Source organism: Aquarana catesbeiana, linkage group LG12, assembly GCF_042186555.1.
Source record: "Aquarana catesbeiana isolate 2022-GZ linkage group LG12, ASM4218655v1, whole genome shotgun sequence".
Lineage (NCBI taxonomy): Eukaryota > Metazoa > Chordata > Amphibia > Anura > Ranidae > Aquarana > Aquarana catesbeiana.
In genome coordinates, this window is record NC_133335.1 from 236,177,245 (window position 1) to 236,249,333 (window position 72,089).

Here is a 72,089-nt window from a genome sequence, read left to right on the forward strand (position 1 = left end):
ATTGCGGTCGGACATATCGGACACTTTTGACACATTTTTGGGACCGTTCACATTTATACAGCGATCCGTGCTATAAAAATGCAATGATTACTGTATAAATGTGACTGGCAGGGAAGGGGTTAATCGAGGGGTTAATTATGTGTCCTAGGGAGTGTTTCTAACTGTAGGGGGAGGGGACTCACAAGGGGAGGAGACCAATCGGTGTTCCTCTGTACTGGGAACACACCATCGGTCTCCTCTCACCTGACAGGACTGTGGATCTGTGTATTTACACACACAGATCCACCGTCCTGCTGTGTTACCGGGCAATCGCGGATGCCCGGCAGACATTGCGGCCACCGGGCACGCGAACCGGGTGCCCAGTGACACGGCGGGTGGCGCGATTGCCGTCGGCGGCACGAGCGCGCCCCCTGGTGGGGCCGGGAAAGCGAGGGCGTCATATGACGCCCTCCCAGAACGAGAGCCGCGCCACCTGCCCGTCAATTGACAGCCCCCTGGTGGGGCCGGGAAAGCGAGGGCGTCATATGACGCCCTCCCAGAACGAGAGCCGCGCCACCTGCCCGTCAATTGACAGCCAGCGGTTGGCAAGCAGTTAATTAAGGTTAAGAAAAAAGAAGGTGGAAAAAAGTACTGGACTGCATCAAAAACTTATCATAAGCGCACTGGATCGCATCAAAAATGCACATGCATCTGGACTGCGTTTCTATGGAGTAAACTATCCCTAAAACTAGTAACTTGGGGGGGGGTTACTCTGCCTGTAAAGTGGTGCATCTGTAGCATGTATCCAAAATGCTGCGTCAAAGATGTTCAGAGAAAACAAAGAAATCGACATTGCAGCTGCAAGATTTTAACACAAAACCAAAAATAGCCCCCCCCCCCCCCCCCAATACATACAAGGCCATTTGGGGCTGCAAAGGCTTAAAATGAGAACCCCCACAAGAAAAATACCACCCCAAGATCTAAAAATATTGTTCCCCTCCCACGAACAAACCCTTTAGCCAAACACACAGCAAGCCAGCCCATGAAAGGGGGGTGGGTGCTTGGGAGCAGAAGGGCCTCTGGCACCTCAAAAGTCAACCACCTTGTTCCTATATTCAGGGGGACAAGGGCCTCTTCCACACAACCCTAGGCTGGGGTTGTGGGGGGCTTACAGAATGTAGAAAGCCCCTTTAAACTATTGGGTACAAGGTGCTTTGTGGTTAGTATTGGGCTGAGCCCAACATGCCCCAAAGGCAGCCAGCTATGTTGAGTGCATGTGGCCGCGAATGGTTCAGGAGGGAGTTGGGCGGTTGCTCTTTTTGCCCCTTTTCTAGCTGGCCCTGTTGTTTGCTTTGAAAAAAAGGATGTGGTTTGGATTGGTGAAGGCAGCTCACAGCCTTTGGAAATTGGAGAATGGAGTGTGGAGTTTGGAGTTCCCCTTTAAAAGCAAAAGCTAGCCCCAAAGAATTATATGCATTAGAAGTGGGGGGGAAAGGCCATTGGAGTCTAGAGTTCCCCTTTAAAAGCCAAAACTAGCCCAAAGAAAACATGTGCATTAGAAGGGGAAGACAAGAGCATTGGAGAATGGAGTGTGGGGTTCCCCTTTAAAAGCAAAAGCTAGCCCAAGGAAATCATATGCATTAGAGGGGGAAGGTTAAATGCCCTTTTAGGAGGAGCTAGAGTAGCGAGAGTCTTTTTACATAATTTTAACAAGGTACATGTCACATGTTGGCAACGTAACACGCTAACATGACCTGTGTGCAAAAATCCTTAAAAAAAACACATAAAAGTGAACCAGCGTAAAAAAAAAAAAAAATGTCACGTTTAGAGGTGCGCCCGTTCAACCCACGCAAATGCATTTACGTTGCTTGACATTTACTAAGATTTTGCCGGCGCAGTGAGCCAACGAATTTGAACAAGCGCAAATGCTGCTTGCGCATGCGCAGTGCATAAATTGATCTCACGCAGTTCTAAACATACTTGCAGGCACAGCAGGCTTGTTCAGAAAAAGTTACTTTCTCGTTCTATTTTGGGCATATTTGTTACTTGGGCAGTTATTACTATACTATCACCCCACATCACCCCCCATAATATTGGCACTTCCAGCTTCTTTTAATTTTTGAGTTGAAGGTGCCCTGCGCCATGTCCCTATAGTGGCGCACTGATCGCAAAACGTACGTTGCACCCCCCCTGTGCTCCTCAACTCATGGCGCAAACGGTTCGTAAATCAGCCCCATTGTGTCCTAAATTTATGAAGAAAGATTCAATATTTGCAAAGTTTTTTTGTTTTTTTTTTTCGTTTATATAGTAAAAAAAATGTTTATAAAATTTATTTGGGTACTATGTTGCTTGACTGAGTAATCGTCATTTAAAAAGGGTGACAGTGCTGAAAACCGAAAAATGGCCTGGACAGGAAGAAAGTTTAACATGCTGGTCTTCCAATGGTTACGTTCAGAAAACATTCCTTTTCTTGGTGCCGTCCTTTTCAAAATTTCTTTCGAAGATTCTGTTGTGCTGTTTGCTAAAATAAAAAAAAAAAAAATAAGACATTGAGAAAAGACACTGGAACCTCAATGCAGAAAATTTGAGACTCAGAATGGCTAAAAATATCCATAGTAATAATAATAATAATAATACTAGTACTACTATTAATAATAATAATAATAATAATAATAATCATATAACAGTACAGATATAATAGACAAATAAACAAATATTTGCACCTTCGGTGGATAAAAGGGAAAGGAAAAAGAAAAACCCTCTAAAAGTTTTGTATTAAAAAGAAAAAGGGAATACAAATTTTCTATGCCACAATGATGCGAAAATGAGAGGGGGCGCAGTTTAATGACTCAGCTGAGTTAAAATTTCTCTTAAATCCTGCTGATGTGGCAAAAAAAAAATAACAGTACAGATATGTTCAACCTGCTTTAAGTGTAACCTAGGAAATACGTTTGACACAATCTAGGAATCACTCAAATATGTGTTTAAATTGGACCCCCTTGGCCCCAAAAACAATAACCCTCACCAACCTGTAGTTAAAGGTCGGTAAGGCATATTTAAAAAAGAGACGCTTGAGAGGGGATATGATTTCAATTTACAAATACCGTACTGGTGACCCCACAATAGGCATAAAACTTTTTCGTGGAAGGGAGTTTAACAAGACTCGTGGCCACTCATTAAAATTAGAAGAAAAGAGGTTTAACTTTAAACTACATAGAGGGTTCTTTACTGTAAGAGCAGCAAGGATGTGGAATTCCCTTCCACAGGCGGTGGTCTCAGCGAGGGGGGGACATCGATAGTTTCAAGAAACTATTAGATAAGCACCTGAATGACCACAACATACAGGGATATACAATGTAATACTGACATATAATCACACACATAGGTTGAACTTGATGGACTTGTGTCTTTTTTCGATCTCACCTACTATGTAACTATGTAACTCAACTAAATATTACAAATATTTACTTAAATCTAAAGTCACATAAAGTGGCCCAGATCTTCTTTTTTTCTGGACTGCAGATGGTTGGTTCTTCTTTGGGTTTCTATGCAACTGACTGGCTGCCCACACCACCAATCCCCACTCTGATCATGAGAAATGGCCACACAAAGAGTCTTCTGGGAGTGTTGATCTCATAGGGCCCCAGTGACTCCCCGTGGAGGAACCACAATGTCACATGCCTGGTTGGAGGCCAAAGTGAGAAGAGGGTTTCCATTGCGGCTAAGCTCCGAGCACCCGTGGAGGTGAGGACAGGGAGTGCAAGGCTCAAAGAAGCTTGGTCTGGCTGCTTGTGGTGATGTCTGGCTGAAGAATTGCTAGACAGGATATCCAGGAAGTCAGCTGTAGTACTGGAACCCCCAATAGTGGGGTCAGTCTGGAGCAGCAGTGGGAGGTAGGTCTGCTAACTAGACTGACTGGTAGAACTGAGCCCCACAGCAAATTCAAGACAGAGCCAAAGATATGTATATGAGCCAGACATCAGAGAAGTCAGGATGGCAGGCCTGGGGTCATACATGGGTGACCAGAAGAGACAAGGTCTGTTAGAGCAAGCCAGGGTCTGAACGAGGAATCAGGCAGAAGATGGGTCCAGAAGCAAGCCGAGTCGGTAACAGGAAATCCAAGATGCACAGGAACAATAGCACTGGGTAGCCAAAGATCAACCAGCAATCTCTGGAGGCTGCTGTCTTCCTTAAAAAGGGGATTTGGCACCAGTCCTGGTTGGGGACACATGCAGATGTGTGCCAGTATGACTTCCCACAGTGCTATGCTTCCCAGCAGACTTCCCCTAGTGCCATGCTGTAGCTCCCCCATAGAAACGGCCATAAATTGGAGCAGACTTCCCACAGTGCCATGCTGTAGCTCCCCCATAGAAACGGCCATAAATTGGAGCAGACTTCCCACAGTGCCATGCTGTAGCTCCCCCATAGAAACGGCCATAAATTGGGCTTCAGCCTGGGGTGGAGCTGATAGCATTCCTAATTTGTCTGCAAGCAATTCCTGCTTAGATGAGCACAGCCAAGGGAATTATTGGCAGTGGTGCCAGGTCTTTGTTTTGGCACAAGTGCGCCTCTGATTCGAGTAGCATCCTGTCACATGGAGCTACAGAAGGCCCAGAGGAGATTAACAATCCTAGAAGTTCTGGATTCCCAGCAGACTTTGAGGTGCCACTTCAGACTGGAATGGGCAGCGGAAAAGGTAATTATTTTGTACTTTTCTTTTAAAGGTACCCTTTGCTTGTTTTGTAATGTTAAAGTAGAAGTATCAACATTATTTCCAAATCATTTAGGAATCCCCCAGGAAAAAAAGTGCATGGAGCTGTACTGATCTGTGCTGTGGTTGCTGAGCTAGCATGGCCAACAGCATGCCACCCAATCCTCAACCACTGTCCACACACTGCTCAACATGAGGCACATTTTTAATCAGGTGTGAGTGACAGAGCTTGTTTCTGGCAGCAGGCGCATGCTGTGGACAAGCACTGTCGTTCTTTACAGCAGAAGAGGAGCCTGCCAGAGTGACACTCCTGTTTATGTGTTCATGCAGTAGGCAGCATTAAAAGAGCATCACTCTACAAGGTACTGTACCTCTCTGTCTCAGCTGATCCAGGTTGAACCTGCCTGCCACATCAGGTCGCGCCATGATGGGCACACTTACGTCAGACTATTTGGGCACACCAAGGAGAGGGAACAGTGACTACAGTGCTCTGCTGTAGCTCCCCCATAGAAATGCCCACAAATTGGGCTTCAGCCTGGGGTGGAGCTGCAAAAAACATTTTTTGGCTGGACTTGCACTTTAAATCAGCAGGCAGGAATGTTATAGCTTTTGAGAAGAATCAAAAATATGCAGTAATTCTAAATACTCACATGCTTACAACAGTTTGTTAATCATGCCAACACAGACACAAAGGATGGAAACCATGATTCCAGTTTTCGTCCCAAAAATAGGGCTACCTGAAAAAGTAAAACACAGTTGAGTGGGAGCTGTTGAAACACAATAAAGAAATGTAGACATTGAAAAGAAATTGTAGGACTCAAATATATAGGATGAGTAATTACATGTTTTTCTAGTTTTGGTAATGTTTTTTGACTTGTGGTACTTAGCTAATAAACTGAGTTTAGAAAAAATCCCAAATAGGTACTTCAGCATAGGAGGAGAATGAACACTTATCTTTTGCTTTGCTGACAGAATGCCCCTCTGTTCAAGAGAAAACCTCCACTGAAGACTACTGGGAGTCCAACATTTCCAGAGGTGTGGAACTCCTGACAAACAAAGGATACTAGGCAGCAGAAGCCCCTGCATCCTAGTAACAGAAGGACTTGGTTTCCAAAAGACTTTCCTTTGATCCCTGTATACTGTACTTGTTGCAGGTCAGTGACTCAAACCATACTGAGCCCAGTTGGTCAATGTTAGAATGGCCCAGTCACAGTCCAGACCTAAATCCAATTGAGAATCTGTGACAAGACTTGAAAATTGCTGTTCTCAGAGACGCTCTCCATCCAATCTGACAGAGCTTGAGATATTTTGCAAAGAAGAAGAATGGGCAAAAATGTCCCTCTCTAGATGTGCAAAGCTGGTAGAGACATCCCCAAAAAGACTTGTAGAGAAAGGGGTTCTACAAAGTATTGACTCCGGGGGGGGGCGCTATACAAATGCCGCTCCCCACACTTTTCACATATTTATTTGTAAAAAAATTTTGAAAACCATTTATCATTTTCCTTCCACTTCACAATTATGTGCCACTTTGTGTTGGTCTATCAAATAAAATACCAATAAAATACATTTATGTTTTTAGTTGTAACATGACAAAATGTGGAAAATTTCAAGAGGTATGAATACTTTTTCAAGGCACTGTATGCTATGCCCAGCCAGCACACATGCAGTCGGAGGTTGTGTGCAGTCATGTTGGAACAGGAAGGGGACATCCCCAAACTGTTCCCACAAAGTTGGGAGCATGGAATTGTCCAAAATGTCTTGGTATGCTGACGCCTTAAGTGTTCCCTTCACTGGAACTAAGGGGCCAAGCCCAACCCCTGAAAAAATAACCCCAAACCATAATCCCCCGCTCCACCAAATAGTTTGGACCAGTGCACAAAGCAAGGCCCATAAAGACATGGATGAGCGAGTTTGGGGTGGAGGAACTTGACTGGCCTGCAAAGAGTCCTGACCTCAACCGGACAGAACACCTTTGGGATGAATTAGAGCGGAGACTGCGAGCCAGGCCTTCTCGTCCAACATCAGTGCCTGACCTCACAAATGCTCTTCTGGAAGAATGGTCAAACATTCCCATAGACAAACTCCTAAACCTTGTGGACGGCCTTCCCAGAAGAGTTGAAACTGTTATAGCTGCAATGGGTGGGCCAACTCAATATTGAACCCTACGGACTAAGACTGGGATGCCATTAAAGTTCATGTGTGTGTAAAGGCAGGCGTCCCAATAATTTTGACAATGTAGTGTATGTGCGGCGTGTAAAGCCCACCCTTTTTGCTACCACACATGGGCATTACATGGTTGGTTAGAAGCACGTTGGATGAAGGCACTTGCTGTAGATAAGATACATTTCCAGTGGTTTACCTGAGCGGATTTGGGTACCGCACCCTAAAACCTTTACAGATATGTTTTTGACAGTAATGACAGCCCCGCAGTAGTACGTCCTTCGTTCTGGATTCTTGACGTTCACTATGAAACTAGAACCTTCTCCAACGATTTTGATATTTTCATCAGTTTTATTGCCGGGTATCCAAGCCAGAGTCGTGTCATTGACCTTCACATAGCTGATGAAATGACAACTACTCGTAATCGTGCAGCTGAAGCTAATGTTATTTGTTTCCGGTATGATCAGCACAGGAGGATTTTGGCCAACTGAAACCTCACCACATTCTGAAAAAAAGAAGACGTAAGTATAAATGAAAGAGAAAAAAAAAAAAAATAGAATTCTTATTTTGAGATACATATAGCAATGATTATCCATATAAAGAAATGGTGTCCAGATTTATCATACTTACAGCATTTCATTTGAACATTTTCCCTAAAAACCTAAAGCGGAACTCCAATTAAGAATGAAAATAATACGTAACCACTTCAATACCGGACACTTTCGCACCTTCCTGCTCAGGACAAGTTTCAGCTTTCAGCGCTGTCGCACTTTGAATGACAATTGCGCGGTCATGCAACACGGCACCCATACTAAATTCTTATCATTTTCTTCCCACAAATAGAGCTTTCTTTTGGTGGTTTTTGATCACCTCTGGGATTTTTATTTTTTGCTAAACAAACTAAAAAAGACCGAAATCTTTAAAAAAAAAATTATGTTTTTCTTTGTTTCTGTTATAAAATCTAGTTTTCTCCTTCACTGATGAGGCGGCACTGATGAGGCGGCACTGATAAGGTGGCACTGATGGGCACTGATGAGACGGCACTGATGAGGCGGCATTGATAAGGTGGCGCTGAAGGGCACTCATAAGGAAGCACTAATATGTAGAATTGATGGGCACTGATAGGCAGCACTGATGGGCACTGATAGGTGGCACTGATGGGCACTGATAGGTGGCGCTAATGGGCACTGATGAGGCGGCACTGATAAGGTGGTACTGAAGGGCACTGATAAGGAAGCACTAATATGTAGAATTGATGGGCACCGATAGGCAGCACTGATGGGCACTGATAGGTGGCACTGATGGGCACTGATAGGTGGCGCTAATGGGCACTGATGAGGCGGCACTGATAAGGTGGCACTGAAGGGCACTGATAAGGAAGCACTAATATGTAGAATTGATGGGCACTGATAGGCAGCACTGATGGGCACTGATAGGTGGCACTGATGGGCGCTGATGAGGCAGCACTGATAAGGTGGCACTGAAGGGCACTGACAAGGAAGCACTAATATGTAGAGTTGATGGGCACTGATAGGTGGCACTGATGGGCACTGATGAGGCGGCACTGATAAGGTGGCACTGAAGTGCCCTGTGCCGGAAGCACTAATATGTAGAATTGATGGCCACTGATAGGCAGCACTGATGGGCACTGATAGGTGGCACTGAAAGGCGGCACTGATGGGCACTGACAGGTGATACTGATGGACACTAATAGATGGCACCGATGGGCAGCACTGATGATAAGATACTGACAAGTGTTACTGATGGGCACTGTGATGGGCTCTGTTTGGCACTGTGGTGGGCACTGACTGGCAGCTGTTGGGCAGGGATTTGCAGCTGTGATGGGCACCTCTCATGGGGGGGCTGCGCTGATAATCAATGTGCTGATCATCAGCGCAGACCTCCCCTCTGACAGGGAGAGCCCTTGAACAAACTCACTCAATACCTTCAGCAACTCTTCTCAGAATTGCTCCCGCACTTTAACGCACTTAATCTCACTATTGATCGGGCCCACAGAATTGCTAAGCCCGCCCACCTTCCCACCGAGGTGCCAAGGAATGTCCTGGCACGGATACATTATTATCACGTGAAAGAACAAATCCTCTTTTCTGCCAAAAACACTAAACCTCCACCAGCGCCCTACTCCAAAATACTAATGTTCACTGACCTCTCCCCTGCCACAATGGAGATGCGCAGAGCCTTCACCCCAGCCACGTCAATACTTCAAGAGCATAAAATCATATATAGATGGGGTTTACCGGCTAAATTGTTGGTCGCCTACCAACAACAATTAATTCCCATCCTCAACCCCAAAGACGGGTACAAAAAATTAACCAACTGGGGGTTGCTACCTCTGCACACCAATACACCAGGAAACAGAGGTTCACAACCAACACCTCCCGCCCCTCGGCACCTGACAAGGACTAATGCCGCGTACACACAAGCGGACTTTTCAACCGGAGTGGTCCGACGGTCTATCCGACGGACTTTCGGAGGACTTCCAAAGGACTTTGCTAACAAACGGACTTGCCTACACACGATCACACCAAAGTCCGACGGATTCGTACGTAATTACATACGACCGGACTAGAATAAGGAAGTTGATAGCCAGTAGCCAATAGCTGCCCTAGCGCCGGTTTTAGTCCGTCGGACTAGCATACAGATGAGCGGATTTTTCGACCGGACCCGAGTCCGTCGGAAAAATTTGAAACATGTTTTATTACTAGGTCCGTCGGGCTTTTGGGGAAAAAAAAGTCCGCAGGAGCCCACACACGATCAAATTGTCCGATGGAGTCCGGTCCGCCGGACCAAGTCTGCCAGGAAAGTCCGCTCGTGTGTACGCGGCATGAGGCTAAACGCTACTAACGCCACCTGTTCCAGCACAAGTCGAATCGAACATTATTCTCTTGTTCCACCTCCTCAGGTTACTGTGTGCTAAGCACACTACTGTGTTCTAATTTGTTGACTTTATTATTTAGAAATACTCTGTATTACCTAACCGGATAAGCAATATTTGTTATTCTTTACCGCATAAGTTTCAGTTTGCACATTGTGCGTCGCTTTATATTTTTATAGGCTGGTTTGATACCCTTATTGCACCCGACTGACCAGGGGCGAACTGACAACTCATGGGGCCCCCGGCAATAGGAGAAGATTATGGGGACCCCTGGGAAATAGGAGATTATGGGGCCCCCAGGCAATAGATTATGAGGCCGCACAGCATACACACACACACATACAGTATACACACACAGACACACAATATACACACACAGTATACACATACGCACACTGAAAAGGTACTGGAGAGGCAGGGCAGCTAAAATCTTGGGATTTTTAAAAAAACACAGATTTTTACATATTGTCCCTGGTTTTATTGAGGCTGGCAACCCTGATGGAGCCCCTTCCTGGCATGGGACCCTCGGGCAGTGCCCGAGTGCCCGAATGGCCAGTCCGCCCCTACGACTGACAAATATCTCAAGTGTAATCTCGTTCCTCTCGCTCAGGCCTCCTGGGTAATTTTGATCAGTATGGCCATCACTCTTATATCAATTAATGTTAACCACTTGCCGCCTGCCATATAGCAGAATGACGGCGGCAAAGTGGTTTCAATACCCTGACTGGGCGTCATATGACGTCCTCAGGATATTGAGCCGCTGCGTGCCCCCGGGGGCGCACATCGCGGCAATCGTTGTTGCGGGGTGTCAGTCTGACACCCCGCAACACCGATCTAGGTAAAGAGTCTCTGACAGAGACTCTTTACCAAGTGATCAGCCGTGTCCAATCACGGCTGATCACGATGTAAATAGGAAGAGTCGGTGATCGGCTTTTCCTTACTCGCGTTTGACAGATGCGAGTAGAGGAGAGCCGATCGGCTGCTCTCCTGACGGGGAGGGGTCTGTGCTGATTGTGTCACGGAAGGTCCCACACTCCGCTTGAGTGCTTCCGTCATATACCACTTCCTCCCAGTCTGTATACAGATATCAGATATTCCAACCTCGCTGAGCACAAAGCAAGGTGACACTTGCTTAGATGCTAACATGAACTGACTTTATTCAGAACCAGAATACAGTCTTATATACAGGAGAAGATAAAGTTCCCCCCTCCTGCTCATATTACTCCAACAACACAAACGTAACCTAATTAACCCAAACAACATGAGCCAATTAACCAATCCTCTACACAGCCTAGGTGACTGAGACATGACCTATTGCCCAGACTGAGTTAATTATCACAGGACATTTTCTCACAATAGCAGCAGCTCCAATAGGAGTCGTCCCGTCTCCTACATTGTATAGAGGACAATGTGATCAGCTCATTCAATTAACATAAACACAGGTAGTTGGAGTTGATGACACCAGCATCTACCAACAGTATGAATCAGTCTTATCAGCAGGGGGCTGCTGGAGGAATCCCCCCTCCCTCTACAGGGACACAAATCCCAAATGATCACAGCAAGGAGTCCCCAACAGAATCAAACAACATACAATATATACATATATACACGACTGAGTCCGATTAGTACAGTTCAGACTGGATTTCTAATTCACCTCACAAAGAGTATTGTTCCCTTGAAAATCCAGGGCCCATAATCAAAAGGCAAGAGGCTTGCATTCAGTCCTCTCCAACAGCCTCTGTCCCGGCTAGGTCTGTCACAGATTATTTATCAGCACAGCCACCCCTTGGATCCTACCCAGGACCACCAGAGAAGCCGCCCAGGACCACCAGGAAAACCAGCCACACTGGACCACCAGGTATGCCCCCTAGACCCCCAGGGAAAAACTAATCAGTGCAAAGGCAGCTGCCAATCAATGCCCAGGCAGCTGCCAATCAGTGCCCACTCCAATGCCTACCACTGCCAGTGCCACCAGAGACGCCTATCAGTGCCGTGTATCAGTGCCGCGTATCAGTGCCCATCAGTGCCATGTATCAGTGCCCATTAATGCTGCCTATCAGTGCCCATTAGTGCCGCCTATCAGTGCCCAGCAGTGCCACCTATCAGTGCCCAGCAGTGCCACCCATAAGAACCCATCTTTGCAGCCTATCAGTGCCCATCAGTGTTGCCTATCAGGGCCCATCAGTGCCCACCAGTGCCACCCAGTGCCACCCATGAGTGCCCATCAGTGCTGCCTATCAATGCCCATCAGTGCTGCATATCAGTGCCACCCATCAGTGCCGCCTACCAGTGCCCATCGTCAGTGCCCGCTCATTGGTGCCACCTCATCGCTGCTGCCTTTACCAGTGCCTGTCAGTGCTGCCTTATCAGTGCCCATCAGTGAAAGAGAAAACTTACTTATTTACAAAATTTTTAAACAAAAACAAAAGCAAAATTTTTATTTTTTTCTAAATTTTCGGTCTTTTTTTATTTGTTTCACAAAAAATAAAAACCGCAGAGGTGATCAAATACCACCAAAAGAAAGCTCTATTTGTGGGAACAAAATGATAAAAATTTAGTTTGGGTACAGTGTTGTATGACCACGCAATTGTCGTTCAAACTGCGACAGCGCCGAAAGCTGAAAATTGGTCTGGGCAGGAAGGTGTATAAGTGCCCGGTATTGAAGTGGTTAAAGACTTGAACTCTCCATTCAAACGAAATCTGTTATGGAGAGAAGCTCTGACCCAACATGGGGATATACTCTGTGTTTAAGAGACACAATTCTCTAAAACCAAACCCCCCCCTCCTGCTCACACAAACGATATCCACGCTGCTTCTTTGCTAACGCACCCAAAAAGAAAAAAGGCGGCATGATCGCAATAAGCTCATCTGTCTCATTCACTGCAAGGTAAATGAGGAGGGTAGGTATCTGATTCTACCAGCAACAATTGAGAATCATTGACTCACCATAGTCAATCTTTATGCGCCTAATAAGGGTCAAAAACATTTTTATACAAAGCTACTTTCTAGAATAGCGCCATATAGATCGAACCCAGTAATACTATGTGAGGACTTCAATGACATAATTGACACATCTAACTCAATGAAACGCAGACCATCTGCTCCATTCTCTCTGATTAAGAAAGAAGACCTATATGACCCATGGAGGTGCTTACATGATGAGGAACCAGATTACACATTTTATTCTCACTCCCAAAGTTCTGACTTATTATTTACCGACAAAACCTGCTGTAATCAGTCACAGAAGCGCAAATAGGTACGATCACATGGTCTGACCATGCGCCAGTCTCGATCGATCAAACGATCCCCAAGACATACTGTCTGGCGACGAAACTCCTCCTTGCTCGCCAACCCCCTATTCGAAAAATAAATTCGATCCGAGATTGAGAATTATTTCCAACACAATTCCCACTTGATTGATGATCATTCCAAAATTTGGAATGCGCATAAAGCTTCTCTACGCGGTCTATTTAAGAAATTAGGCGCTAATTCACACTCTCTCACTACAGAGACCTTACTAAAAAAGATACGAATAAATAAAGAATGGGGTGAATGGCGCTCCCTATTTAGGGGGTATGTGAACTGTATGTGCAACACCAATGCTACCAGAACCACTGTGATGATATACACATGATATAAAATAACCCCCTATGAACATACTGTATATCTATATTCAAACTAATCAATCAGTTGAAAATAAATCAGTGAAAAATAAAATCAAGCAGTTAAAAATAGGAATAAACGTGATCAATTATACCATCAGTTATAAATAAAACATGACACCAGCATGTAAACTGTAGTAATCTGCAGTACTAGGCATATGTGCAATACGTGCCACCACACAAAAAAAATGTTTATGCAAAAAAGGTGTGAAAAAGTCTGCAATACTCCAAAAAATTGTTTTTGTTTCAAAAAGTTTCAAACAGTCTGGTGACTCTTGTGCTCAGAAATTGACCGGTGACTTCTGTGCTCCTACTATGGCTCCCCACTGACATGGACATTCATTGTACTGTTCATTTAAGCACAAGAGAATCCATTTTGTTCTCACTGTTGAAATGTGTTCTGTAACCTTCACCTAACACACAGACACTTCTCCTACTAAACGCTCTCTACTCCCCCCTCCCTTTTCAAGGTTTTACTTTTGCAATTGTTCTATTCGCTAGTTTTTAATAACATATTTCTATTTGTTAGCTTTTAATAACATATTGCTATTTGTTAGTTTTTAATAACATCTCACACCACCCCTTTCTTATCTATGTATAAAATAACATGTAATAATAAATTTTTCTCTGAACGGACATTTTAAACACAGTGATTGAGTCCTGTGAATCTGTTCCTGCAGCTGCAGTATTAACTTTGTTTTAGAGTCCCAATCAGAAATCAGTCATATCAGTCTTGGCGAGCCATAACAGGAGTTTGGCAGAGTCTCCAGAAGGAACCGCGCTTCGATCGGGATCATCGGGAAACGCAGACCTCAAATGCCGGCTAGGTAAGCTGCCCTTAAGCTTGCTATATTTCTGCCTTTTCCTATGTATCCTATCTGTCGGTTCTCAAGGAAACCAGACCACTCTCGGACCTTTCTGGTTGGGTAACGTGTGTGTGTGTGTGAATGTGTTTGTGTCCCCCTTCACGGGTTGGACTGTGTGTGGATAGGGAAAATCCTCTGCAGTTCCCTGCGTTGACTCCTTGTGGGCGACCTGGGTCAGAGGCGCAAGGTAGGGTCAGATAAAACTCACAGAGAAGAGAAGAGACGAGGAGGGTCTCTTAATGAGTGTTTTGTCTATTGTCATAAACCCCTTCTATCCACGTAGATAAGTGGAGACTATTCTTGTAAATCTGCAGATTTGCTGTACTATTTGTTTTAGAGGCAAGAGGGTATAGGCACAAGTAGAGAAGAGAGAAGACTGGCCAGTCATTATGGGCATTAAATTAATTAAGGGAATGAAGGGAGAGAGGCCTTCAGAAAATGCCCAGCGCAAGATGAGCGCTAGAGAATATATGAACCGAAGATACGGTTCTGCCTATACTGAGCCCCTAGATAAATGGGTAGAATGGACAAAGGGAACAGCTAAACCTTTAAAATCTGAAGGGACTTTTGATTTAAAAGTATGGCAAACTTTTCTGCACGATTATGGCCCACTACTGTGCAGTGAAGGAACGTGGAGAATAGCTTGCACATGGGAGACAGAAGCTAAAGTAGCAAATCAAACTGGCTTGACGGAGATATTTAATAAAAGTACTGCCCAAATTTACTACGTTTGGCCAGAAGACTCTGTAGAGGAGGACCCCCCACCTTATGTGGCTGTCAGTTTGGCTTTAAGGGGTCCAGGCACAAAAGCAAAAGAATTAGATTACATGGAACACACAAAAGATGAGCTATGCAATATAGTGGAGAGCAGAGGTTTAACAGCCCCATATCAACCTACAAAGAGGATTTTGGCTCATATCCTAGAAACAGATGATTGGCATAAATCAAAAGGCACATATGCAAACCTAGATCTCTCTGAACTTAAGGCTTTGGCCAGAGAAAGAGAGATAGAGTCTGAACTTCCAGAGCAAACCATAATTTCCAAATTGTGGCAGCAAGATGAAGAGAGAAGGAAGGGAGATGCCAGCCCTTCTGCCCCTGGCATAGAGAAATCTGTTGCAGTTTATCCTGTCAGAACCCAATTAGTTTTTGAAGGTGATGCTGTTGACAGTAAGTCTCAAATTAAATGGCATGTACCTTTTAGTCCCCAAGATATGAGAGCCATATTAGAGGGATTGGGAGATCCTAGAAAGAATCCAATTGGGTTTGCAAACAAACTTAGTGCTGCACAGGAAGCATATGAGGCTTCTGCTACTGACATTCATCAGCTTCTTATTAAAGCAGTGGGAAGCAACATGTCTGGCTATATACTTAAAGAATGTGGTGTAGACGTCAAAAATCTAGGTAAGATGGTTAGTGGACGGGAGGTTTGTGAGAAATTGAAGGAAAAATTGCCCCAAATATATGGACAAACCAGACATGCTGAATTTATGAATGCTAAGCAAGGGAAAGAGGAAGCAGCAGGGGCTTATTGGAGGCGGTTAAGTGATATGGCTGAGGAAGCAGGCATTAAAATAGAGGAAGAGAAGGCGGGAGAAACTGCAAGTCCATCTACACAACTGGTGAAACAAAGGTTTCTTGATGGTTTAATACCCCAGTTGAAAGAAAAGTTGTTCACAGCAAGGCCTGAGGCAGGCAATATGTCTATTCGAGACGTCCTGCCTATCCTGTTATCCATAGAAAACAGGATTAACCAAAAAGACAGCAAACCCAAGGTAATGTACATGGGGAAGCAGAGAGGAAAAGGAAGAGGAAGAGGCAAAGGCAATTTCAGAAATCATGGCAATCGGGGACCAATTATATGCTACAATTGTGATGGGGAAGGACACATAGCCAAATTCTGCCATCTTCCTGACCGTAGACTAGAAAAGAGCTTAGGGGCCCCTCATGCTGATCCCAGTTCTCTGCCAAAAGCAGTGGATCAGGCATAGGAAAATGGCATGCCAGTATCAATCATGTTAAATAGGGGAGACAATGGTCCCGAGGCCAGAGTAAAAGTATTTTTACAAGAATTCCCTTATCCTGGAGGAGAAACAGAATTAACCTGTTTAATTGATACTGGTGCAAGCCGAAGTGTTTTTAATATAGAGGACTTACCTCCAGGATTATTATCTACAAATGTTATCTCTGGTGTTGGCCTAACCGGGACCTCTACTGATTTGGTTGAGTCCAAGCCACTTAAACTCAGGCTAGGACAGCAAACAGAAATTGTCACTAAAGTGTTAGTTTCAGACACAGTTCCTACCAATCTTTTGGGAGCTGACATTTTGAACCAAATTTTAGCAAACATAGACTACACTCCTACAGGAGTCCAAGTGGTCAGTAGTCTATCAGGAGAAGTTTTAAATTCTGCCTGTGGAGTATTTTTAATCCAAGACTCCACTCTGCCATTTCCACCAGAATTGAAAGTGATTCCCGCTAAATTATGGGCCACCAGCAAATATGATGTAGGTCTGCTGGATTGCACCCCAGTCATGATAAAAATTAAACCAGGAGCCCATCTCCCACAGATTAAACAGTACCCACTGAGTATTGCTCAGACTGAGGGGATAAAGGATCAAATCACTCAACTGAAAGCAGCAGGGGTTGTTGTACCAATTAAGTCCCAGGTCAATACACCCCTGTTCCCAATTGCAAAGAAGCCAGACAAGAAGGGTGGGCAGGTGACATATCGCATGGTGCATGATTTGAGAGCCATTAACAATATAATAGAGGCAGATACCCCAATCGTGCCCAACCCCCGCACTTTACTAAGTGGAATACCTGCCTCCAGCACCTGCTTTACAGTGATTGATCTTGCAAATGCTTTCTTTTCGGTGCCCCTGCACCCAGATTGCTGGCACCTTTTTTCATTTACCCATGATGCCCAAAAGTTAGCATGGACAAGATTGCCCCAAGGCTGTGTGAGTAGCCCCTCTGAATATAATACTGCGTTAAAGCAAGTATTGGACCAATGGTCCCCCTCACACCCAAACACAGTTTTGCTTCAGTACATAGACGATTTGCTTATTTGTTCTGATACAGAGGACATTTGTAGCAGAGAAACAGTAAGCCTTCTCCTGTTTCTCTATAACAGTAACAACAAAGTTAGCAAAGATAAGCTACAATACTGCCAAGAGAAAGTGATCTTCCTGGGTCACTGCATTTCACATGGAATCCGTCACCTAACCCCAGATCGAGTTAAAACTCTACAAAACTTTGAGAAGCCAAGAAATGTACGGCAACTACGTGCCTTCCTGGGGTTAGTGGGATATTGTAGGGACTGGATTCCAAATGCATCAGAACCTATGGCTCCTCTATATGAGGCTACCACTAGAAACCCTTTCAAACTCACATGGGACAATGAATTGCAGATGAAGGAGCTTATTAAAATTTTGTCTGAAGCTCCCGCCATTGGACTTCCTGACTATACTAAGACTTTCTCGTTGTTCTGTCATGAAGTCAATGGATTTGCTGCAGGTGTACTCACCCAGCTACATGGAGACAAACAGAGGCCTGTGATGTATGTATCAGCCTCATTAGACCCTGTCATCAAAGGCTCCCCCAGTTGTATGCGAGCCATAGCAGCCTGCATTTTGCTGCTAGACAAAGTAACTGAGCTTGTACTAGATTCTGCTCTGATCCTGTATGTGCCACATGCAGTACAGGAAATCATGAATCAAGTAAATACCAGACATGTGTCTGCCAATAGATTTGACAAGTACCAGTCTGCTCTTTTTGCTCCATCGAATTTAACAATCAAACGATGTGTTACTTTAAATCCGGCTACTCTTCTTCCTATAATTGATGAGGAAGATGCAACAAATGGTACTGATGTAGAACCTGAGAGTTTTTCTCATGATTGTATGGCTCTTAAAGGGCCTCTGTCACACCAGCAAAAGATGAGCCCTTATCAGATTGTGACACACACTTATTCGTAGATGGTTCCAGATTTTACACTGACGATGGTCAGTCACACACAGGGTTTGCTGTAACCACTACAGACACCGTTTTACATCAGGAAGCATTGAAACCCCAGATGTCAGCACAGGAAGCGGAGTTGTATGCTGTAGTCAAAGCATGTCATCTCCTAGAAAATCAAAGGGGAAATGTTTACACTGACAGCAGATATGCATTTGGAATAGCCCACGATTTTGGGCCTATCTGGAAAGCACGGCACTTTCTGACTAGTGCAGGGAAGCCAGTGAGACATGCAAAACTCATAGAGCGGCTATTTGAGGCCTTTCAGAAACCAGCAGAAGTTGCCATCTTGAAGGCAAAAGGGCATGCAAGGGGAAGTGACATGACAGCCAGAGGAAATGCTTTAGCGGACCAAGCGGCAAAGGATGCTGCCCTTATGGCATTTGGAGTCACACCCACTATAGGGGTCGCCCAGGTAGCGGGGACAGATTCCCCTCATCAAGAGCAGTGGGATGTAGAAACTCTAATTCAGTTGCAGAACCAGGCCCCTGATGAAGAGAAGGATAAGTGGATCAAATGTAATGCTACCCAAAATCAGCAGGGCCTGTGGAGCGCTGATAACAGGTGGTGTCTACCCAGGAGTTTGTACCCAGTTTTAGCACAGCTGGCACATGGCGTCAGTCATCTTGCTAAGGGCGCGATGGTGGCACTTACTGACTGCTATTGGATAGCACCTGGATTTAGTGCAGCCAGGTTTTGTGCTTCATGTCTCACTTGTGCTCTGTACAATGCAGGGAGGCCTGTTCATGTTCCCCAAAGGCATTCTCCAAAGCCAGATTTCCCTTTCCAAAGAATTCAAATAGACTACATTCAAATGCCCAGAATAGGCACCTATGAGTTTGCTTTAGTGTGTGTTGACATGTTTTCAGGTTGGCCCGAGAGCTGGCCAGTAGCCAAAGCAAATGCAAAAACAACAGCAAAGAAAATTTTGAATGAAATAGTTTGTAGATATGGAGTTCCTGAAACTATTGAGAGTGACAGAGGAACCCATTTTACTGGGGAAGTAATGAAAGAGGTAATGGAAGCACTTCACATACAGCAAGCTTTCCATACACCTTATCATCCACAAAGTAGTGGTAAAGTTGAGAGACTTAATGGAATTTTGAAAAACAGATGTGCAAAAATTAAAGCAGATACAGGAAAAGGATGGGTGGAAGCTTTGCCATTAGCCCTATATTCTGTACGAACTACCCCTAAACAACCACATGGGCTGTCCCCCTATGAGATTTTATTTGGAGGGCCACCCAAAACAGGGCTATATTTTCCCCAACAGTTGCAGGCTTCTCACTCTAATCTGTTAGAATATGTTCAGATTTTGCAAAGAACATTGAATAAAATACATGAAGGTGTTTATAAATCTATCCCCGACCCAGATTCTGTTTCAGGTATTCACAGAATCCAACCAGGTGACTGGGTGGTGGTCAAGCGACACGTCAGAAAGCCACTAGAACCAAAATTTGACGGACCACATTTGGTGCTTTTGACAACCAGTTCTGCTGTCAAGTTGGAAGGAAAGCCCACCTGGATTCACGCCAGTCACTGCAAGAAAATCCTGAAGTGATGATATCCTTTGAAAAAAAGATGATAATGTTTCTTTTCTTTTTGTTGTTTGTGAGAACTGAGACATGGAAAAATAACCCTTTCATCCAAATGTTAAAATTGTATGCAACCCATAGCAACGCTAGTAACTGCTGGGTGTGTTCTCACTTACATCCCCAAACAGGAACAATACCCATGATAGCAATGCCTCTCAATTTCACTGATCTAAACAGGACCAGAATAAATGGCTCATACATAGTCTCCACAGCTAATGAGCACAGATCAGTAACTTTGATGGTTTCGAAACAGATAAACACTCCACAGATTTGTTTAAACATTACATGCCCGTTTAACACTAAATGTAGACGGTTGGGCAATTCAGATTGCAGCGGAGCAAAAATTACAGTTTATGGAGGAGACTATGGTCAATATTATTATATCCCAGATCCAGAACTAAATAGAACCCTTTATAGTACAAATTGCTTACAGTTTCCAATATGTGAAAATATCGGTTTCCTGAGATTCCATGTTATTGCTTCCAGTTTTTTAGGAGCAGGCATACCGTCCATACGTAGAGGGTTATATTATATATGTGGAAATAAAGCTTACGCCTGGCTTCCTACTAATGTTACAGGTACATGTTACATTGGGAAGTTAGTACCTGCTTTGGCTGTTCGCAAAGATACAGTGCGACCAGATCAAAGTCCAGAATACCCTTTAGTGTTCAAAAGAGAACTGTTCACTGAAGGTGACATGGCATGGTCATGGTTCCCTTCCTGGACAGGATGGGGAATTGAAGCAATGAAAAGACTAAATAATTACACTAGAATTGTAGATGAGATTATTAACCTTACTACCACTGATATAGGTTTATTAAATGAAGAAATGGCTCAGCTTAAAAAAGTAGTATTAGAGCACAGATTAACTCTAAATTATCTCACTGCAGCTCAAGGTGGGATGTGTAAGATATTTCGCACTGACTGTTGTATATACATTTCTGATAATGAGGACATTATTAAAGGGCATCTTGCTAAGATAAGAGAACTACAGAATAAGGCCAGAGATATTGCTAAAGATGGATGGAACCCCTTTCAGGGTTTAGGAGGTTTTGGTGATTTTTTATATGGCATAGCAACATGGTTACAGAAACTAGGCGCTTACATTGTGATGTTCCTATTTCTCATGTTTGTTATTTACTTCCTCATCAGGCTATGCCTCTGTGTGACTACCCGCTGTACCAACAAATGTACCACCAGCCCTGATGAACCCATTATTGTGAGAAAACTAGGAGAGAGCTGAACAGGACGCCGTCTCTCTGCGCCAATGTAACAGGAGTTACCAGCAATCGGCTGAACGTAACGCGGAGAAGAATGGTGTCAAATAAACAAAAGGGGGGAAATGACATGGACATTCATTGTACTGTTCATTTAAGCACAAGAGAATCCATTTTGTTCTCACTGTTGAAATGTGTTCTGTAACCTTCACCTAACACACAGACACTTCTCCTACTAAACGCTCTCTACTCCCCCCTCCCTTTTCAAGGTTTTACTTTTGCAATTGTTCTATTCGCTAGTTTTTAATAACATATTTCTATTTGTTAGCTTTTAATAACATATTGCTATTTGTTAGTTTTTAATAACATCTCACACCACCCCTTTCTTATCTATGTATAAAATAACATGTAATAATAAATTTTTCTCTGAACGGACATTTTAAACACAGTGATTGAGTCCTGTGAATCTGTTCCTGCAGCTGCAGTATTAACTTTGTTTTAGAGTCCCAATCAGAAATCAGTCATATCACCACTCACCAGCTCCTTATACCCCTACAGGGGTGACAGGCAGTATGGCAGGCATGTACTGGCCATCGGGACTACCGGGAGATTCCCGGTGGGCCGATGGCTCAGTGGGCCAGTCAGGTGCGGTCCTGGAGCCGCTCCTCTCTGACAGTGAGTGATCACAATTTCACTCCTGTCAGGAGGAGCTGCTTCCGTCATATGCTGGAGAGAGCATTAGGCGTTATGCTCCCTCCAGCCTGCAGGGGGAGATAGACCAACGGCAGACTTTCCTTCCTCTCTCCCCTTATCACTTGTTATCACATGACTGGAGAGAGGAACGAGAAGCTGCCTTCAAAACGGTGAGTACATGTGGGAGGGGGAGGAGAGGGAGGACACTGATGTAAAGGGGGCTGCTGATTGGGACACTGATGTAAGGGGGACGCTGTTGGGGACACTGGTTTTAAGGGGGACACTGATGTAAGGGGGACGCTGTTGGGGACACTGTGATGTAAGGGGGACGCTTTTGGGAACACTCTGATGTAAGGGGAACGCTGTTGGGACACTCTGATGTAAGGGGGACTCTGTTGGGACACTGATGTAAGGGGGCACTCTGATGTAAGGGGGATGCTGTTGGAGACACTCTGATGTAAGGGGGATGCTGTTGGGGACACTCTGATGTAAGGGGGATGCTGTTGGAGACACTCTGATGTAAGGGGGACGCTGTTGGGGACACTCTGATGTAAGGGGGGTGCTGTTGGGGACACTCTGATGTAAGGGGGACGCTGTTGGGGACACTCTGATGTAAGGGGGCGCTGTTGGGGACACTCTGATGTAAGGGGGGCGCTGTTGGGGACACTCTGATGTAAGGGGGGCGCTGTTGGGGACACTCTGATGTGAAGGGGGGCGCTGTTGGGGACACTCTGATGTAAGGGGGCGCTGTTGGAGACACTCTGATGTAAGGGGGACGCTTTTGGGAAAACTCTGATGTAAGGGGGACGCTGTTGGGGACACTGATGTATGGGGGACGCTGTTGGGGACACTCTGATGTAAGGGGGCGCTGTTGGGGACACTCTGTAAGGGGGACGCTGTTGGGGACACTCTGATGTAAGGGGGACGCTGTTGGGGACACTCTGATGTAAGGGGGCGCTGTTAGAGACACTCTGATGTAAGGGGGACGCTTTTGGGAAAACTCTGATGTAAGGGGGATGCTGTTGGGGACACTGATGTATGGGGGACGCTGTTGGGGACACTCTGATGTAAGGGGGCGCTGTTGGGGACACTCTGTAAGGGGGACACTGTTGGGGACACTCTGATGTAAGGGGGACGCTGTTGGGGACACTCTGATGTAAGGGGGACGCTGTTGGGGAGCAGCTGTGTCACATGCTCTGAGACTACACCATGGAGCGCTATCTCTTCATATGAGGACTCATCCCTGGAGATCCCTTTCCTGGATATGGTGGCAGAGGCTATGATGTACAGATGATCGATCCGGATGTCCTGGGTTAGTGGAAGCAGGAGCCATTGCTAAAAGGGACTACAGGAAACCATCCATGAAGACTGCCTATGATATTTCATACTGCCTGTCACCTCTGTAGAGTTATAAGGAGCTGGTGAGTGGGGAGCCATAGTGGGAGCACAGAAGTCACCAGTCAATTTCTGAGCACAAGAGTCACCAGACTGTTTGGAACTTTTTGAAACAAATCCTCTTTTTGCTAACCAATTTTTTGAAGTATTGCAGACTTTTTCACCTCTTTTTTGCATAAACATTTTTTTTTGTTGTTTTTTTTAGGGTGGCACGTATTGCACATATGCCTAGTACTGCAGATCACTTCAGTTTACATGCTGGTGTCATGTTTTATTAATAATTGATGGTATAATTGATCACCTTTATTCCTATTTTTAACTGCTTGATTTTATTTTTCACTGATTTATTTTCAACTGATTGATTAGTTTGAATATAGATATATGTTCATAGGGGGTTATTTTATATCATGTGTATATCATCACAGTGGTTCTGGTAGCATTGGTGTTACATATAGTACATAGTAGGTGAGGTTGAAAAAAAGACACAAGTCCATCAAGTCCAACCCCTGTGTGTGATTATGTGTCAGTATTTCATTACATATCCCTGTATGTTGCGGTCATTCAGGTGATTATCTAATAGTTTCTTGAAGCTTTCAATGCTCCCCGCTGAGACCACCGCCTGTGGAAGGGAATTCCACATCCTTGCCGCTCTTACGGTAAAGAACCCTCTACGTAGTTTAAGGTTAAACCTCTTTTCTTCTAATTGTAATGAGTGGCCACGAGTCTTATTAAACTCTCTTCTGTGAAAAAGTTTTATCCCTATTGTGGGGTCACCAGTACAGTATTTGTAAATTGAAATCATATCCCCTCTCAAGCGTCTCTTCTCCAGAGAGAATAAGTTCAGTGCTCACAACCTTTCCTCATAACTAAGATCCTCCAGACCCTTTATTAGCTTTGTTGCCCTTCTTTGTACTCGCTCCATTTCCAGTACATCCCTCCTGAGGACTGGTGCCCAGAACTGGACAGCATACTCCAGGTGCGGCCGGACCAGAGTCTTGTAGAGCGGGAGAATTATCGTTTTATCTCTGGAGTTGATCCCCCTTTTAATGCATGCCAATATTCTGTTTGCTTTATTAGCAGCAGCTTGGCATTGCATGCCATTGCTGAGCCTATCATCTACTAGGACCCCCAGGTCCTTTTCCATCCTAGATTCCCCCAGAGGTTCTCCCCCCAGTGTATAGATTGCATTCATATTTTTGCCACCCAAATGCATTATTTTACATTTTTCTACATTGAACCTCATTTGCCATGTAGTCGCCCACCCCATTAATTTGTTCAGGTCTTTTTGCAAGATTTCCACATCCTGCGGAGAAGTTATTGCCCTGCTTAGCTTAGTATCGTCTGCAAATACAGAGATTGAACTGTTTATCCCATCCTCCAGGTCGTTTATAAACAAATTAAATAGGATTGGTCCCAGCACAGAACCCTGGGGAACCCCACTACCCACCCCTGACCATTCTGAGTACACCACCCTCTGAACACGCCCTTGTAGGCAGTTTTCAATCCATGTACTCACCCTATGGTCCATGCCAACGGACCTTATTTTGTACAGTAAACGTTTATGGGGAACTGTGTCAAATGCTTTTGCAAAATCCAGATACACCACATCTACGGGCCTTCCTTTATCTAGATGGCAACTCACCTCCTCATAGAAGGTTAATAGATTGGTTTGGCAAGAACGATTCTTCATGAATCCATGCTGATTACTGCTAATGATATCATTCTTATTACTAAAATCTTGTATATAGTCCCTTATCATCCCCTCCAAGAGTTTACATACTATTGATGTTAGGCAAACTGGTCTGTAATTCCCAGGGATGTTTTTTGGGCCCTTTTTAAATATTGGTGCTACATTGGCTTTTCTCCAATCAGCTGGTACCATTCCAGTCAATAGACTGTCTGTAAAAATTAGGAACAACGGTCTGGCAATCACCTGACTGAGTTCCCTAAGTACCCTCGGATGCAAGACATCTGGTCCCGGTGATTTATTAATGTTAAGTTTCTCAAGTCTAATTTTAATTCCGTCCTCTGTTAACCATGGAGGTGCTTCCTGTGTTGTGTCATGAGGATAAACACTGCAGTTTTGGTTACTGAAGCCCCCCGATTCACTCGTGAATACTGAGGAGAAGAATAAATTCAATACCTTTGCCATCTCCCCATCCTTTGTAACCAGATGTCCTTCCTCATTCTTTATGGGGCCAATATGGTCTGTCCTCCCTTTTTTACTGTTTACATACTTAAAGAATTTCTTGGGATTTTTTTTGCTCTCCTCCGCTATGTGTCTTTCATGTTCTATCTTAGCCGTCCTAATTGCACCCTTACATTTCTTATTGCATTCTTTATAAAGTCTGAATGCTGAGGATGATCCCTCCACCTTGTATTTTTTGAAGGCCTTCTCCTTTGCTTTTATATGCATTTTTACATTGGAGTTAAGCCATCCAGGATTTTTGTTCGCTCTTTTAAATTTATTACCCAATGGGATACATTGGCTAATGCCCTTATTTAATATGCTCTTAAAGCAAACCCATCTCTCCTCCGTATTCTTTGTTCCTAATATTTTATCCCAATTTATACCTTTTAGCAAGGTTTGTAGTTTAGGGAAGTTGGCTCTTTTGAAATTCAGTGTCTTTGTGTTCCCCTCATGTTTCCTATTTGTGTGATTTATACTGAAACTAATTGACCTGTGATCGCTGTTACCTAAATTGCCCCATATTTCCACATCTGTGATCAGGTCTGTATTGTTGGTAATCAGTAGATCCAGTAATGTTTTATTTCTAGTTGGTGCGTCTACCATCTGACCCATAAAATTGTCCTGCAAGACATTAAGGAACTGGCGAGCCTTAAATGAATGCGCGGTTCCCTCCGCCCAGTCTATGTCTGGATAATTAAAATCCCCCATTATGATAACACTTCCCATCCTTGCTGCTAATCCAATTTGTGATAGGAGATCCGTCTCCACTTCCTCCCTCAGGTTAGGGGGCCTATAGCATACTCTCAGTATTATTTTCCCCTTAGCTTCATCCCTTTGGAGCTCTACCCATAAGGATTCCACCTCCTCACTAGCTCCCTCAGTGATGTCATCTCTCACATTCACTTGTACATTATTCTTGATATATAGGCATACCCCTCCCCCTTTTTTACCCTCTCTATCCTTGCGGTTAGGGTATACCCTTGAATGTTTGCCAGCCAATCATGAGAGCTGTTGAACCAGGTCTCTGAAATTCCCACAAAATCCAAATCCTCCTTGTACAACAGTATCTCTAGTTCACCCATCTTGTCCGCCATGCTCCTGGCATTGGTGAACACGTTTGTTGCACATACAGTTCACATATCCCCTAAATAAGGAGCGCCATTCACCCCATTCTTTATTTATTTATACACACTAGCCCCCTCGTGGGTCTATAAGGGGAGGCTGCATACCTTCTTCTCTTTTGAAGTCCTAAGCCCGGAGTTTCTGTGTTTTTTGTTAAAAAAGATACGAGTATGGTCAGCCATCACACAACGTAGCAAAGGACTACCACTCTCTATCCTTTCTCGGCTACCCATGAAAGCTATAGAGCAGTGGATTAGCAAAGGAATCACTAACCTGGGTCTATTATAATCCACTGCGGGCCTACATCCATTCCCATACCTGCAGCAGACATACTGTCAGAAACCATGAAATCAGGCCGAGACAGAAGTACAGTTAAATCACACTTGTTTAATAATAAAAGTAAAAAGAACAAACGTAGTCAAAACATAGCCAAAGTTCAGTAACCGGAACGGATAGTCAGAAAAGCCAGAAGTCAGGGATCAATGTAGTGGAACAGCAAGCAGGATCTGGAGCCAGAAGGGATGTCAGCAAAGCAAGTCTTAAATAGGATCGCAGGAGATAGTTTCTGTGATGATGACCAAGGCGAAGGCAGGGGACCTCTGGACTGGACGGCTTAAGTAGGCAGGAGTGACGAGCAGGATATCATCAACAGCTGAGTAACTGTGGAGAGATAGGAGCTGGCAATTAGCTGTCAGCTGAGCGGCGCCAGCTCTGAGAAGGAAGGGCTGAGCCCAGCCCTGACACATACGGAGTCACCTCACAATCCTTTTTCTTATATCTCAGGATTCGATCAACACTATCCAAAATTCAATAGACACAGAAAGACTCTCTCCCAAATGCTATATTGAAATTCTATGATACACCTAAACCGGCAGTCAAGGGAATCTCCTTGACATATAGTCTGCTCACCACACCACCTGATGATCACTCATCCTCTTCAACCAACTACTGGTCCTCTCTTGTGGACAATCTACCTCCGACTAATCTATGGCACCGAGCCATAACTCTATCTCTGCACCTGTCCCACTGCATCTCCCACTGGGAAGCCGTACAAAAACTCTATCATAAGTGGTACCTCACTCCAGCCAGGCTCGCTGCCATTTACCCTACGACATCACCAAAGTGCTGGATAGGATGCGATGAGATAGGAATTTTACGCCACATCTGCTGGGACTGCCCCAATATCAAAAAGTTCTGTCAAGAGGTATCTATCCTCATCTCCTCCACATGCCCCGCATCTCTCCCCCCCCCCCCCCTGACATCACTAGATCTCCTGTTGGGATTATCAATCCTCACGTGGCCTGGACAATGTACTGGCAACTCATATTTTGGTAGCTGCCCGCTTAGCGCTGGCAAAACAATGGAAATCAGTAAATCCACCCACAATAACGGACACTATCCATATACTAAAAGAACATTTCAAACTGGAGTACGCATTCGCTAAATCCAAACTGATCACCACAGTCTTTTCCAAAAATTGGGCTACGTGGATTGATGACCAAAGAAACAAATCCCTTCATTGACACGGCTCTAACAAATAGTCCCTTCTCCCTTTTCCTCAGTTCTCCATATACCCTGACATACTGCGGTCAAGCCAGCCTTGGTTTGAAAATACATGGTCTAGCCAGCCACCAAAAAAAAAAACCAAAAAAAAAACCAAAAAAAAAACCTGTGCGCCTATTACAATGACTACGGTAATTTCAGTAACAGCAAAGAGAGAACATGCTTGAGTTGCCCATATCTGTCTGTTGATCTATCTATCTGTCTGTCTTTATTTCTCTCTCCTCTCTCTTTCACTTAAATTCTTAATTATTCTTATTATTTTGCTCGTGCTTTCATTCTTTATTTTTTTTCTTCTCTTTTTCCTTCTCTCTCATTTCCTCTCTCTTATTCTTTCTTTATTTATTTATTTCTCACTTTCTTTCCCTCACTCTCTCTTTTTGTTTCTTTCTCTCTCTCTTTCATTCTTTATTTATTTATCTTTCTCTCACTCTCGTTCTTTTTCTTTCTCTCTCTTTCTATCTTTTTTCTCTCTCTTTCTCTTTCATTCTTTATTTATTTATTTATCTCTTTCTTTCTTTCTTTCTGTCTTTCTCTCTCACTCTCTCACTCTTCAATTTTATTTATTTATCTCTCTTTCATCATTTTATGAAAAGGTTTACAGCACAAGCATTTATTTATTTATCTTTCCATCACTCTCTCATTCTTTATTTATTTATTTCTCTCTTTCTCTCTCACTCTCTCCCTTTCATCATTATTTATTTATTTATTTATTTATCTCTCTTTCTCTTTTCTATCTTTATCCTTTTTTAAAACTCACATTGTCTTTGACTAATGTTTTATCTTTATAGGTCACATCTCAATACATTTTTTTATGTAAATGTTTACAGCACAAACAGACAACATAAAGTATCTCTTTCTAAATACATTTACTGCATATTTTTTTTGTTCTCTTGCATTCAGTGTCCCATACATTATACACACCCCATGTGATATAGGACATTTTCAACTCCAGAGGCCCTTAAAGATCTCATTTGAAATAAGTAGAAAAAAAATAATGGTCAGTTCTAATACAGGACGTCCCATACACTATGCACAGCTCATTTTAAACCATTTTACAGTAGAGTTATGGAGATATGTCATGTTATTCGAATTTGGAGGCCTATAACAACCTCATTTCTAATAAGTAGAAAAAAAGAATGGTCAGTTCTTGTACAGGACGTCCCATACACTAAGCACACCTAATTTGAAACCATTTTACTGTAGCATTTTTGAGATATGTCACATTATTCGACTTTGGAGGCCTATAACAACCTCATTTCTAATTTCATATTTCTAGCTTTTTAGAAATATGTCACGTTATTCGACCTTGGAGGCCTATAACGACCTCATTTATAATAAGTAGAAAAAAAGAATGGTCAGTTCTGATACAGGACGTCCCATACACTGTGCACACCTCATTTGAAACCATTTTACTGTAGCGTTTTGGAGATATGTCATGTTATTCGACCTTGGAGGCCTATAACGACCTCGAATAACAAAGTCGAATAACGTGACATGTCTCCAAAATGCTACAGTAAAATGGTTTCAAATTAGGTGTGGGACGTCCTATACTAGAACTGACCATTCTTTTTTTCTACTTATTAGAAATGAGGTCATAATAGGCCTCCAAATTCGAATAACGTGACATATCTCCATAACGCTACTGTAAAATGGTTTCAAATAAGGTATGCTTAGTGTATGGGACATCCTGTATCAGAACTGACCATTCTTTTTTTCTACTTATTGGAAATGAGTTATTTATACACCTTCAAAGTCGAATAATGTGACATATCTCCAAAACGCTACAGTAAAATGTTTTCAAATTAGGTGTGCATAGGGTATGGGACGTCCTGTACTAGAACTGACCATTCTTTTTTTCTACTTATTAGAAATGAGTTTGTTATAAGCCTCCAAAGTCGAATAACATGACATATCTCCAAAACGCTACAGTAAAATGGTTTCGAATTAAGTGTGCATAGCGTATGGAACGTCCTGTACTAGAACTGACCATTCTTTCTTTCTACTTGTTAGAAATTATAAAAGGGGGGGCACAAATTAGGGGCCCACCTGCATGAGATTGTGGCCAGCACACATGCGTTTATATTTAATCAGGTTAGATAAGGTAGGCAGGAATTGGGTTACTGTCTCTTTAAATTTTGCAGTTTCAGGTAACAAGGGTCCAATTGGATCACTGGGATGGTTCTGGAAGCCTGGAGGTGTCTATAAAAGGAACCTGTGGTGGGGCTTATTTCCTTTTCCCCTTTGGACCGGAGCAGCACCAGAAGAACTCCCTCCCTTCCCTGTTGCGTGTACCTCTTATGTGGTAGGGTCACCCTGGATCTCAGGGGGGATGTTTTAATATATGAAAACTGTGGTCCGCTTGCTGCTCGAGTTCTGATAACTGGGCAGTGTATTTATTTGGTGTGAATTAAAGTTATGTTAAGGTTCATTTGAATAAAAGAAAGAATTTATGTTTAATAATTAAACCAATAAAGGTGCCGCGGCCAATTATTTGCCAAAATGGTGTATGGTGTCATTATGTTTAGCAGAACTGGGTTTTGATCATATTAGGGGAAGGGTGTGTGGCCTACAATCTCATAGGTCGTTATAGGCCTCCAAAGTCAAATAACGTGACATATCTCCAAAACGCTACAATAAAATGGTTTCAAATGAGGTGTGCATAGTGTATGGGACGTCCTGTACTAAAACTGACCATTCTTTTTTTCTACTTATAAGAGCCCTTGCACACTGGGGCGGTTTGCAGGCGCTATTGCGCTAATAATAGCGCCTGCAAACCGCCCTGAAAGTGCCGCTGCTGTCATCCCAGTGTGCAAGCCCCGAGGGCTTGCACACTGGAGCGATGCGCTGGCAGGACGGTAAAAAAAGTCCTGCCAGCAGCATCTTCGGAGCGGTGAAGGAGCGGTGTGTATACCGCTCCTTTACCGCTCCTGCCCATTGAAATCAATGGGACGGCGCGGCTATACCGCCGGCAATGCGCCTCTGCAGAGGCGCTTTGCGGTGGTATTTAACCCTTTCTCGGCCGCTAGCGGGGGGTAAAACCGCCCCGCTAGCGGCCGCATACCGACGGTAAAACGCCGCTAATAATAGCGGCGTTTTACCACCGACGCCGCCCCCCGCCCCAGTGTGCAAGGGCTCTTAGAAATGAGGTCTTTATATGCCTCCAAAGTCGAATAACGTGACATATTTCTAAAATGCTACAGTAAAATGGTTTCAAATTAAGTGTGCTTAGTGTATGGGACGTCCTGTACTAGAACTGACCATTCTTTTTTTCTACTTATTAGAAATGAGGTTGTTATAGGCCTCCAATGTCGAATAACATGACATATCTCCATAACGCTACTGTAAAATGGTTAAAAATTAGCTGTGCATAGGGTATGGGACATCCTGTACTAGAACTGACCATTCTTTTTTTCTACTTATTTCAAATGAGATCTTTAAGGGCCTCTGGAGTTGAAAATGTCCTATATCACATGGGGTGTGTATAATGTATGGGACACTGAATGCAAGAGAACAAAAAACATATGCAGTAAATGTATTTAGAAAGAGATACTTTATGTTGTCTGTTTGTGCTGTAAACATTTACAGAAAACAATGTATTGAGATGTTACCTATACAGATAAAACATGGGGCGCATGCGCGGCATGGAGAGGAGCAGACGAAGCTGAGGATAGCTCCGTCGTTCCTGGGCAAACGGCCGCATTAAACGGGGATAAAATCACCCGCAACTGGCACAATTCGTGACATCCCCACACCCCCAACATAGTGCATGCCTGCACCGAAGAAAAGGGGTAGAGGAGGACTGCAGAAAACCCCCATACAATACCGCCGGAGATCTGTGAAAAGAGGCAGCATGTCTCAAGATGGCGCCGGCTCCCTGCACTCCACTGCAGAGTCTCACTCCCCTGCTGAAGTTCGACAGAACCTCATGGCTTCAACATCAGGTGGTCAATTACTGGAAAACAGTGAGTACACCCCCCTTTCAAAAGCTGAATTGGACATCAGCTTAGATGTACTTTGCACTAAATGACTGACTAAATTTCAAACAGAACTGCAAAAATCTACCTCCACTTTGTCCCAAGAAATAGCTGCCCTAGGCACCCGCACTGATTTACTTGAAAACAAGCATGATGAACTTGCAATTACTTTCAATGATTTATCCAGGGAGCATGAAAACCTCTCATCAGCTTTTGCGCAACTGCAAGCGCATGTGGAGGATTTAGATAACAGGAATAGAAGGAACAATATCAGAATAAGAGGTGCCCCAGAAACTATCACTGATTTACCAGCATATTCTACCACATTGTTCCTGACGCTGTTACCAGAGCAAAATCCCCAGTCCTTCACGTGCGATCGCATACACCGTGCCCTAAGAGCTAAACCTCCTCCTGACAAACTTCCCCGTGATATAATCCTCTGTATGAAAGATTTCTTGGTAAAGGAAGAAATAATGAGAGCCCCAAGGAGTCTCAGAAACATCACTCTTGATGGAGTACATTTGCAGCTATACCCAGATATCTCTCAAGCTACCCTGGACAGACGCAGGAAAATGAAAGAAATTACCACAATTCTTTCCACGTCCAGACTCAGATACAGATGGGGTTTTCCCTTTAAGCTGATTATCCCGCACAATGGCACAACTTATATTGCCACCTCGATCCCTGAAGGCCAGGATATTCTCGTCAAACTAGGATTGTGAAACCCCAATAATCCTCCACGCACCCCGTCTACACCCAGGCAAGCTCCGATATGGAGCACTCCTGCACTTAGAGGGGACAGACGCAGGCCTAGACATGAAGCAGGCCAATGGAGTCCTAGCTAACTTTACCCATCTTTGATGAGCCTTCAGTGTCAGTCATTCACACTGGACATTTAAGATCCAATTGGCTCTCTTTCTACAATATCTTTTTTTTCTCAATTATAATTATACCTGTTTTCTGGTTCCATTTGTTTTAAAGGTTTTTTTGTTTTCAGGCTGAATTTATTACAGGCTTCTATATTGTTCTTATACAATTAAATCTCCTCTACTTCCTTTAGCAGCTAATGATGGTGTTATTGTCCCCAAAGGACTCACAACTGACATCTTCAGCTCTTCACAGGGATTGTGAGTATATATCACTCACCTTCATCTATCTCACATACCAACTTATATAACAATTGCAATCTTGTGACAATATATGGTATTACGATCATTTTTTTCTTCTTCAAGATAATGATATCTAACTACCTTGTATGTGTTCTAATTCAAAATGTAACAGTTGTAACTCCATCTTAAATTAGCAAGTTATGATCATTTTTAATTTAAATTCTGTTTCTATGCTGTTTCCAAAGTATGAGACCTCAGACTTCTTAGCAATTTGGATTACACATGTGGCATAGAGCCAACTAATACCGCAAACCTTTCTGTAAAAGTATACATGCTGATTGTGGTCACATACCAGCTATTAATACTTTTACATTAGTAGATGTTTGGCCTATCATTGATATTTTACAAGTAGCACTCTACAGGGCCTTTAGTAATATGCAGCAAGCTTAGTTGCATAAAAGATACATATGCTTTCAGACATATATTTCTTGTGGTCCTTCTGGGTTTTTTTTTTCTTTTTTCTCTTTTTCTTTACCTTTTTTGATGCAGTAGTATTAATATAACAACTATTAGTGGCGGCCGTTTGCCCACTTGTCGACATGAATCACCCCCTCTCAGTCGTTACCCATTCTCCAGTTTTTAGGAGACTTTAGAAGTTTTTTAGATGTATTGATTTACATCTTTTGTTTCAACATCCTAGATTACTTTTTTTTATTTTTCTCATCACCAATATTTTGACGTACAAATTGCTAAGACTGAGTTTGAGACACTGTGGTCGCATATGGGTTCTCAGTCGGTTGGAGACCTCTGTCTTGTCCAACCCCATGTTATTTTCCTATAATGGATCTAAGGTACAATCCACATGGTTTAACAAAATTTTCGTTAATATTTCAGATAAGAAATTTTACGGTACAAGGTTTAAATTCCTTATTTGCCTTAATAGAATTAAGCAAATCGCTTTTTCCATTAACGTTTTTTGCACCTGTTTATATATAGAAATAATATCTCAAGGTTGTATATGTATTACAATTTAAAAAACCTTTTTTCAATATACATTAGTACTTTCTGTCAGAGTTCCAAAAAAAAAACATACCACCATGACCATTGTAACTATTTCACATAATGTACAAGGATTTAATTCCCCAAATAAAAGGAAAAAAGCTTTTCTGCAATATAAAAAATTAAACGCAAAAATAATCCTTTTGCAGGAAACTCACTTTATGAAGGACAACCATCCAATCTTCTTTCACAAAGCCTATAATCAATCATTCTACACTTCATCTTCCTCTAAAAGGTGTAGCCATCTTTATTCACCAATCTTTACCACTTGATGTTCAACAGGTCTACAAAGATCCAGACAGTAGATTTATTATAATTAAAGGTATCCTATCTGTAGAGAACTAACAATAGCTAATGTTTATGCACCAAATGACACTAAAACCACATTCTTTACTCATTTTTTCAACACCCTGCAACGCTATCATTCGCCACACATTATATTAGGTGGAGACTTTAATTCAGTAGCTCAACCAAATTTAGATCGTAGCAGACACAATATAAATTCTAGAACATTCTCTAAAACAACTTCCAAACACATAAACGACCTACAACTTATAGATTCATGGAGAGCATTAAACGTGGGTGCACGTGAATACACTTTTTATTCTCACCCACATGATTCATATTCACGTTTAGACTACATCTTATGTACCCCTATAATCCTATCCAACGCATGTGAAGCACTCATTCACCCATGTACATGGTCAGACCATCAGATAACTACACTCAACACACATTTTATAGGTCTTACCTCAACACCTTACTTATGGAGACTCAACGAATCTTTATTGACAGAACCTACTCACCAACAAGAAATAACCTCAGCAATTAAAGATTATTTCACATTAAACAATACACCAGGCATAGCCCCTACTACTTTGTGGCTGGCTCACAAAGCAGTCTTGAGAGGTCGTCTTATTAAAATGGCAGCTCAAGCCAATAAAGAAAAATGGGCAAAAATTCACTCCCTTACACTGGATCTCCAAAAACTTTATAGAGAACACACAAACACACATGATCCAGATGTTTATAATATGATATCTCAAAAACGTAATGAACTAGATTCTATACTTACATTTAAAGCAGAGAAGGCTCTCCGTTGGTCTAAAGCCAAATTTTTCCTCTTAAGTAACTCCTACTCAACAATGTTTGCCCGGAAATTAAATAATTCTATTAAACCCACCCACGTCTACAAGCTAAAAAATAACACTAATCAATTAGTCACTCATCCACAAGATGTTCTATCAATCTTTTCAAAATTTTATTCTGAGCTTTTATCCAAACCTTCTTCACCAATCCCTCCCTCAACAATATCATGGCTGGATAATGTTTCAGCTCCTTCATTATCCCCTACACAGACAGACCTTTTGAATGCTCCCTGCACAGACGAAGAAATTCTCCATATCATTAAATCCCTTAAAAGAGGTTCTGCCCCTGGTCCAGATGGATTTTCTTCCTTTTATTATAAACAATTCCATCAGCTCCTAATCCTTCACCTCACCACATTATTTAATAAAATTCTAAATGGTGACCATTTCCCAGATGAAATGCTATTAGCTAATATGTCTTTAATCCCAAAACCGAATAAAGATCACACATTACCTCAAAATTACAGACCAATCTCAGTTATCAACAACGACCTCAAGATCTTTAGCAGACTTTTAGCAAATAGATTAGCAACAATAATCCCCTCCTTGATATCCCCTTACCAATCAGGTTTTATCCCAGGCAGGCAAATTACAGACAATATTAGATTAGTCACAAATATAAATCAAGATGGCAATATCAAATCAAGTCCTGTACTCCTTTTAAGTCTAGACATTAATAAAGCATTCGATAGTGTAACCTGGAATTACTTTGATCTAGTACTACAAAAATATGGATTTAATGGAGCATTCATACACGCTTTTCATGCACTCTACCACAATCCGGCCACTAGGATAAAATTACCCGCTTGTAACTCCGATTTCTTTAAGATAGGGAAAGGAACAAGACAGGGATGCCCCCTTTCTCCCCTTTTATTCGCCCTTGCAATAGAGCCGTTAGCTCCTGCTATTTTACATAACCCAGACATTAAAGGTTACACAGCAAACAATCACACATATAAACTCAGTATGTATGCTGATGACATGATCTTGTTTTTATCACAACCTAACATAACTTTGCCAAACCTATTACAAACACTAAAAAAACTTCTCGTCCCTTTCTGGTTTATCAGTAAATGTCTCAAAATCAGTAGGTATGCCAATTAATATTCCAACATCACAACTAGACAACATCCGCTCTTCATTTAAATTCATATATACAACAGAGTCTCTCCCATATTTAGGTATACATCTCACCCCAGATATTAATAATCTAGCCAACAAAAACTTTCTCCCCATGTTTCAGAGATTAAGATTAACAATGAAACTATGGACTTCCTTTAATATCTCATTTTTAGGTAGAATAACAGCTATAAAAATGTCCCTCTTACCTAAATTACTTTATTTATTTCGCGCTCTTCCAACCAGACTTAATAAAACATTGATCTCCAAATTCCAATCTGATGTTAACACATTTATGTGGTCTAATTCTCACCCAAGGATTGCCAAAACAGTACTATACAAATCACAGAAAGAGGGAGGCTTTGGGCTCCCAGATTTTTGGCTATACTATCTTGCAGCTAGATGGTCACAATTAGCTCAACGGCACATACGGAAGTCCAAAATCCCCTGGGTTAAGTTTGAGAATGAATCAATTTCCCCTTACTCTTTAGCGGGATTACTTTGGGGTCATAAAATACCAATATACAAATTAGCCAATCTTAATCTTGTAGTAGCCAATTCTTACCAACTCTGGAAATTACGTAATCAAAAATTCAATATGGCATCAACCACACCCCCACTAGCTTCCTTTATTGGGGATCCCAAATTCCTATCACTACATCAAGACACAGATCAATACACATGGTGGATTGAAAATAATTTAACCACACTCAAAACCCTTATTGAAGACTCTACCTTCACTTCCTTTGCAACATTAAAAGAAAAATACAAGACTCCTAATAGTGAATTTAGAAGATACCTTCAAAACAGACACTATTACAACACCTATTTTCCACTTTCGTCTAATTTATCACATACATTTTTTGAAAAAATTTGTATTAATTCTGCAAGGGCCGCTGGCTTAAATCTCGGAAACATATTCAAATCTGATAGGTACCAATAGCCCAGAAAAACACCCCTATAGGCTTAAATGGGAATGCGATATCACCCTTTCAGCTGAAAACTGGTCAGATAGCATCTCCAATCTTCTCAAATGCATGAGATCAATCACAATTAGAGAAACAGCAATTAAGCTCTTCACACGGTGGTATTATACTCCATCAAAACTTCATGCCATTTTCCCATCACTTCCTCATACATGCTTTAGAGGTTGCATAGCTACAGGTTCATTCTCACATATTTTCTGGCATTGCGACAAGGTCTCCCAGATCTGGAAACTTCTCAAAGGTTTCGTATCCATTATATCCGAGAATAATGTTAACCTCACTCTTTCAAATTGCCTTCTATTCACACTGATCATAGGTCTAAATAATTTTCATATAAGATTGGTCCATACTATGGTGTCCGTTTATGAAGCAGTGATCAGCGGTGATCCCGAGGATCACCGCTGATCACAGTCCATAAACAGTTTATGAAACAGTGATAATCGGGGGAGAACATGTTTGAACTTGTTCTCCCGCCGATTATCTCTACACACAGAGAATCCTGATTGAATGACAGTAACGGCCAGTTTATGAAGCGGTGATCTCACCGCTTAACTGGCGATCTGAGTCAGAATTCACACTCCCAGGTTCACCAGCTCAGAGGTGGTGAATCGGGGAGTGAAGAGGAAATCTCGGGGGATCTGAGGGGGAAGGAGGAAGATTTTTAACTTCCTTATGCCTCGTTCAGACCCCCCAACACTGTAAGCATGTCCCCCTGTCATATTTATGTGTATACATATATATACATGTATATATAATGTGTGTGTGTGTATACGTATGTATATAATGTAGGGGGACTCATTATTTTATTAACATTAATCGTCCGTGTATTGAGCGGTGATAATTTATCACCGCTTAATAAACTGACATCTCTGTATTTCTGGTGCTGTAATCTCGTAAAGTCTCACGAGATTCCAGTATCAGGGGCCGTTCTCCACTGTTTGAAGCATTTGTAGATCTCTTCACTCCTCCGAAGGTGAAGCGATCTACAAAGCTTCATAAACAGGCACACAGAGGAGAAAGATCTTCACTGTGAATGCCGGAGAACGAAGCAGTGAATAGATTTCACTGCTTCATAAACGGACACCTATATGTATTGCCATACACTGGCTCATTGCATACCATTGGAAATCTCCTACACTACCCTTATCTCAACTTAAAACAAGGATCAACAATATCCTCCTTATGGAAAAAATATTTCACACTCTAAATAACTCACAACACATATTTGAAAAAAAATGGAATCCTTGGTTCACTCATGCAAATCATTTTATAAATGTGGAATAACTTTTCATCTACCTCTACTTTTCTAAAATAAATTCTTATAGTGTTATTACCAAATTTGCACAACCACTGTATGCAAAATTGCTATTTTTTTTTGTACTGATGATTATTTATCGATGTTAATCCTTTGATAAGCAACATTTTGCACTGTACCGTTTTTCTTTCTGTTTTATACTCAATAAAAACAGTTTGTAAACAAAATAAAGACAATGTGAGTTTTAAAAAGGATAAAGATAGAAAAGAGAAAGAGAGATAAATAAATCATGCAAGAGAGAGAGTGAGAGATAAATAAATCATGCAAGAGAGAGAGTGAGAGATAAATAAATAATGAAAGAGAGAGAGTGAGAGAGAAAGAGAGAGAGAAAGAGAGAAAGAGAGAAAGAGAGAAAGAGAGAAAGAAAGAAAGAAAGAAAGAAAGAAAGAAAGAAAGAAAGAAAGAAAGAAAGAAAGAAAGAAAGAAAGAAAGAAAGAAAGAAAGAAAGAAAGAAAGAAAGAAAGAAAGAAAGAAAGAAAATAAATGCTTGTGCTGTAAAACTTTCAATAAAATGATGAAAGAGAGATAAATAAATAAAATTGAAGAGTGAGAGAGTGAGAGAAAGAAAGAAAGAGAGAGGAAGAGAAAGAAAGAAAGAAAGAAAGAAAGAAAGAAAGAACCTTTTCATAAAACGATGTATTGAGATGTGAACTATAAAGGAAAAAAAAGTTAGTCACAGACAATGTGAGTTTAAAAAGGATAAAGATAAAAAGAGAGATAAATAAATAAAGAATGAAAGAGAGAGAGAGAGAGAGAGAGAGAGAGAGAGAGAGAGAGAGAGAGAGAGAGAGAATATGATAGAAAGAGAGAGAGAATGATAGAAAGAGAGAGAAAGAAAAAGAACAAGAGTGAGAAAAAGAAAGATAAATAAATAAAGAATGAAAGTGTGAGAGAGAAACAAAAAGAGAGAATGAGAGTGAGAAATAAATAAATAAAGAATGAGAGAGAAAGTAAGAGAGAAGGAAAAAGAGAAGAAAAAAATAAAGAATAAAAGCAGGAGAGAAATAATAAGAATAATTAAGAAATCAAGAGAAAGAGAGAGCGAGAGAGAAATAAAGACAGACAGATAGATAGATCAACAGACAGATATGGGCAACTCAAGCATGTTCTCTCTTTGCTGTTAATGAAATTACCGTAGTCATTGTAATAGGCGCACATGTTTTTTTTTGGGTGGCTGGCTAGACCATGTATTTTCAAACCAAGGCTGGCTTGACCGCAGTCCAGACATGTCTACTTACCAACGGTTTGATCCAGTGCCAGACGTTGTTATCTCCAGGGCTCGACAAAACCCAGGCGCCAGGTCGCAATGGCGACTGGAAATCACATCCTGGCGCCTGGACTACACCGCAGCAGCGGTCTGGATTCCTGCAAAGTGCCTCCCCCACCCCCCCGCAGGTGCGCGGACTTAGGTCGGGCAGGCCAAAATTGATGCCGTGGCTTTGCGGCCTGCCATCTCAGTTCTGCCTGTCAGTGTGACCTGTCAGTGCTGCCTATCAATTCCATTCAGTGCCACCTCCGTGCCCTCTGTCAGTGCCATCTCAGTTCTGCCTGTCAGTGATCCTATCAATTCCATTCAGTGCCACCTGTCAGTGCTGCTCATCAGTGCCACCTCAGTGCTGCTCATCAGTGCCACCTGTCAGTATCACCTCAGTGCTGCCCATCAGTGCCATCTCAGTGCTCATTGGTGCTGCCCATCAGTATCACCTCAGTGCTGCCCATCAGTGTCACCTCAGTGCTGCCCATCAGTGCCACCACAGTGCTGCCCATTAGTGCCACCTCAGTGCTGCTCATCAGTGCCACCTGTCAGTACCACCCATTAGTGCCATCTCAATGCTCATTTGTGCTGCCCATCGGTGTCACCTCAGTGCCACCTGTCAGTGCTGCCTATCAGTGCCACCTGTCAGTGCACATTAGTGCTGCCTATCAGTGCCACCTCAGTGCTACCTATCAGTGCCACCTCAGTGCTGCCTATCAGTGCCACCTGTCAGTGCACATAAGTGCTACCTGTCAGTGCCACCTCAGTGCTACCTATCAGTACCACCTGTCAGTTCCCATCAGTGGTACCTCAGTGCTGCCTATTGGTGCCCATCAGTTCCAACCTCAATGCCACCTCATCAGTGCAGCCCATCAGTGCTCATCAGTGCCGCCTATCAGAGCACATCAGTGAAGGAGGAAAAAAAATTTGCAAAATCTTATAACAAACAAAACAAAAGTTGATTTTTTTTTCTTTATAATATTTTTGGGGGTTTTTTTTAGCTTGGCATCAGGCATGAGCAATTCTTATTGCCCGATGCCCCAGACATGCAGTTCTGGGCGCTGGGCAGAGGATTTAAAAAACTGGCTCCTAACCTTTTCAGCTGGCTCCTAGATTCTAAGCAAATTTGTCAAGCCCTGCATTAAACTTTTCAAAATTAGTCTGGCTAGCTCACATTTTTAGGACAAGTCATTATCCAACTCATCCAGCTCACAGTTAATGATACCATACTCACTTATGTTGACACCCAATGTTATGCTAAATATCATTGATAATAATTGCAGTTATGTTTCTTACACGCCTAACTTGGTGTCCAGTCCCTACCTACAGTTAGTACCCACTTGTGGTGAGTGGGGTATGGACACTAAGAAAATCTGACGCTACTTTGTATTGTTCTAGCTTACGCTTTATTTACATGTTATTGAAATGTGTACTAAGCAATGTTTCAACTTTTTGCAGAAAAACTCTTAACGATAACTGTAAATGTTCGTCTACCTTGAAACTTAATTAAAAACTTTAAGTTTAAAAAAATTTAAACTACCACTAATTTTTTCTCTAGGGGGTCTACTTTCAGAAAATACATAATGTTTTGGGGTTTTGTGTAATCTTCAGGCCTAAAATGATTTTTTAACCTCCTCCCAACCGCACTATGGTCGAATGATGGCTACAGCGTGGGTCTTAATTGACGGGAGGCCGTTATATGACGTCCTCCCGTGCATGAGCTGCCTGCGCGCCCCCTGTGGGTCTATGAGACTCGACTGATCACAGATCAGAGTAAGGGGCCGATGCTACGTGATCAGCTGTCCGCCAATGACAGCTGATCACCTGATATAAACAGAAGATCGCTGTCAGCGTGAGGGGAAAACAAAGCCGATCACCAGCTTCTGTCAGAGGGACATCGGTCCCTCACACAGAGAGCTGCGGCTGCCTCATCTGTGCCCACCATTGCCACCTGCCAGTGCCACCTATCAGTACCCACCAATGCCACCTACTAGTGCCCAGAGTGCCACCTACCTTTGCCCAACAGTGCCACCTATCAATGCCCACCAGTGCTGCCAATCAATGCCCATCAGTGCCATTGATCAGTGCTGCCCACTAGTTTTACCTACCAGTGCCCATCAGTGCTATCCATCAGATAATCAGTGCCCATCAGTGCCACCTATCAGTGCACTTCAGTGCCACCTATCAGTGCAACCCATCAGTGCCCCCTCTCAGTGCCACCTTATCAGTGCTATTCAGAGCAGCCTATCAGTGCAGCCTCATCAGTGCCCATCAGCGCTGCCTCATCAGCGCACATCAATGAAGGATAAAAATGATGTTTTAAAATTTTTATAAAAAACTATAAAACTGTTTTTGTTTTTAACTTTTGGTCTTTTTTCATGTTTTTAGCAAAAAATAAAAAACCCAGCAGTGATTAAATACCACCAAAAGAAAGCTCTATTTGTGTGAAAAAAATGATAAAAATTTCATTTGGGTACATCGTTGCATGACCGCGCAATTGTCATTCAAAGTGCGGCAACGCTGAAAGCTGAAAATTGGTCTGGGCAGGAAGGGGGTAAAAGTGCCCAGTAAGCAAGAGGTTAAACATGTATGCAAAACGCACAAAAATGGCTCTGGCAGCGAAAGGGTTAAATGACAGGCTGGTTTCCAATAGAGAAATGAAGGAACGTGCCTGGGTTTGGTTTGCAGGAAATTAATAGTACACAGCGTAAAGTCCAAAAATTGAAAACCTAAATCCAAACCCTACTGCGGTCTATAGAGGACCCGATCTTGAAAATCAATTCAAGAATGAAATGCTGTGCCCCCCCCCCCCCCCAAAAAAAATCACGCCCATCCAGCAAAGAGACATTTCCATAAAGCTAAGAGAAATTGCTAATAAAGCAAAGAGACATCCCCAAATAGTAAAGAGACAGTCCAATCCAGCAGAGACATCCCCATATATTCAGCAAAGAGACATTTCCATAAAGGTAAGAGAAATTGATAATAAAGCAAAGAGACATCCCCAAATAGTAAAGAGACAGTCCAATCCAGCAGAGACATCCCCATATATTCAGCAAAGAGACATTTCCATAAAGCAAAGATAAATTTTCTGTGAAGCAAAGAGACATTTCCATAAAGCAAAGAGACATCCCTATATAGTAAAGTGACAGCCCAATCCAGCAAAGAGACATCCCCGTATATTCAGCAAAGAGACATGCCCAATCCAGCAAAGAAAAATGCCTCCTCTAGCAGAGACATGCCCCCCCCCAGCTGGGGCTGGGGAGCAGAGCGATGCATGATGTAAGGATGACACTGCACGCTAGAGGGAGGGAGCCTCGGGTCCCCGGGCAGTGCGCCCCTATTGCCGCCCCTCTTAAAGTTCCACCTGGATCCCATGGACCCACCAGGACCCATGGTAGGGCCAGCCCTCAGCGTATCGCATCAATGTGCCCTCATCCCTGCTTCTTTCAACAAATACCCTATTTATTGGCGTATAACACGCACTTTTTTCCCCTTAAAATCAGGGGAAAATCGTGGGTGCTTGTTTGATTGTGAGCGGAGCGAGCGCCGCCGACATACACAAAGCCGAGTGTACTCGGCTAGTCTCGGCTCCGCTCACAGTCACGCCCAGTCCTGCCATTGGACCTGTGTTATGTCCATCATAGGGGCGGGACTGGGCGGGACTGCAAGACTAGCAGAGACTAGCCGAGTACCCTCGGCATTGTGTATGTCGGCGCCGGCTCACGATCAGCTGTTGATGCTCGGAGATACATCAGCCATGTATCCAAAGATCGGGGTCGGTGAAAAAGTCCACGGGGCCCCCCCCAGCCTGTGCCCTCACTGCATGTTGCAGCTGTACGTAATAGAAGAGCATTGATTGTGGGAGGTGAAATTTATCCCTCAACTCAGTGAAGGGAATCAATTTTCCCTCTGCAAAAATATGTCTCACGTGTGTGACCCCCGTATCTCTTCTACCGAGCACCACAATCCAGCGACAGCAGCTCCTCATAGTACCCATTTGCCCATATCGGTTTATACTCGGTGAAGCCGTCCACCTCCTGCAGCAGCTGTCTAAGTTTATTCCATATTTTTTGCATCAGCAAAGTTGGGAATCTTTTATTTGATGTCGCATATGCTAGGGCCTTCATGCCAGTGGGTAGGTCCTCATGACCAGAGGCATAGCACATCAGTGCTCTAATGGGAACAAATTGTATGCTCTCCTCCTCATTTGCCGTCTCCTCATGCCTAGCCCGGGGTATATGTTGCGCCTAAGCTGCCAGGTAATAAGCCCAGGGATTAGGAAGGGCAAGGCCTCCCGCTTCCCTAGACTTTTGTAGTTGTTCTAGTTTTATTCTTGGGGGTTTTTCTAGCCATATAAATCCTCTAAAGATGGAATTAACCACTTCCCGCCCGGCCTATACCAAAATGACGGCCGGGCGGTGGTTCAGTTATCCTGACTGGGCGTCATATGACGTCCTTCAGGATAACAGCCACCACGTGCCCGTGGGGGCGTGCATCGTGGCGATCGGTGGAGCGGTGTGTCAGTCTGACACACCGCTCCACCGATCTCGGTAAAGAGCCTCCGGCGGAGGCTCTTTACTACGTGATCAGCCGTGTCCAATCACATCTGATCACGATGTAAATAGGAAGAGCCAGTGATTGGCTTTTCCTCACTCGTGTCTGACAGATGCGAGTAGAGGAGAGCCGATCAGCGGCTCTCCTGACAGGGGGGTCTGCGCTGATTATCAGCGCAGCCCCCCCTTAGATGACTACACTGGACCACCAGGGATGCCACTAGAACCACCAGGGAAGGGGGCAACATGTGGATGGCCAGGTATGTACCCCATGGCCATCTACATGTGCAAATTATGCCGATCTGTGCCAATTAGTGCCCACAAATGGGCACTGATTGGGACCAGTATGTACTAACAGGCATCAGTGATGCCCAGCAATGCCACCCATCAGTATCATCAGTGCCACCCATCAGTGACATCAGTGCCACCCATCAGTGCTACTTGTCAGTGCCCATCCATGCCCATCAGTGCCCACCTATCAGTGCCCATCTGTGCCACCTACAAGTACCCATCAGTGCTGCCTACAAGTACCCATCAGTGCTGCCTACGAGTGCCCATCAGTGCCGCCTATGAGTGCCCATCAGTGCCGCCTATGAGTTGCCCATCAGTGCCGAATACCAGTGCCACCTATCAGTGCCCATCAGTTCCGCCTATCAGTGCCCGTCATCAGTGCCCGTCAGTGCCACCTCATTGGTACCACCTCATTGGTGCCACCTCATCGGTGCCCATCAGTGCCACCTTATCAGTGCCCATCAGTGCAGCCATATCAGTGCCCATCACTGAAGGAGAAAACATACTTATTTACAAAAAATTTTAACAGAAACGAAGGAAAAAATTGTTTTTTTTCAAAATTTTCGGTCTTTTTTTATTTGTTGCGCAAAAAATAAAAATCCCAGGTTTGGGTACAGTGTAGCATGACCGCGCAATTGTCATTCAAATTGCGACAGCTCTGAAAGCTGAAAATTGGCTTGGGCAGGAAGGTGTCTAAGTGTCCCCCGGTATTGAAGTGGTTAATGATTCTAAACACCTTCAGAGGAATCACCATAGGTGTGTTGTGCAGCATATATAGTAATTGGGGCATAAAAATCATCTTTATCAGATTGATTCTTCTGCCCAATGACATCTTAAGGCAGGACCAGATTTTTGTCTTATCCCAAATTCTATTCAATAGTGGGGTCAAGGTTAAGGGAGATAAAGTCACTTGACGTGAATACCTAAGTACTTAAGGGCAATAGACACTGGTATATTATGTATCATCCTCCCTCTGCTTACCGGTTTTGCATCCAGCAGCAGTATCGAGGATTTGGTCCAGTTAATGATTAGTCCTGAATAGTTTCCAAATTCACCAATTGTTGCCATAGCTTCCTCTAGGGAGGCAGACGTGTCTCCCAGGAGCAGCATGGGGGATGGGGATGCATTGTGGAGAGGGATGGATGGATGGATGGTGCTGGGTGTGGATGGGGATGTATTGTGGAGAGGGATGGATGGTGCTGAGCGTGGATGGGGATGCATTGTGGAGAGGGATGGATGAATGGATGGTGCTGGGTGGGGATGGGGATGCATGGTGGAGAGGGATGCATGGATAGTGCTGGGTGGGGATAGGGATGCATGGTGGAAGGGGATGGATGGATAGTGCTGGGTGGGGATAGGGATGCATGGTGGAAAGGGATGGATGGATAGTGTTGGGTGGGGATAGGGATGCATGGTGGAGAGGGATGGATGGATAGATAGTGCTGGGTGAGGATGGGGATGCATGGTGTAGAGGGATGGATGGATGGATAGTGCTGGGTGGGTATGGGGATGCATGATGGAGAGGAATGGATGGATGGATAGTGCTGGGTGGGGATGGGGATGCATGGTGGAGAGGGATGGATAGTGCTGGGTGGGGATTGGGGTGAATGGTGGAGAGGGATTGATGGATAGTGCTGGGTGGGGATGGGGATGCATGGTGGAGATGGATGGATGGTGCTGGGTGGGGATGCATGGTGGAGAGAGATGGATGGATGGTGCTGGGTGGGAATGCATGGTGGAGAGGGATAGATGGATGGTGCTGGGTGGGGATGAATGGTGGAGAGGGATGGATGGATAGTGTTGGGTGGGGATGGGGATGCATGGTGGAGAGGGATGGATGGATAGTGCTGGGTGGGGATGGGGATGAATGGTGGAGAGGGATGAATGGATGGATAGTGCTGGGTGGGGATGGGGATGAATGGTGGAGAGGGATGGATGGATAGTGGTGGATGGGGATGCATGGTGGAGAGGGATGGATGGATGGTGCTGGGTGGGGATGCATGGTGGAGAGGGATGGATAGTGCTGGGTGGGGATGGGGATGAATGGTGGAGAGGGATGGATGGATGGATGGATAGTGCTGGGTTTGGATGGGGATGATTGGTGGAGAGGGATGGATGGATAGTGGTGGATGGGGATGCATGGTGAAGATGGATGGATGGATAGTGCTGGGTGGGGATAGGGATGCATAGTGGAGAGGGATGGATGGATAGTGCTGGGTGGGGATAGGGATGCATGGTGGAGAGGGATGGATGGATAGTGCTGGGTGGGGATGGGGATGCGTGGTGGAGAGGGAAGGATGGATGGATAGTGCTGGGTGGGTATGGGGATGCATGGTGGAGAGGGATGGATGGATAGTGCTGGGTGGGTATGGGGATGCATGGTGGAGAGGGATAAATGGATAGTGCTGGATGGGGATGCATGGTGGAGAGGGATGGATGGATAGTGCTGGGTGGAGATGGGGGTGAATGGTAGAGAGGGATGGATGGATAGTGGTGGATGGGGATGCATGGTGGAGAGGGATGGATGGATAGTGCTGGGGAGATGGAGATGCATGGTGGAGAGGGATGGATGGATAGTACTGGGGGGATGGAGATGCATGGTGGAGAGGGATGGATGGACAGTGCTGGGGGGATGGAGATGCATGGTGGAGAGGGATGGATGGATAGTGCTGGGTTGGGATGGGGATGAATGGTAGAGAGGGATGGATGGATAGTGGTGGATGGGGATGCATGGTGGAGAGGGATGGATGGATAGTGCTGGGTGGGGATGGGGATGAATGGTAGAGAGGGATGGATGGATAGTGGTGGATGGGGATGCATGGTGGAGAGGGATGGATGGATAGTGCTGGGTTGGGATGAATGGTAGAGAGGGATGGATGGATAGTGGTGGATGGGGATGCATGGTGGAGAGGGATGGATGGATAGTGCTGGGGGGATGGAGATGCATGGTGGAGAGGGATGGATAGTGCTGGGGGGATGGAGATGCATGGTGGAGAGGGATGGATGGATGGATAGTGCTGGGTGGGGATGGGGGTGAATGGTAGAGAGGGATCGATGGATAGTGCTGGGGGGATGGAGATGCATGGTGGAGAGGGATGGATGGATGGATAGTGTTGGGTGGGGATGGGGATGCATGGTGGAGAGGGATGGATGGATAGTGCTGGGGGGATGGAGATGCATGGTGGAGAGGGATGGATGAATGGATGGATAGTGCTGGGGGGATGGGGATGCATGGTGGAGAGGGATGGATGGATAGTGCTGGGTGGGGATGCATGGTGGAGAGGGATGGATGGATGGATAGTGCTGGGTGGGGATGGGGGTGAATGGTGGACAGGGATGGATGAATGGATAGTGCTGGGGGGATGGAGATGCATGGTGGAGGGGGATAGATGGATGGATAGTGCTGGGTGGGGATGGGGGTGAATGGTGGAGAGGGATGGATGGATAGTGGTGGATGGGAGTGAATGGTGGAGAGGGATGGATGGATAGTGGTGGATGGGAGTGAATGGTGGAGAGGGATGGATGGATAGTGCTGGGGGGATGGAGATGCATGGTGGAGAGGGATGGATGGATAGTGCTGGGTGGGGATGAATGGTAGAGAGGGATGGATGGATAGTGCTGGGTGGGGATGAATGATAGAGAGGGATGGATGGATAGTGGTGGATGGGGATGCATGGTGGAGAGGGATGGATGGATGGTGCTGGGGGGATGGAGATGCATGGTGGAGAGGGATGGATGGATAGTGCTGGGTGGGGATGAATGGTAGAGAGGGATGGATGGATAGTGGTGGATGGGGATGCATGGTGTAGAGGGATGGATGGATGGTTCTGGGTGGGGATGAAGATGATTAAGTTGCATTGTGAAAATGGATGAGGATGACTCTGGGTGGGGATAAGTTACATAAGGAAGAGGTTCTAAACAATGTAACTCATTTCCACCCAGAGCCATCCTCATCTATTTTCTACAATTCAACTCAATCATGCCAGCTTGTTAGCACAGGGGCACCGCAGCACACACACAACTTTTGTGAGTTACCCTCCATGTTGCTCTCTGGTACCTGCAATGCATGCACCTGATAGGGCTAAGGGCTGGGTCACCGCGCTGAGGAGCTGACCACACCCCCTGACCTTGTCCCGGCCAATCACAGTGTAAACTAACCCAGCAGCAGGCAGTCGGCTCTGCCTCAGCAGGGAAAGAAGGGGAGCTAGTGCTGGCCGCGATCACAGGGAGGGAGGGGGGTGCGATTGAAAGGAGGCTTCTTTCTCTATAGCGGCCGGGCGCCGCGGCGGTGCAGTTGATAGATAAATGTGCTGCTGTGTTGTAGGTGGAGCGGGCCCTGGCCAGCCGGGCCCCTTGGGCCACTCGGGCCCCTTACTTCAGTACTGCCTGTACCCCCCTGATGACTGCCCTGAGTAAGCATGTCCTCCCCGCTCCCCTGGGCCGCCTGTCCCGCTAATTTTTGGGCATAATAGAGCATGTCCCTTGGGGGTTCTTTCCCCCGTCCCTTGGGGGTTCTTTCCCCGTCCCTTTGGGAGTCTTAGGGGGCTTACCCTCATCTTTAGTTTTCTCCAGGCCTCGAGCACATTGTGAGAGAGGGGCCGCGGCACCATGTTGGAATTTCAGCGTTCCGGTTGCCGCATGTTTTCGGGTCTGCATGATCCCTGTATGTCTTTGCAGCGTGACCGGGCACTACAGGGGGGATTCCTGTGCAGTTTTAGCCTCAATTTCGGGCGTTTTAGCTGGCTGGGAAGAGGATCTTTGGAGGACCAGTGCGGGAGCTCCGTGATGCACGTCCTCTCACATGCCGCTCTCGGCCACGCCCCGGATGACCCATTGTTGGTGTCAATGGTAGAAATGGTGCCCCCTTATTGGTGCCAATGGGAGAAATGATGCCCAATTGTTGGTGTCAATGGGAGAAATGGTGTCCCATTGTTGATAGCAATGGGAGAAATGGTGCCCCATTGTTGGTATCAATGGAAGAAATTATGCCCCTTTGTTGGCATCAATTGGAGGATTTATTGATCTATTAATAAGTGAACTTAGTTCCTTCAACACACGGGGGTGAAATAATTCATCCTTATTTTCTAATATATCCTTTTGTATATAATCCTGGAGAGTACTTTCAATAATATATACACAATAACAATTGTCAAGTTTACTGTTCTGTAGTTTCATGGTTCTAGCAAATCTTTTGGAACGGTCTGAGCTGAAAAAAGAGAGTCTAAAGCAGAGTTCCACCCACTTTTGAGAGGTGGTCTTAAAAAAAAAGACAACCTCTCCACCCCTTGTTTTTGGATATTAAAAAATGGTGCCCATTGTTGGCATCAATGGGAAAAATGGTGCCCCATTATTGGTGCCAATGGGAGAAATGATGCCCAATTGTTGGTGTCAATGGGAGAATTAGTGTCCCATTGTTGGTATCAATGATGGGAGAAATGGTGCCCCATTGTTGGTGTCAATGGAAGAAATGGTGCCCCTTTATTGGTATCAATGGGAAAAATGGTGCCCATTGTTGGTACCAATGGGAGAAATGGTGCCCCATTGTTGGTGTCATTGGGAGAAACAGTGCCCCATTGTTGGTATCAATGGGGGAAATGGTGCCCCATTGTTGATATCAGTTGGCAGAATAGTATCTCGTATCAGTAAAAGGAATAGTGCTCCAAGGCCTGGATAAAGGCAAGCAGAGGGCTGCATCCGGCCCCCAGGTCGCAGGTTGGAGACCACTGCTCTGAAGCAACTACACTTACACAGTGCACAGTCTATTTGCCTTTAGTAAATCAACCCCCTATGTCTCTTTGTCAGTATGTGCTCCTTCAGTTTCTCTAAACTCACAATATACAAAAGTATTAAACCTAAAAAGCTTATTGCACCATAAACATTGCCAAACCTACCTTGACTGCAGACTTGAGTCATGGATATAAGCAAAAAACAGGCGTACAATACGACGTAATGGGCCATTCTATCAGGATAGCTGCAAACTCCGTCCGGGTAACCTATACAATAGAATAAACCTGAGAGGCGAGAGATGAGCGGTCGCCTCTGATTAGAGCTCTGGACTCGCTCAGCTATACGGCCGTGATACAGGGGATAATCTGCCTGCAAACCATCACATCTGCAAGGCAATCCCCTGCTGACACATCTGTGTAGGCCTACGCCCAAAAGAAAAGGCCGAGGAGGGGGACCAGAGATCTTTAACCCACTATCTCCTCAGAGCTTGGGAACAGAGCAGCATGGCCAGACATGGAGCTGGGTCTAAGTCCTCTCCTACAGCTACAGCACCATCTCCCCCCCCCCCTACGGAACCTCTCAAGCAGGATCATTAACTAAAGCTGATCTGGATCAGAGCCAGATCCTTATGCTCAAAATTGCTGAACAAGTTCCAGCCTGAAATACAGAAATCAACTAACACATTGTCCCAGGAAATAGCGTCTTTGGGCTCTCGCACAGACATGCTTGAAGATACCAAATCTCGTCAAAGATTGTGGTCACCGATGATCGGCTGTGGATTGGCCTGACTAAAGGGAAACGATCGATGCGATATCAGTATAGTAGGTTCCTAAATGTTGAAAGTATGGAGTAGATCAAAAAATCCAAGAACAAAACAGTCAAATGGCATTGACCAAACCCATAGCCGATCATCGGTGACCACAATCTTTGACGAGATTTGGAATCTTGTAGAATTGTGGACAGGATTATTTACATCCGCTTTCCACCCACATATACCATACACATTGACTTATTGTTTCCCCCTAAAAAAATCATATGTTTGCCTTCATATATACGTATATGAAACAAATATTTGTAACGATTATTGATAGTAACATTGAGAATTACAATAGTAATAAATTATTTGAAGGAACAATACCGTGTTCCCCCAAAAATAAGACCTACCCCGAAAATAAGACCTAGCGTTATTTTCCAGGAGGCCTGCAATATAAGCCCTACCCCGAAAATAAGAGCTAGTTTAAAATGCTTGTAAAACCGGACAATCCACTCTATCACAGTAGTATGTGATGTACAATGTGTGTGTTTCTGTTATATAATTGCGACGCGGGGAAGAGAGCCCCGGCGGGTCACAGAAACGCAGTGCGGCGCTATAACGAAGGTATTTGGCACAATTATATTACAGAAACACACACACACACATATTTTAACTCAGTTCACACTGGGATCCTGACAGGCAGGGAGGGAGAGGGGGAGAGAAGACAGCACATTACATGGTAAGACCTACCCCGAAAATAAGCCCTACTGTGTCTTTTGTTGCCAAAATGAACATATGACCCGGGCTTATTTTCTGGGAAACACGATAATAATAAGCTATAAACTGTCAACAACAAGGAATGTGGATCCTGTTAGGTGATAGGTGAAGAGTGATCAAGGAAGAGTATGTGAGCTTTTCAGTGGAGGGCGGGAAATGATAGGAGACTAGCAATGTGAAGTGAGCTACAAGGGTTAACATCATACGTATTGATCATAACAGGGATGGAAATGTGTGACCTTACCAGGCCACAATTTCATTTAAAGTCCCAAGGGATGGAAGAACTGGCCTTACCAGGTCATGCCTTCATTTAAAGTCCCGACAACCAGTTTCACTATTATTTATACGTATGAAATTGAAAAATATATAATCATGCGGTTTTGATGTTCGCTGGGCTCTCTTTGTTTTTGTGTCTTTCTTCTTTCAATTATTATTCTTTTTTCAGCTTTTTTGCCATGTTGCTGTTACTGCGATTTTTCTGCGATTTTTTTTTTTTTTGCTTTTTTTGCTTCTTATCTGCCTCTTTCTTTTTGGTGAGCTTTTATAGGGTGTCTCTTTATCCGCATATGGATCAATTAGGAACGATATCAAGAAATTTTTTCTTACAGCCCTCCTGACATATACATGAATAGAGGAAACTCTTTTTGCTTTTGTTTTTATTAACGGTCTCGGAATCACTGCGGTATCGTTCCTTAGTCCATGTGTTTGTATGTACACGCTTGTTTAACATGTTTTTTTTTTGTTTTTTTGATTCATACATTTTTCTGTTCTTGCGTTTACATCTGACTCATGGAAATTCCTTGGTGGGTTTTGATAACTGAACACACAAAAGCTTGAGTTCTTCACACATGTGGTGTGGATTAGACATGTTCGCCGTCAATAAATTCGTTTAGTTTCGTTCCGTTCCGTATTAGCCGTTAATTCGTATTTCGTAATTCGTGTCCGAAATTCAATTTGGATTCGTACGAAATATGAATTTTCGTTAGGTTCCTTAACTTTTCATAACAATTACGAACGTTCGTTATGATGAATTTAAAAAGCAAAAGAATACCTTTCTCAATGTGGCAGTCGTCGGAGTCATTATGCTCATTATGAGGGGCTTCCACCATCCCTGTGCTGTGCTCATTATGAGGGGCTCCCCCCCATCCCTGTGCTGTGCTCATTATGAGGGGCTCCCACCATCCCTGTGCTGTGCTCATTATGAGGGGCTCCCCCCATCCCTGTGCTGTGCTCATTATGAGGGGCTCCCACCATCCCTGTGCTGTGCTCATTATGAGGGGCTCCCCCCATCCCTGTGCTGTGCTCATTATGAGGGGCTCCCACCATCCCTGTGCTGTGCTCATTATGAGGGGCTCCCCCCATCCCTGTGCTCATTATGAGGGGCTCCCCCCATCCCTGTGCTGTGCTCATTATGAGGGGCTCCCCCCATCCCTGTGCTGTGCTCATTATGAGGGGCTCCCACCATCCCTGTGCTGTGATGACTTCCTGGGTTTTTAACTTCATCATAACGAATAATCGTAATTATTATGACAATAGTAAAACGATATTAACGAACATTCTTATTTTGTCTGATTCTGAATCTCCCATCGACTACCAGTACCAGTCTCCTACTCCCATAGTAAAAAAGGTCATTTTCCCAACCCCCACTCAGCAGCAGAAGAAAACCTCTGATTGGTCAAAAAAACACCCGTCACGTTTCCGTCGTAACGGAATTTGGATCCGAAATAAGGAAATTTTGCATTTCGTACAAAATTCGGAAGCATAGCAATTCGTATTTCGGATCCTCACGAACGAACGAATTTTCGGAAATTCGTAAGAATTTTCGATTCGTACGAAACGAATTGCACATGTCTAGTGTGGATAATACAACCAATTTTTAAACCAACATTATGATTTAATGTCTCATGGGTTATACCCAATGTTACATGTTGATGTGGTTATTTAAATCCAATTTTAATATGTTATTTGTAATTGGTTTATGTTTGTGTCAATGTGATTGTGAGTATTTGGTTTTTTGTTTTTTTTTTACCTGTCTATGCGAGAGCTGTGGACCGGGGGGCTCCCCAGTCACAGCTGTTCCATATTCTTTGATTGACTAATCATGCATGTGAGAGTGGCCATTGGGATACTTTGTTTCCCATTGGCCACCACCACATATATATTCACATCCGATTTGTCACTACACTAGCTATTAAAGACCAGGCCTCTTTTTCAGACCCGGTGTTTACAAGTTAAAAACATTTTTTTTTGCTAGAAAATTACTTAGAACCCCCAAACATTATACATTTTTTTTTCTAACACCTTAAAAAACAAAATGGCGGTCATTGCAATACTTTTTGTCACACCATATTTGCGCACTTTTTGGTAAAAATTCACTTTATTGAATAAAAAAATAAGACAACAGTAAAGTTAGCCCATTTTTTTTTTTTTATATTGTGAAAGATAATGTTACGCCGAGTAAATTGATACCCAACAAGTCATGCTTCAAAATTGCGCCCGCCGTGGCGTCAAACTTTTACCCTTAAAAATCAACATAGGCAACGTTTAAAAAATTCTACAGGTTGCATGTTTTAAGCTACAGAAGAGGTCTGGGGCTAGAATTCTTGCTCTCGCTCTACCGATCGCGGCGATACCTCACATGTGTGGTTTGACCACCGTTTTCATATGCGGGCGCTACTCACGTATGCGTTCGCTTCTGCGCGCGAGCTCGTCGGGACGGGACGTTTTTTAAATAATTTAAATTTTTTTTTCTTATTTTTTTTTAATTGATTTTATTTATTTTTACGCTGTTTTAAAAAAAAAAAATTGGGTCACTTTTATTCCTATTACAAGGAATGTAAAAATCCCTTGTAATAGAAAAAAGCATGACAGGTCCTCTTAAATATGAGATCTGGGGGTCAAAAAGTCCTCAGATCTCATATTTGGACTTAAATGCAATAAAAAAAAAAATTGTCATTTGAAAAAATGTCAACAAAAAAATGGCCCTTTAAGACGTATGGGCGGAAGTGACGTTTTGACGTCGCTTCCGCCCTGCTATGGTATGGAGACGGCTGGGGGCCATCTTCTCCTCACTCGTATCCATACCAGGCCACGGACAGGTCCCGATCACCTCCGCCGCTGCCAACGGCACCGGTAAGAGGCGGAGGGCGCGGGAGAACGGCGGGGGGGGGGCCCTCTCCCGCCGCCGATAACGGTGATCTCGCAGTGAATCCGTCGCAGAGACCACCATTATCGTAAACCAGGCCGGTACCCACTGAAAAGATGGATACCTCGGTTGTGGCAGCAGCTGCTGCCATTACCGAGATATCCATCTTTCTCTCTATCTCTCTCTCTCTCTCTATATCTCTCTCTATATCTATATCTATATCTCTCTATATATCTATATCTATATCTATATTTATATAGATATAGATATAGATATATATATGTGTGTGTGTATGTATGAATATATAGATAGATAGATAGATAGATAGATAGATAGATAGATAGATAGATAGATAGATAGATAGATAGATAGATAGATAGATAGATAGATAGATAGATAAATATTTAAAAAAAAAAAAACTTTGAAAAAAAAAAAATTATATAAAAAGTATATATTTAAAAAAAATTTTTTTTTTCTTTTTTGGTTTCTCTTTGACAGCCGCCTCCCGCAGTCCAGTATCACAAAAAGATCAACATACCACTAGGTAAGGGGCTGCAACTCCAGGTAAGTGCATTAAAAGAGCATTTGGGTATTTTTTTTCAGAAAAAAAAAAAAAGGTTTCCTGTCTTTTTTTCTTCTTACAGTCCGCAGCGTCAGTCATCCCACAGAAATTCGCTGGATAGGAGGTCCAAGGGTCACAGTACCTCTAGAAGGGAGCACTCTTCTTCAACCCATGGATCTCATAGCCACAGATCTCCTCGACATATGGCAAGAGGAACTGCCTCTCCTCACCACTCCACCCCAGAGACAAGACCTGCTGGGTCTGCCGTAGAGAAGCACTTCCAGAGAAATTGGTCTGTAAGGCATGTTTTCTGGAAGCAGCAGGAGACAAAGAAAAGGAAAAACAAGAGTCCATAGACGTTATGAAAAAATTAATAAAGGGCTCAATCCAAGAATTGGCTTTGTCTCAGGATTTGGCAACTCCGTCAACGAGTGAGTTTTCTGCGGAAGCCCCGGTTCAGCAAACAAGCGATGATGTCAGTTCGGATGAAGAAAAAGACGCAACAGAGGAGCATTGTTCCTCTTTTGACTTTGGTTTAATTGAGCCGTTCGTAGTCGCAGTAAAGGATGCGATCCAATGGGAGGAAGCCCCCCAAACCTCCTGCCAAAATCTAGGAAGTACTTTCCTCATTTAAAGAAAAAAGGGGCCAACCTTCCCACTTATGGAAGAGATAAGGGAAGTAGTTACAGAGGAATGGCGGAAGATTGAAAAAAGGCCAGTCGCCTATAACCGCTTTCATGATTTATACCCCTTATCGGACTCGGATACTCAGCTATTTGATTCTTTACCTTCAGTAGACGCCTCTATTATAAGATTGGGTGAAGATAAATATGGGTGAAGATAAATAGTGATCAGCGCAACTGAAATGTAGTGGAATAAAATGAGCTAAAATCAGCAGAGGAAGAATCTTCTGTGCAAATACTGCCAAAATAGTGACTGTGCAGATATGTGTGAAATAATTTACTGTGTAGTAATGAGCAAGAAGAAGACAAAACCCTAATCCTGTGCAAACAAGCAATCCTATTCAGAGATATAGGCTGTTCATGCAAATATATGAATGGACGATCTTAATCCTGTGCAAAGAAGCAATGCCGTGCAAAAAAACAATACTGTGCAAAAAAAAAAAACAATACTGTGCAAAAAAAAAAAAAACAATACTGTGCAAAAAAAAAAAACAATACTGTGCAAAAAAAAAAAACAATACTGTGCAAAAAAAAAAACAATACTGTGCAAAAAAAACAACAATGCTGTGCAAAAAAAAACAATACTGTGCAAAAAAACAACAATACTGTGCAAAAAAACCCAAAAAACAATACTGTGCAAAGAAACAACAATACTGTGCAAAAAAAACCACCAAAAAACAATACTGTGCAAAAAAAACAACAATACTGTGCAAAAAGCAATCCTGTGCAAAGAAATTTCTACAGTGCAGTTCTAGTGCAGATATCCAATAATGTGTAAATATCCAGTATGATGACCAATACTGATCACACTGTAAAACTATTCAATTCAGTCCCAGATCAACTACAAAAATAATTGGGACATTAAAACGACTAGTCCATTAAATAGTAAATGGTTAAAAAAGAACTAAAGTGCAGAAAGTGCTTCAAACAGGGTCTTCAATCAATGATCTCCCATGTGGAATCTTCATGTGCATCACTCAGTGCTCTCTAGACTCTTACCTCAATGTAGATGGTACTAGACTCTTTCAGATCAATATGGATGAGGAACCTCCTGGGATCCACTAATGGATGGTGTTTCTCCTATTGCTGTATTTCAAATGAGTGCTTCCAATATGTCAGCGCAGCGCGGATGTTCACGTACAGCGGGCATATGTAAGGGATGAAAGAGAGACTCCCATAGCGCAGTACGTATAAACACACCTATTTATTAATTAAAGGGCCAAATGGGCACTTAAAACAATGAAATGTTAAAACAGCAGAGCTGTAAATTTAGCGGCGTTACAGATGCCTCTTACATTACTTCCGGTCTTGCGGTGTCCGGTCACTCTCTATGCATTACGACACATTACGTGTCTTCATCAGGAGAACCGGATTGGTTCTAAGCCCAGTTAATTTATGTAAAAAAAACAGGAAGTGAGTTATCGGGCATTTTGTTGGAGTCCTGTCTCCAACATGGACGTGGCCATTTTTCATTAGTCTATACACAGATATAAGTGAGAGTATAAAGTGTGGCGCTGAAGATACGAGTGAAGGGTAGAAAGTAAATAGGGAGGGGAGTATCTGGAAAAACGAATCCCTCTCCTGTGGAAGCATATGCAAAAGGAGTGCTGGTCGTGTGCAAAAAAAATTGCTGCTGGTCGCGAGCAATTTCAAATCGCATGATATTATTATTTTTATTATGATCATTTTAGTTGTATTTGGGATGACACTCCTTTTGCATATGCTTCCACAAGAGAGGGATTCGTTTTTCCAGATACTCCCCTCCCTATTTACTTTCTTCCCTTCACTCGTATCTTCAGCGCCACACTTTATACTCTCACTTGTATACCAATTAGTCTTATTGTTGTGTCGGCTGCTCACCTGTTTTAGGCTGGCGCAGTATTTTATGCACTAACATTATACACAGATATACTCCTATGTTGTATTGGTAGTGGCGGCCATGTTTTTGGTGGGTGAGTATATCAAACAAAGTGTGAGGTCTAGGAAATGCTAAAATCAATATATATCCATGTAAACTATTGCTAAAATGTAATTTAATGCGTTAAAAAGGTGGGAGTCATGTGTAGTATATGACAAATGAAATGTACAAGTGAAAATAAAATAAAATAAATAAAAATAAAATCTGAACTGTTTTTTAAGCAACTTTTAATAACATGTTATTTACACCTCCTCTATACATTATTTTCGGCTCTTGATTTATCATTTAAGATATTTAAAAATATTTTTCTGGAAATTCACATGAAGGGCAGCAGTGACAATATGGTTGGATCGCTGCCTACATACACATTTTAACTTCAATTTTGTTTTGTTTTGTTTTTTATATTATATATTTCTTTTAATATTTTTTTATATTTTTTTAATATTTTTTTCATTTTTATTTTAATTTAATTTTATATCTTAATTTTATTTGGTAATATACGGCGGGTGCCCTAACGCTATAAAAAATTAACTAGCTAACCAGCGTCACCCGTGACACTAATATTGTGATCACTGGTGACAGGGGGTGATCAAGGGGTATCCTCAAATGGAGGGTGGAGGAGCGCAAGGTCTCTAACATCCACCAGCTCTGTGATGTCATCATGGAGGAGGGGAAGAGGACTCCAGTGGCAACCTGTGAAGCTCTGGTGAGCTCCATGCCCAAGAGGGTTAAGGCAGTGCTGGAAAATAATGGTGACCACACAAAATATTGACACTTTGGGCCCAATTTGGACATTTTCACTTAGGGTTGTACTCACTTTTGTTCCCAGAGGTTTAGACATTAATGGCTGTTTGTTGAGTTATTTTGAGGGGACAGCAAATTTACACTGTTATACAAGCTGTACACTCACTACTTTACATTGTAGCAAAGTGCCATTTCTTCAGTGTTGTCACATGAAATTATATAATAAAATATTTGCAAAAATGTGAGGGGTGTACTCACTTTTGTGAGATACTGTGTGTGTATATATATATATATATATATATATATATATATATATATATATATGCAAAACATATAAAAGATCACATAAAAACTATAAAGGACTCATATGTACACTGTAAAAAATATTGTGCTGGGTCTACTCAAAAAAAATTGAGGCAACTATTTGCATCAGCTTTTTAAGTACTGTCAACTAAACTTATTTTTGTATGACTCATTAGACTTTTCATGTTGTTTTGAATGAAGCCAAATCAATTTTTTTGAATGCATAGACCATAGTGTTTTACGTTAGGAATACATACCTTAACTTATCTGGAACCATATTTTTAAGTAAAGCCAACTCATTTTTTCCAGTTTATAGACCATAGGTTCAAGTAAAGCCAACTCAATTTCTCCAGTTTATAGACAATAGGTTTAAGTAATGCCAACTCATTCGAATTTTTAAGGAAAACCCTGAAAAAACTCAGGGTATTTAAAGAAGGTAAAATAGCAGGAGATTTAAACCTGAGCATAGATCCATGGGTAGATACTACAGGGGGCCTCTCTCGCTATACAGCTCAAAGGCAGAAACTAATAAAAAACCTGGTTTTGGATTATCAGCTGGTAGATGCATGGAGGATTCGACACCCAGGGAGTCAGGATTATACTTTTTACTCCCCAGTCCATGGGTCATTCTCAAGGATTGATTATGTGCTAATAGAACACCAATTGGTACCGTCTCTTAAAGGTGCTGACATTAAAGCAATTACTCTTTCTGACCTTTCCCCGGTAGTGATCCAATTAGAAATATCAGGAGGTCTCCCGCTGAGAAAGAACTGGAAATTAAACAGTTCTCTTATCCAGGACCCTGGGATAATTAAGAAGATTGAGCAGGAGCTGGAGGCCTTCTTTGCTGTTAATGATACATTAGAAACCCCCCCGGTCATTTCTGTGGGAATCACATAAAGCTTTCGGGTCGGAGCAGGGAAGAAGAGAGAGAAGGGGGAGAAAATGAGCACTTTATATAGAGAGATACAGGATTTAGAACAAAGGACAAAACCCAAAGGCACCCCAGAGAGACAAGAATTAACGGTAAAAAGGGAGGAGTTAGTAGAATTGTTAGAACAGGAGAAAAAGTGTGCTTTTCATATAGTAAATAAGGAGAGGTATCAATGGGGTAAAAAATCTGGGAAATGGCTGGCCAGAACAGTAAGAAAAAAAAAAAACGTTTGTTTTATCTCTAAGATAAGAAACGATAAAGGAGAGATGGTGTACTCATCCCCTGAAATAGCGAACGTATTCCACTCATATTATACTTTGTTGTATAATGTGAGTCAGAGAGGGGAAAATAGAGGGAAACGAGACATGAAAGCCCAAGAGTACCTGCGGGGCCTAGACCTTGCCATGTTGCCTAAGGAGGAGCTTGAATAACTTGAAGCTCTGATTACGCATGAAGAAGTGGGGAGAGCAATAAAGAATTTGGCCCTGGGAAAGAGCCTGGGCCCCGAAGGGTACTCTACTCTATACTATAAAAGATTCCAAAAGCTTCTGGTCCCTAAGTTATGCGATTATCTGAATACATTAGCAGAAGCAGAGGAATCATTATTGGCCTATATAACTCTTATTTTAAAAGAGGGGAAGGATCCAGCAGCCCCAGCGAGTTATAGGCCAATATCTCTGTTAAATACAGATATTAAGATTTTTGGCCAAAATAATCGCAGAAAGATTAAAACCGTTGCTACCAAGCTGGGTCCACAATGATCAGGTAGGGTTTGTGACAGGGAGAGAGGGGAGGGATAACTGCCTGAAGTCTATGTTCTTGATACATGAAGTGAGAGGGAGGGAGACCCTAGTCACACTTCTGTCAATAGATGCCGAAAAAGCCTTTGACAGGGTGGACTGGGGTTTTATGTTGGGAACATTGAGACATCTGGGTGTGGGGGAGAGGATGATGTGATGGATATCGGCCTTCTACCACCACCCAACGGCTAAAATTAGAATAAATGGAAATTTATCTCCTCCCCTTGAACTATTTAACGGGAGGAGGCAGGGGTGCCCCCTCTTCCCAATGCTGTTTGTAATAGCACTGGAGCCCCTACTAGCTTCAATCTGTAAAAATCGGGATATTAGAGGGGTGAGAGTGGGGGTAAGGGAGTATAGAGTGGCTGCTTATGTGGATGATTTGCTTTTTTAAATTTCTAATCCCAGGACAACAACTCCAATAATATTAAAGGAGTTGAGTCAATACGGAAAACTGATTAACTTTAAAATCAATACGTTTAAATCTGAGATTTTGAATATAACTACCGCAAGGGAGGAACAGCAGGCAATCCAACCCAAATTCTTCTTTGTGTGGTGCAAGGAGGAACTTGGATATTTGGGAATAAAGCTGACTGCATCCCTGGGGACTATGTTTAAGGCTAATTATATCCCAATGCTTACTAAGATTAAGGAACAACTGAACAATCTGAGACATAAACCCCTCTCTTGGATAGGTAGAATAAACGCATTAAAAATGAATATTTTGCCAAGGATGATATACATCTTTCAAATGATTCCAATAACACTTCCTCAGGATTATTTTAGGAAATTAAAATCAATGGTACTAAATTATATTTGGGCACATAAACGTCCTAGGTTTGCATATGCAACACTGGTGAAAGAAAAAAAGATAGGGGGGTTAGCAGCACCGGATTTTAAGAAATACTATCAGATTGCAAATTGGATTCACAACAAAGAAGGGAAAAGCTGGGTAAATATAGAGATATCACAAAGTAAAGTTGATTTAGGGAAGATGGTTTGGATACCACAGCAACACTGACATTTAGCCCCTAGCACAAACTCATTAACTAGAAATACTTTTAAGACACTACACCATTGGGATTATAATTCACCACTAATGTCCATATTAGGCACAAACTACTTTAAGTCAGGAAAAGAAGCAGTGACGTTGGCAGGGGGGGCTTACGGTGGCTGAAGCCCCGAGTGGGTCCCCAAAAAGCCCCGGGTCTCGGGCATGCATGGTTCTATTAGCCCGAGCACCGCCGCCGAGCGGGGACCGATCTGACCCCGAGCGCGGCCGAGTATAATAGCAGGTCCCGCCTTCTGGAGCCTGCAGCGCCTGATGGACGTCCCACTGGACCAATGCGGGGACTGTGGGACATGTGGCGTCCATCATAGGCGCTGCAGGCTCCAGAAAGCAGGTATTACAATGCGGCCGCCGCACCACTGTGAGAAGATCCCGACCCCACTCGGTGCTCAGGCGGGCAGCTCTCCTCTCCTCATCATGGCTCTGGCTGCCTGGAGTGCCTGCTGTCTACTCTACTGTGTGATGGGCACGGCGCTGAGCTGCAGGAGGAGGTCACGTCACCTGAAGTCTGGTCAGGTAGGTCAGTGTATGTCAGGTAGGTGGGTCAGTGTGTGTCAGGTAGGTAGGTCAGTGTGTGTCAGGTAGGTGGGTCAGTGTGTGTCAGGTAGGTGGGTCAGTGTATGTCAGGTAGGTGGGTCAGTGTGTGTCAGGTAGGTAGGTCAGTGTGTGTCAGGTAGGTGGGTCAGTGTGTGTCAGATAGGTGGGTCAGTGTGTGTCAGGTAGGTAGGTCAGTGTGTGTCAGGTAGGTGGGTCAGTGTGTGTCAGGTAGGTGGGTCAGTGTGTGTCAGGTAGGTGGGTCAGTTTGTGTTAGGTAGGTCAGTGTATGTCATGTAGGTCAGGTAGGTCAGTGTGGGTCAGTGTCAGGTAGGTCAGTGTGGGTCAGTGTATGTCAGGTAGTTCAGTGTGGGGCAGTGTCAGGTAGGTCAGTGTGGGTCAGTGTATGTCAGGTAGGTTAGTGTATGGCAGGTAGGTCAGTGTGGGTCAGTGTCAGGTAGGTCAGTGTGAGTCAGTGTATGTCAGGTAGGTTAGTGTGGGGCAGTGTCAGGTAGGTCAGTGTGGGTCAGTGTATGTCAGGTAGGTTAGTGTATGGCAGGTAGGTCAGTGTGGGTCAGTGTATGTCAGGTAGGTTAGTGTATGGCAGGTAGGTCAGTGTGGGTCAGTGTCAGTGTGGGTCAGTGCATGTCAGGTAGGTTAGTGTATGGCAGGTAGGTCAGTGTGGGTCAGTGTCAGGTAGGTCCGTGTGGGTCAGTGTATGTCAGGTAGGTTAGTGTATGGCAGGTAGGTCATTGTGAGTCTGTGTCAGGTAGGTCAGTGTGGGTCAGTGTATGTCAGGTAGGTTAGTGTATGTCAAGTAGGTCAGCGCGCGTCAGGTAGGTACTACCCCCCCCTCTGGTGCTGGGCTCGGACTTCGGGCTGGAGCCCCTTTTTTTTCTTCCACCTAGCAATGCCCCTGGAAAGAAGAACACTTATATTTCACTAGATGAGCAAAAATAGAGGAAATACTATTGCTAGATGTGATGAAAGGGAATAAACTATACACGTATTCGGAAATTACACATAAATGGGGAAATAACATAGATAACTAGATAAATGGAGATACAAACAATTACAGCACTTTACACAATCACTACCACAACCATTGCGGGGGAAAAGGACACTTGAGATTAAGAGAAAGTACTCTTCTCCCCTTTAAGTTTAAATCAAAGTTTATCTAAAATATATAAAATCGGGGGGCGTGGCTTGCCGCATGGAGCAGTGAGACGCGTTTCTTCATAGCTCCCAGGTCCCTCGGCTCCACGGACTGTATTTTGCCAGGAAACTCACACAAAACTCAGCATATGGGGAAGGACAAGCCCCGGGTACCACAAACACAGGGTTGCATTAATGGTTGTAATTAGGGATGAGCCGAACATCCCCCTGTTCGGTTCGCACCAGAACATGCGAACAGGAAAAAAGTTCGTCCGAACACGCGAACACCGTTAAAGTCTATGGGACACGAACATGAATAATCAAAAGTGCTAATTTTAAAGGCTTATATGCAAGTTATTGTATAAAAAGTGTTTGGGGACCCGGGTCCTGCCCCAGGGGACAGGTATCAATGCAAAAAAAATTTTAAAAACGGACGTTTTTTCAGGAGCAGCGATTTTAATAATGCTTAAAGTCAAACAATAAAAGTGTAATATCCCTTTAAATTTCGTAGCTGGGGGGTGTCTATAGTATGCCTGTAAAGGGGCGCATGTTTCCCGTGTTTAGAACAGTCTGACAGCAAAATGACATTTCGAAGGAAAAAACCCATTTAAAACTACTCGCGGCTATTGCATTGCCGTCCGACAATACACATAGAAGTTCATTGATAAAAACGGCATGGGAATTCCCCACAGGGGAACCCCGAACCAAAATTTTTTTAAAAAAATGACGTGGGGGGTCCCCCTAAATTCCATACCAGACCCTTCAGGTCTGGTATGGATTTTAAGGGGAACCCCGCGCCAAAAAAAAAAAATGGCGTGGGGTCCCCCCAAAAATCCATACCAGACCCTTATCCGAGCACGCAACCTGGCAGGCCGCAGGAAAAGAGGGGGGGACGAGAGTGCGGCCCCCCCCCGAACCATACCAGGCCACATGCCCTCAACATTGGGAGGATGCTTTGGGGTAGCCCCCCAAAACACCTTGTCCCCATGTTGATGAGGACAAGGGCCTCATCCCCACAACCCTGGCCGGTGGTTGTGGGGGTCTGCGGGCGGGGGGGACTTAAGAACCGTCAGATGAGGAGACGCCGTCACACAGCGGGAGCCTCCCTCCATGCCAGCATGGATGCGGAGCGAGCGGCCCAGAGAAGAAAATGAAGAAGAGAAGAGCGGGAGCCTCCCCCCATGCCATGGGTGCGGAGTGGCCCGAGGAGAAGAAGATAGAAGACGCCGCGGAGGAGATGCTGGACGAGAACGCCGGAGGAAGAACCAGAAGAAGAAGATGAAGGAAGATAGAAGAAAGAAGAAGCATTTAAATAAAGGAATTGTCAAAAACTGTCTCTTGTTATTTTTAACATTTTTGACAGTTTTTTAGTGAAATGGTAGGGGTAAGTACCCCCTTACCATTTCACACAGGGGGGGGCCGGGATCTGGGGGTCCCCTTGTTAAAGGGGGCTTCCAAATTCTGATAAGCCCCCCGCCCGCAGACCCCCACAACCACCGGCCAGGGTTGTGGGGATGAGGCCCTTGTCCTCATCAACATGGGGACAAGGTGTTTTGGGGGGCTACCCCAAAGCACCCTCCCAATGTTGAGGGCATGTGGCCTGGTACGGTTCAGGAAGGGGGGGCGCACTCTCGTCCCCCCCTCTTTTCCTGCGGCCTGCCAGGTTGCGTGATTGGATAAGGGTCTGGTATGGATTTTTGGGGTGCCCCACGCCGTTTTTTTTTTTTTTTTTTGGCGCGGGGTTCCCCTTAAAACCCATACCAGACCTGAAGGGCCTGGTATGGAATTTAGGGGGACCCCCACGTCATTTTTTTTTTAAATTTTTGCCGGGGTTCCCCTTAATATCCATACCAGACCTGAAGGGCCTGGTATGGAATTTAGGGGGACCCCCACGTCATTTTTTTTTTTATTTTGGTTTGGGGTTCCCCTGTGGGGAATTCCCATGCCGTTTTTATCAATGAACTTCTATGTGCATTGTCGGACGGCAATGCAATAGCCGCGAGTAGTTTTAAATGGGTTTTTTCCTTCGAAATGTCATTTTGCTGTCAGACTGTTCTAAACACAGGAAACATGCGCCCCTTTACAGGCATACTATAGACACCCCCCAGCTACGAAATTTAAAGGGATATTACACTTTTATTGTTTGACTTTAAGCATTATTAAAATCACTGCTCCTGAAAAAACGGCCGTTTTTAAAACTTTTTTTTGCATTGATCCATGTCCCCTGGGGCAGGAACCGGGTCCCCAAACACTTTTTATCACAATAACTTGCATATAAGCCTTTAAAGTTAGCACTTTTGATTTCTCCCATAGACTTTTAAAGGGTGTTCCGCGGCATTCGAATTTGCTGCGAACACCCCAACAGCCAATGTTCGAGTCGAACATGAGTTCGACTTGAACTCGAAGCTCATCCCTACTCCTAACCCCTAATTCCTATCTCTTACCCATTTACTAACACTAACTGTACCTCTCAACTCTAACCCTACTCCTGACTCCTACCCTACTTCCTAACACTAATCCTACCTCCTAACATCACTCTACCTCCTAACACTAACCCTATTCCTAACTCCTACCCTACTTCCTAACACTAATCCTACCTCCTAACATCACTCTACCTCCTAACACTAATCCTATTCCTAACTCCTACCCTACTTCCTAACACTAATCCTACCTCCTAACATCACTCTACCTCCTAACACTAACCCTATTCCTAACTCCTACCCTACTTCCTAACACTAATCCTACCTCCTAACATCACTCTACCTCCTAACACTAACCTTACCTCTTAAATCTAATCCTACATCTTATCACTAACTCTAACTTTATCCCTAACTCTGAATTCTAACCCCACTTCCTAACACAAGCCATACTTCTTGACTCTAACCCTACCTCCTGACATCAACTCCTAATTCTAACTCAATCCCTACCTCAAAAATCTTACCCTACCTCCTGCCACTAACTCTACCTTTTAACTCAGTCCCTACCTACTATATCAAACCCTACTTCCTAACACTAACCCTACTCCTAACTCTAACCCTACCTCTTACATGTAATCATACTTCCTGACACAAACTCTACTCCTTACTCTTACCTTACTTCTTAAAACTACCCTACCTCCTAACACTAACCCTAGCAATTAAATCTAATCCTACCTCCTAACACTAACTCTATCTTCTAACTCTAACCCTACCTCCTAACATTAACCCTTCCTCATAAGTCTACCCTACCTCCTAACACTAACCCTGCCCCAGGGGACATGGATCAATGCAAAAAAAAGTTTTAAAAATGGCCGTTTTTTTCAGGAGCAGTGATTTTAATAATGCTTAAAGTCAAACAATAAAAGTGTAATATCCCTTTAAATTTCGTACCTGGGGGGTGTCTATAGTATGCCTGTAAAGAGGCGCATGTTTCCCGTGTTTAGAACAGTCTGACAGCAAAATGACATTTCGAAGGAAAAAACCCAATTAAAACTACTCGCGGCTATTGCATTGCCGTCCAACAATACACATAGAAGTTCATTGATAAAAACGGCATGGGAATTCCCCACAGGGGAACCCCGAACCAAAATTAAAAAAAAAAAAATGACGTGGAGGTCCCCCTAAATTCCATACCAGGCCCTTCAGGTCTGGTATGGATATTAAGGGGAACCCCGGCCAAAATTTTTTAAAAAAATTACGTGGGGGTCCCCCTAAATTCCATACCAGACCCTTCAGGTCTGGTATGGATTTTAAGGGGAACCCCGCGCCAAAAAAAAAAAAAAAACGGCGTGGGTTCCCCCCAAAGATCCATACCAGACCCTTATCCGAGCATGCAACCTGGCAGGCCGCAGGAAAAGAGGGGGGGACGAGAGTGCGCCCCCCCTCCTGAACCGTACCAGGCCACATGCCCTCAACATTGGGAGGGTGCTTTGGGTTAGCCCCCAAAAACACCTTGTCCCCATGTTGATGAGGACGAGGCCCTCATCCCCACAACCCTGGCCGGTGGTTGTGGGGGTCTGCCGGCGGGGGGCTTATCGGAATCTGGAAGCCCCCTTTAACAAGGGGACCCCCAGATCCCGGCCCCCCCCTGTGTGAAATGGTAAGGGGGTACTTACCCCTACCATTTCACTAAAAAACTGTCAAAAATGTTAAAAATGACAAAAGTCAGTTTTTGACAATTCCTTTATTTAAATGCTTCTTCTTTCTTCTATCTTCCTTCATCTTCTTCTTCTTCTGGTTCTTCTGGTTCTTCCTCCGGCGTTCTTGTCCAGCATCTCCTCCGCGGCGTCTTCTATCTTCTTCTCCTCGGGCCGCTCCGCACCCATGGTATGGGGGGAGGCTCCCGCTCTTCTCTTCATCTTCTTCTCTTCTTCTTTTCTTCTCTTCTTCTCTTCTTCTCTTCTTCATTTTCTTCTCCGGGCCGCTCCGCACCCATGCTGGCATGGAGGGAGGCTCCCGCTGTGTGACGGTGTCTCCTTGTCTGACGGTTCTTAAATAATGGGGGCGGGGCCACCCGGTGAGACCGCCCCCCTCTGATGCACGGTGACTTGACGGGACTTCCCTGTGATGTCACGGGGAATGCCACAGGGAAGTCCCATCATGTCCCGTGCCAGGGTTGTGGGGATGAGGCCCTTGTCCTCATCAACATGGGGACAAGGTGTTTTGGGAGGCTACCCCAAAGCACCCTCCCAATGTTGAGGGCATGTGGCCTGGTACGGTTCAGGAGGGGGGGCCGCACTCTTGTCCCCCCCTCTTTTCCTGCGGCCTGCCGGGTTGCGTGCTCGGATAAGGGTCTGGTATGGATTTTTGGGGGAGACCCCATGCCGTTTTTTTTTTTTTTTTTGGCACGGGGTTCCCCTTAAAATCCATACCAGACCGAAGGGTCTGGTATGGAATTTAGGGGGACCCCCACGTAATTTTTTTTTAAATTTTGGCCGGGGTTCCCCTTAATATCCATACCAGACCTGAAGGGCCGCTACATTTATGTGGCCCCGCCCCCTCTCTGAAGCAGCTCTGGTGTTTATAGCGCTTGGTCCCGCCCACCCCCGACATCGCGGCTGAGCTGTAAGTCATCACAACTCAGCCGCGATGTCGGGGGTGGGCGGGACCAAGCGCCAACACTAGCCAATGATTGGGCTGCTTCAGAGAGGGGGCGGAGCCAGAGAAATGTAGTGGCCCACCCAGACCCATCCTATTGGCTGGTGTTTGCAGTCCCGCCCATCACCGACATCACCTCTGACTTTTAACAGCTGGTCTCTCTCCTTGCATGCAGTGTCATTATCTGACAGTTTCATACACTGAACAGCTCTGGCAATTCTCACCATCTCCTGAATGTGAAACTCCCCCTCTCCCCTATCTGTGCCAACCAATGCTGTCAATCAGTGCCAACCAGTACTGCCTATCTGTGCCAGTGCTGCTTATGAGTGCCGGCCAATGCTGCCTATCAGTGCCAACCAGTGCTGCCTATCAGTGCCAATCAATGCTGTAAATCAGTGCCAACCAATGCTGTCAATCAGTGCCAACCAATGCTGCCTATCAGTGCTGCCTATCAGTGCCAATCAGTGCCCATAAGTGCTGCCCATCAGTGCTGCCAATCAGTGCCTATCAGTGCCCATCAGTGTCCATCAGTGCTTCCAATCAGTGCTGCCTATCAGTGCCGGTGTCCATCAGTGCTGCCAATCAATGCCTATCAGTGCCCATAAGTGCTACCAATCAGAGCCCATCAGTGATGCATATCAGTGCCCCCTATCAGTGCCAATCAGTGCTGACAATCAGTGCCGCCCATCAGTGCCACCTATCAGTGCCAATCAGTGCTGCCTATCAGTGCCACCTATCAGTGCACATCAGCGCTAGCAATTAGTGCCCATCAACGCTGCCAATCAGTGCAGCCTATCAGTGCCCATCAGTGCTGCCTTAGCAGGGGTGGTGGAAACCCCTCTACAGATAATTGCAATACAAATTACCTTCAAGTGCAACAACTTTTTAGTTGGGAGGTTCAAACCATTTTAGCACTTTGGAATTTTTATTTTTTAAAGTGTTACACTTAATTTTATATGTTTTAGTTACGGTTATAATGTGAATTATTGCGCTTGAAGTTAATTTCCCACCACCCCTGCTAAGTCCATATCTTTATGGACCTTGCTTTGTGCACTGGTACACAGTCATGTTGGAACAGGAAGGGGCTGTCCCCAAACTGTTCCCACAAAGTTGGGAGCATGAAATTGTCCAAAATGTCTTGGTATGCTGGGGCCTTAAGAGTTCCCTTCACTGGAACTAAGGAGCCAAGCCCAACCCCTAAAAAACAACCTCCACACCATAATCCCCCCTCCACCAAATGATTTGGACCAGTGCACAAAGCAAGGTCCATAAAGACAAGGATGAGCGAGTTTGGGGTGGAGGAATTTGACTGGCCTGCACAGGGTCCTGACCTCAACCCAATAGAACACCTTTGGGATGAATTAGAGCGGAGACTGCAAGCCAGGCCTTCTTGTCCAACATCAGCGCCTGACCTCACAAATGCGCTTCTGGAAGAATGGTCAAACATCCCCATAGACACCCTCCTAAACCTTGTGGACGGCCTTCCCAGAAGATTTGAAGCTGTTATAGCTGCAAAGGGCGGAGCCAACTCAATATTGAACCCTACGGACTAAGACTGGGATGCCATTAACCACTTGCCAACCGGGCCATAGCCGAAAGACGGCTACAGCGCGGTCGGCTTATTCTGGGTGGAAGTCTGTGGGATGTCAACTCAGAATGTTGCTCCCGCGCGCCCCCTGGGGCGCGCACCCGGGAACATCCGTGACCGCCGGGTCCTCCCGGATCACGCTAATCGTGGCCGTTTACCACGTGAATGTTCCGTCAGATGACGGAGCGATCACTTGCAAACAAACCGGCGTCACGTCATGACGCTGGTTCCTCCCTCCCCTCTCTGTACCGATCAGTACAGTGCAAGGGGAGAGGGGGAGAGATGACAGCAGCAATGTGGGCTGGATGTTTAGAGCCCACAGCGCTGCTCAGTGTCAATAATCTGCAATACTCTACAACACTGTGCAATACTCTGCAAAACTCTGCCAATACTCGCCAATACTCTACCAATACTTGCCAATACTCTGCAATAAATTTTAACAGAAACAAAGAATTTTTTTTTTTTTATCAAATTTTCAGTCTTTTTTGATTTATAGCGCAAAAAATGAAAAACCCAGCGGTGACTAAATACCACCAAAAGAAAGCTCTATTTGTGTGAAAAAAAGGACAAAAATTTCATATGGGTACAGTGTTGCATGACTGAGTAATTGTCATTCAAAATGTGAGAGCACCGAAAGCTGAAAATTGGTCTGGTTAGGAAAGGGGGTTTAAGTGCCCAGTGGTCAAGTGGTTAAAGTTCATGTGTGTGTAAAGGCAGGCGTCCCAATACTTTTGAATATATATATATATATATATATATATATATATATATATATATATATATATATATATATATATATATATATATATACACATATACACACATGTATGTGTGCTTGAGCTTTCGGGTGCACACCCTAATGCAATAGGCTGCGCACGCCTATGCATACAAGACCTACAGAAACTTTTTGCCGCTTTTCTTGCAAGGAGACTTTGCTGAAGAGAAAACGAAACTCACCTCCTCCTAGTGTGAGCGGATGTCCCCGGCCAGCACAGCTACAGTGAGCTCCACCACCCCCCCCTCCCTCTCAGCACACGGCACTGGTGATCAGAGGGAGGGGGGGTTGAGTCAGATCTCACAGTGCAGGGGGGGGGGGGGGGGGGGCAGAAAGGAGCTGTGGAGGTTCTAAATACATACACACCAGCACAGTGTATGTATTTAAAGCAATGACACTGCTGCTGTCCCCACAGTAGCAAGTATCCCCCACCCCCCGCACCAGGGACGCCGGGGCCCCTTACAGGTGTATGGGCTGTACCCCCTCTGATGGCGGCCCTGCCTAGCCAGAATTACTCCTCGCACCGAGCGATGGTCGTTGATGTTAATGATATACCCGTATGACAATAAGAGGTTACGCTGTAGGCGATAACCATCGGGCTGACTCATCACATATCTTTACTTGCGATTGTCACAAGACTGTAACTTTTTTACGCTGTTCCTTGTAT